This window comes from Humulus lupulus, chromosome 3 (genome assembly GCF_963169125.1).
Source record: "Humulus lupulus chromosome 3, drHumLupu1.1, whole genome shotgun sequence".
Taxonomy (NCBI): domain Eukaryota; kingdom Viridiplantae; phylum Streptophyta; class Magnoliopsida; order Rosales; family Cannabaceae; genus Humulus; species Humulus lupulus.
In genome coordinates, this window is record NC_084795.1 from 154,132,746 (window position 1) to 154,204,834 (window position 72,089).

At 36.1% G+C, this 72,089-nt stretch overlaps 1 pseudogene; it reads left to right on the forward strand.

The window, feature by feature from the left end:
- Positions 1 to 24,528: 24,528 nt before the first annotated feature.
- Positions 24,529 to 26,634, forward strand: LOC133825155 (uncharacterized; annotated as a pseudogene).
- The last annotated feature ends 45,455 nt before the right edge of the window (positions 26,635 to 72,089 follow it).

A 72,089-nucleotide genomic window follows, 5' to 3' on the forward strand; every position in this document is an offset into this window, starting at 1 on the left:
ATTGTTCAAGTAAAAGTAAAATGGCTGCCCTTGCAGCAATAAAAAATAAATTGTCTTTACAATACAACCTGTGGGTCGGGTAGTTGAGATAAAAGAAAAAAAAAATTAAGGAGCTGGAGGGTCTTGAGGAGGGCCTTGGTCAACGGCCGGACCAGCTTCAGCGTCCACACCATCTATCCCCGCTACCAGGGAAATCTCTAGGGAAGCAGGCAGTCCTGCCTTCTCTTCTTCTTCCAGACGAATGGCACACTGCGTCATTACAGTCCTCCTTAAGCATTCAGAAAGATAGCTGAAGTTAGCCTCTCGGTTATGCTTCCAGAATTCGTAGAAGCAGAGATGAGTGGCTTCCTTATACTTCTCCAAATCCTTGGCCCCAGCCTCCTCAAGCTCTTGCACTCGTTTTCCGAGTTCCTCCGCCTCCTGTCTGCCGGTGATCAGATCAAGCTCGAGCTGTACAACTTGTTGATAGTTGTGCTTGGTGCTTTCCATACATTTGTTGGCTTTCTTCAGGGCGTCCCGGGTTTCCAACAGCTCCTTGGTCAGAGTAGCTTTGTCCTCGAGCAGCTTAGCTTTCTGCTTGGACAGCTCCGTGTTCTCCCCGAGCAGCTCGCCATTCTATTTAGCAAGCTCGTTGTTTTTATCTTTGAGTGTTTGCTTAGCCTCGGCGAGCCTGGAATCAAGTTCCTTCCCCGAGACACCAGCGCCCCAGTACGGTGCCAGCCAGCGGTTATGGTCAGTAGTCCCTGAAGACAGATAGAAAAAGATAAAATAAAGGCAGGACTGGAATAAAAAACAAATGTTACAATTAGCAGGAGTTGACTTACGCTAACTCTCTCGTTCAGCCCTCTATTGAGAACTTGATCAACCTCCATAGAAGTGGTATCAATAATAGCTGCTTGGCTGCGTCTATGCTTGGAGAGCTTGTATATTCTCTCCGTAGCAGAACTGACCACGAGGCTGGGTAGGGAGCCTTCGGGCAGAGTGCGCAATGTTGGCTGCTAGGTGCCTTAGGAGGAGGCTGCTGGTCAGCAGAAGTTGAGGCTGGTTGCTCGAAGGGTGTTGGAGGTGGTGAGTTCTCCTTTGAAGGGGCGGTGGCAGCCGGAGGATCGTCAGTTTGGGCCTTCTTTGAGGAAGTCCTGTTGCTCGCTCCTCAAGCCCTCTTGCTGTCCTTCTTTTGGACAAAAGAGGCGGCAGCAGCCTTGTAATGCTCGAACACATCTTCGGAGTCCATATCTGCACAAAAGGAAACAATGCGGGCATTGAGACTAGATGGTCACATAGGGCCAAAAAAGTGATAGTGAAAAGATTACAAGTAAAGTACCCGCGCTACAACTATTGGTTGCTTTATTATTTACCGAACTACCTACTGCCTGGAAGAAATCTGAATGTAAGATGGGAGCATTCTTAAAGTTGCCATCCCCGTCGAACAGATGACAGGGAATTGGAAAATGGTTTAAAAGCGTAATTACTGTACCGTTATCATCCGACGAGTCGTCAGAAAGTTCGGTAGGCTCGGCAACCTTTTACTTTCCTTTTCCCTTGGGGGCCAAGGACCTCTCCGCTCGGTGAGCATCGGTAAGTTCCCTGATTGTAACCCCAGTAGGTCTCCTCGGCGGAGGAGATGCTTGGGGTTGCTGCTTGAGTTCCACTTCAGCGTGAGCATTTCCTGCCGATGGCCCACTCGTCGTTGGTTGAGGGTCCCAACGGCCAACCAACCTAAGGTTAGCCTCTGTAACTAAATTTTTGACACTCTTCTCAGCATCTGACATGCTGGCTAAGAGTGCCGCCCTTGACTCCATCCCTAGAGTTGTGTTTGGTCGCAACCATGGGCCTGAAACACATTGAAAGTTCAAGACATTGTGGTAGAAAAACACTAAGTGAAGAAGCCAGTGACGTGAAAATTTTACCTCCTCGTGTGAAAGCCAAGTTGTCTGCGACTAGGTCAGGCGTAAGGAAGTACTCCTGGTAGTACCTCCCCATGTTGGAGATATGGGTGGTGTCAGTCAGGAAAGTGCGCCTGGTTTCCCGATGACAAAGATGGAAGAACCCCGTGCCTTCTTGATTGGGGTTAGATTTGAGGTTGAACAGGTAGTTGACTTCATGTGGCGACGACACAAGACAATTTTTCTGGCTATGCAGGATATAAAGCGCAGTGAGCATTCTATATTCGTTTGGGGTAATTTGGAAGGGGGCAACTCCGAAGTAGTTGGCCACTCCCTAAAAGAATGCATGAAGAGGCAAAGTGGCACCTGCCTCAACATGAAACCGCGACCAGGCGCTGTAAGCACCCCCAGGCAAATTAGCCCTTTGGTCGAGGTTAGGTTTGACTAGGGTCACCCCTGTCAAGTTGTATTTATTTAAGTAGTTGGCGATCATCCTGATCGTCACCCTACTCTCAGCGACAACATGCCACTCCACATCCGGCTGAATAGTGTGTCGAGGGCGGGAATTCGTTTGCACATTCGGGTCAGGAGTATTTTCGTCTCGACCACTGGTCGAGGGAGCATCAGCAATAGGCTGATCAGAAGTGTTGGGAGTTTTTCTTTTTCAAGCTTTAGTTTTGGTGCGAGCCATATTTTGGGTCGAAACTTGGGAAGGGTTTAGGTTAAGACGAGAAAAAGGAATGTCTGGTATTAAAGTCGAAGGTTGTTATTCGTCTTCAAGCAGTTGAACTAAGAGATCATCGTCGAACTTTCTCCACCCCACAGGTCTTGCATATGAACTGCAAACAGACAAAGGAGGAGATAAGACTCACAGCCTGGGAACTTATGTTGAAAGTCAGAATAACGTTGCTCGCGTCTATCGACCAGCAGCATTCTAACAGAACACTAAGTTTTATGCTAGCAGTTTGAAAAACGGATCAAAAAGGAAAGTAAAAGGTTTTCTAAAAGGAAGCTTGTTCAACTCCTAAGGGGCGGGAAAAACCCAATTTTTCAACTAGCCTAAAGATCGAATTTTTACGTCGATTTTACGCCCTAAACCTATGATCCTGACTATCAAACTAATTCCTAACTTATATAGATGAAAAATACACTGCCCTATCAAGCATCAACGATATATACAAAATCCTCTCAAATCTCTACTCAAGAACACGAAAAGTCTCAGAACTCAAAAGCAGTATGCATGGCATCTCAAAGAGTTTACAAGACGAAGAAAATTACCTGGATGAAGGTTGGAGATACAGAAAAATAGAAGCTCTGGGTCTGTGGGATCCTCGGCAAAGTGTCTGAGACCTTCGAAGCTCTGAGTTCTGGGATGGAGTTCTTGAGAATTCTTGGCAGAAAATGGTGAGTAAAAAATTATAAGGTGAAGGAGGGGGTTACTTATAGAAGCCCAAGTGTGACAAAAAGTAGCAATCATGACTTTCCCTTTTTCGAAGCATGGGGGAGTGTAACAGCCGTCACGGTGGTTTTTTGAAAACTGAAAAGGCTTGATTAGACGTGATTAGGCCACAGTTTTCAAAAATGCACGAGGGCTCTGACAAATTTCATGGGGCATATGAAAGGTTGTTTTCCTAAGTTTACTTATTGCTGGTCGCAATAAATAAACTTGGGGGGCAAATGTTATCCAAAGAATAGGTGTGGATTACGTGGCTGACATTTTTAACACGTGGCTGACACCTGGCAGAAGTTCTGTTCGACCATCGACCAGGGAGGTTCCCCTGACATAACATCTGGGTCTTATATACGACCAGCTTGGTCGTATATTCCGGATGATTTGAGAAGATCTTATGCAATTATAATGATATCTGAGATTATCTCCCACAATTCTTGAGTATTCGATTATTTAGGAAATAATATCTGTAACAAATTCGTGTAATCCTCCTTGAGCCTATAAATAGAGAGAAATAGCTCAAGGAAGGTACTTTTTGGCTGATTTAAGTTTACACTTTACAAGAGAATTAGGGCGATTATCTGACGATTGTATTATTCATCCCTCTCAGGTCTGTGAAACTCAGAGAACCCTAGTTCTTTGATCACTCCTTTGAGAACTAATATCAATAATAACTTAAGTGGACGTAGGTCATTACCAATTCTTGGGGCCGAACCACTATAATTTGTTGTGTCCTTTACTATTTTTTCCATTAGATCTATTTCAACACCTTCATTCACATCAAGCATTTGACTCCGTGTCAGTTGACCAAATCGAGGGTCTACACATAGGCTATCACCTTACCAGCTTGCATCAGCACACACCCCAAACCCTGTCTGGATGCATCACAATAAACTACAAACTTTTCATTCTCTGTCGGTAAGCTTAACACTGGCGCGGTGATCAGTCACCACTTCAATTCCTTAAAATTGTTCTCACATCTGTCCGTCCAGACATACCTTGTCTTCTTCTTTGTCAGTTCTGTCAATGGCGTAGCTATTCTGGAGAACCCCTCAACGAACCGCTGATAATACCCCGCTAAACCCAAAAAGCTTCTCACTTCAGGAACATTGCTCGGTTTAGGCCAATCTCTGACCGCCTCAATCTTACTCGGGTCAACCAGAATCCCCTTCTTACTAACAATATGGCCCAGAAATGTAACTTGTGGTAACCAGAACTCACACTTACTGAAATTAGCATATAACTTATGCTCCCTCAACCGTTGTAGAACCAACCGCAGATGCTGCTCATACTCTATCTTTGACTGAGAATACACAAAGATGTCGTCGATGAACACAATCATAAACTTATCCAAATAATCGTTCAAAACCCTATTCATCATGTCCATAAAAGCTGCTGGGGCATTGGTTAATCCAAAGGACATAACCAGGAATTCATAGTGTCCATACCTCGTTCAGAAAGCGATCTTTGGTATGTCCTCAACTTTAATCCTTAGCTGATGGTAACCTGATCGGAGGTCTATCTTAGAAAACACTATTCTTCCCTGTAGCTGATCAAATAAATCATCGATCCTAGGCAGTGGATACTTGTTCTTAATGGTTAACTTATTCAGCTCCCTGTAATCAATACACATTCTAAGAGATCCATCCTTCTTCTTGACAAACAACATTGGAGCACCCCATGGCGAGAAACTCGGTCTGATGAACCCCAAATCAAGTAACTCTTCCAACTGAATCTTCAACTCCTTTAACTCCGCTGGAGCAATTCTATAAGGTGTCCTAGATACTGGCTCCGCTCCTGGTACCAACTCTATAACAAAGTCAATCTCCCGCTGCGGCGGCAACCCTGGAAAATCTGCCAGAAACAAATCCAGAAACTCACACACCAATCTAGTCTCACCCGGTCCAACCGACACCACCCTAGAGGTCTCCACAACGCTCGCTAGGAATCCCATGCAACCTTCCTGCATCAGGTCTCTAGCCTTCAATGCTAAAATCATTGGTACTTGCGGTCCACTAACTGTCCCCACAAATACAAAGGGTACCTCCCCTTCCGGTTCAAAAGTCACCATCCTGCGCTTGCAGTCAATCGTTGCCCCATATTTCGATAACCAATCCATCCCTATAATCATATCAAAGTCGTCCATCACTAACTCAATCAAATCAACAGACAATTCCCTACCAACTACCTCTACTGGCAATGCTCTAATTCACTTCCTAAAGACTACCAGTTCTCATGTTGGCAAAAAGTCTGAAATCCCCAAGCATACACACCACTAGGTCTACAAAGCTGGTCTATCACTCTAGCAGATACAAATGAATGGGTAGTAATTAATTTTTGGTAATTGATAAATCAGTTTCTGTGGGAACGATACCGATCTTACCGGAATAAACTGCAAAAGCGATTACGTATACTTGCGTAGCCTTAAAATATCGCAACAAGTATTTGGCGCCGTTGCCGGGGACTATTTAATCAATATCAAATATAATTGATTCTTGATTCTAATTTGGTTTGTATATATATATATTTTTTTTTCTTTTATGTTTTTTTTTCTATGTTTGTTTTTTGTCTTGCGAGGAACTTGAGATGTCTCATATGCAAGTCCTCATGAATTTTTTTCAACACGACTTGGAGCCTTTATACAAGGCATGGTGGAGATATAAAGCTTTGATAATGAGGTTCCCATACCATGGTTTGTCCAAAGAGTGTCAATTAGAGAACTTCCTCAATGGGTTGAATGTCGAAACAAGAGAATGGGTAGAAAGAGGAGATGGTACCACCAATTTCTACCAAGTATCTGTGGATGAAGCCTATTGGATGTTGGAAGACATGGCAGAATACAATGAATGGTTGAATTGGAATTGTTCAGTGACCAACAAAGGATGGGAGAGCAATTATAACAATATGGAGCCAACTTTTAACACTTGCACTCAAGGACCAAATGAGGAAAATTTGGATAATTTTCAAGAAGTAATTATAGAAGAGAAACCTCACCAAGCGGCTCAATCATGTTCATTGGAGGTATTGATGATGGAGTATATGGATAAAAATGAAGCCTTAATTCAAAGCCAAGATTCATCATTGAGGAATTTGGAAAATTCAAGAGGGAAAGAACAAAATGAGGAGGTCAATTTGGGGAATGGTGAGGAGATGGAGCTACCAATAGAAGAATTTGAACATAAAATGGAGTCCTCTTCAATCCAAAATAAGGAAGAAAAGGGAGAGAAAATAGTAGTGTCGAATGCTATCTCTACCCAAGATGTGGATAAATTGTTTGAGCAAAGTAGTGAAGAAAGGCTACATCCACCATCACACTCCATGCAACAAGTACTCGATCCACAATATAGTGAGCTAATGATAATGGAAAAGTACACATATGAAGATCCTTATAGGCCACCACCATCTCCACCTCCATTAGAATCATTCCTTTGCATCATCCATCATGCTTATATTTCCAAAGGAAGTCAAGTTGAACATTGGAGCTCATCAATTCAAAATCTAGCCAGGCTTGAAGGCATTCACAATGACAACCTTCAAGTTGTCTTGTATGACGCTTATTATGGGCGTCAACCACTTATTGATGCCTCGACGAATAATTTTATATTTGCAACCTAAGGAGGATATCAATGAATGTCACTACAATGGAGCAACGCATTGGATCACAGGGAAGTTTTCTTTTCCTGTTCTTTTATATATACATTGGGGACAATTTATTACATAAGTTTGGGGGAAGAGCTTTGTTGCGTTTATATTGCGTAGGTTTTCTGTAATAGTCTTGTTTTCTTTATTATGTAGTTTTTTTTTTAGGATGTGTTGTGTCTAGGGTGTTTATAATGTTTGACCAGTCAAGTTGATAATTATTAGCTGATGATAATGAATGAATGAATTGCTCATATAGTTTGATGAAATGAAAGCCATAAAAATTGAACCAAATCTGTGTGCTTGGTTGAATATTTCTTTGAGTTGCTTGGGTCCATGTAAATACGTGAGAGCTTGATCATGATTTTTAGATAAATTTTGTGCATTTGATGAAATTTATGCTTGCTAAATTTTGGTTCAAGGAAAGATGGATGATTATGCTTAGAACTTGCTTTCTTGCTACTTGAGATGAAATCCTAGATAATGCATGTTTAGAATTGGAACGATTGAGCCTTTCAAGCCAGCCCTGATTAATTTAATCCCTAGTTTCCTTCTTTTTGAGCCTTACGTTAAATTCTTTGTTGTGCACCTATTTTGAGCCTACTTGAAAGACGTTACAATGTTTCTTTTCCATGAATAATTACCATGAGCATATAAGTGAATGATGATTGGGGAGTGGTTTTGTAATGGTATGTATTTTGGATTGGGTGTTATCAATAGAAAAAAAAATTGAAGAAAAATAGATTTAGAAATATTCTAAAAAAATATATATTGAAAGTAGATTACACTCTTTTTGAACATTCAGTGAAAAAAAAAACAAAGTTTGGGGGAGTGTAATTTTGAAAGAAAATAAATGTAAGTGTGAATTTTCTCAATCTAAAAAAACAAAAACTTGTTGCGATATTTTAAGGCTACGCAAGTATACGTAATCGCTTTTGCAGTTTATTCCGGTAAGACCGGTATCGTTCCCACGGAGACTGATTTATCAATTACCAAATAATTAATTTTTGGTTTCTATTTGACTAATGAAAATTAGATTTGTGAATTTTTAAAACAAGAAAACAAAATTAAATAAAAATTGCATAAATCAAATAATAACAAGAACTCAAGGATTAAATTCACTGTAAAATAATTAGGAATCCTAATCTTCTCTACTATCCACTCTATTAATCTTTAATGCAATTACTACTGAAACTCTTCTCACTGAAATGATAGGCATGCAAAAGTGTTAACCATTCGAGTTAAGAGATAGAAAACTCGACCTAATGTGAATTCCCTATATTTCTATGGTCAATTCAAACAATAGGAAGCAATGAATACATCCATAAATCACATAAACCAATTTGATACTCTCGTTCTAAATTGAAATCTATGTCTATTCAATTTTAGCATATTCAAATCTCACTTTTCAGATTTTGATTCAAATTCATAAATCGTATGTAAAAGTTGATCAATCAATCACATACACAATGAACACAAACTCAATAGATTTCAGATGAAGAAGAAATAGGTAAATGCATTAAATCATAATAGAGTTTCAAGAGAGTCAATTAGAAAACCTAAACAGAAATTTAGTTCATGAACATGACTAAATCAAACATAAACATAGAATTTAACATAATCAAAATCAAAAGATAAAGAAAAGAACTCTAGGTTTTTGTTTCTTCTCTAGCCTCCTTGCTTAATCTGATCTCCACCTCTAAAAACGTCATTAAAGAAGATTTTATAGACCCTAATTCATTTTTGCATGAAAAGACAAGATTACCCTTAAAAATTCCCCTAAATTGTGTTTCCGTACGGACCCTAGCGCTGGGGCGTTGAAACGTAGCGCCTAGGCGCTGTAACCCGCATCAAAATATGCTCTCTGTTTCTCAGCAGCGCTGGGGCGCTGGTTTGTGGCGCTGGGGCGCTACTTTGCACAGAATAAAACTGACTCGTTTTGAACAACCTGCAGCGTCAGCTCATCGTATTTTGATCATAACTCCTTCAATATAACTCTGAATTGAATGATTCAAATATATGTGGAAACATAAGAGAAATATCTACAACTTCTATTTCTAGACATATTTCCAGAAAGTGAATAAATCCTGTCAAAATGTGGCATAAAGTCTCAGACTTGCGTTATAGAACATAAACGACGTGTGTTGAGCCTCTTTAATGTAGTATCTTCCACACATGATGTATTGAAACTCCACAATCAACACTAAATCCATCTTTTTCATCACTTTTAACATGTTTCTTCTCATCTCATGCCATAGTATGCACTCGACCATTAAAACCTGAAACAAAAAGAAAACAAGCGTAAATCTGAACTAAACAATCCTAAATAACTAAAAACACAACCTAAAACAATCTCTAAAACAAACCTAAAATGACCCTAACAGGTAGCCCCTGAATCAAACAATGCAGTATACAAAGAACCAGCACTACAGATTTGACCTGTCACAACTGAGGGGATAGCCTCTGCCTCAGTCTGAGTCAAAGTAAATACCCTGGCAGGAGCAAGACTGTCACTGTGCTTCAGCTCCTCTTTCTTGACTTGAGGGAAATCCCTCTTAAAATGACTAGCACTCCCATAGACAAAGCAGGCCCTGATCCTGCACTCATCCTGATGTTGACGTCTGCACTGCAGACACACTGGGAAACTCCTCCACTTGTCACTTACACCCTGACGACCAGTAGAAGCACCCCGTGCCCTCCTATCTGAACTGGGAGGAACAAAGGAATCTGGGGCCTTCCTCTTCTGCACAATAGAGCTACCACCCCGACTGGATCCAATAAAAGGAGGCACTGTCCTCCTAGCATCGTGCCTAACAGCGCTTTCCTTCCAGATCTGATCCTCGGCCTTCTCAGCTGTAAGGGCCTTGTCCACTACCTGAGCATAAGCAGTAGTCTCTGGATCCAAAGTAATATCCACATCGCAGGCGATCATAAAATTCAACCCCCGCACAAACCTATTTTATCTTGCCGCATCAGTCGGCACTAAATCTGGTGCAAACTTCGCCAATCTATTAAACCTCAAAGCATACTCTGTCACTGTCAATCGGTTCTAAGTCAGGTTGATGAACTCGTCAACCTTCGCAACTCGAACTGTCACACTCTAATACTTCTCATTAAATAAGTTTCTGAACTCTTCCATCTCTGAACTACCATGTCCCACCAAATGCGGGCATCCTCTCTAAACATGTAGTTAGCACAAGCTACCCACTCATTTCCCTGAACCCTCATAAAATCAAGAATTGAGGAAATCATATTCATCCATTGCTCTGCCCGCAGTGGGTCTGGTCCACCCTCGAAGGTGGGAGGATGCTATTTCCTGAACCTTTCATACAAAGGTTCCCACTTATTCTCCATAGCAGATTGAACCGGCACTGGCGCCTTAACCTGCTGAACTGGCAGCCTAGTGACCTGAGGTGAGTCTTGCTGCCTCAACTGTCGAAGCTCTTCCTCTATTCGCTGTAGTCTCGCTTCCATCTCGGCAAACATCTCTTCCCAATTCTGTGGGGCAGGTGGAGGGTCCTAACCCTGGTTGTCATCCTCGGCCCTACTGGCGCGGAGTCTAGATGATTGACGAGGCATCTCAACAAATATGCCTGCAACCAACGACGCCGCTCATCAGGCATGATAACAACATCCAAAACCACCTCCCAAACACATCAGCCATCAACATACAGTAATTCACATAACATACAGATAGCATATAACAAACAATGGGCCATGCCCTGGCATCATGCATATGTTAACTCATTCATCATGCTCTATATAAAGTAGGCAGGCAAACAGGGCATTCAAGCACATATTCAAGCATATTAATCAATGATACAGACCAACCCTGAGTTGAGCTTGTCACTGACAGTGAGAGTACATGTTCGATCAATCTCCAGAACCATAAACCTTGGCTCGCTCTGATACCAAGTTGTAATGCCCTACTTCCTTAGAGTCGTTACTAAGTGGGTTTAAAAATGTGCATTTAACTCGCTAATCGAAGTTTAAAAACAAAAGTGTAATTAAATCATAAACAAAGTTATAAACTTTGAAAATAATTCCATTTACTGAAAATCATAAAGTATTTGACACTTGGGATCCCAAAATACCGTTTAGAAATATTTACAACATATAATTACAAACCAAGTTGACTAGACGACAAAATCTAAGTTTTAATACAATCATCTCTCAAAACCACTGGCTATAGCAGCTAGGCAGGCCAAACATGTATGCGCCGCTTCACACTCTCCGTACTCATGGTTGGACGACTTTCCTCTTGCCCTTACCTGCACCACAGAGCACCCGTGAGCCGAAGCCCAGCAAGGAAACCCTCTCAAGTAGAAAACATATTCATAATAAACACTTAGCATATAAATAGGCCATCAATAGGAAAAACACATACGGCCATGCCGTCCCAAGCGCTTTACCAGGCCCTGGGTTCGTGGTCCACATCGTGAGGATATCCTAGGTATCCTTTAGGGTCTCTCCCTGGCAACTCGCACTCCACGTGCTCAACGTTGCTCCCGACCCCTTGCCACACTCGGCCTTGTACTCAACATGCCTAACGCCATTCCCAGCCCCTTGCCGTTCCGAACCCCTGCTGACCTCGGCCTATGCCGTTCCCGGCTCTTGCCGAACATTTACACAATTACATTCATAGCATAATAAACATATACTGAACATTAGCAAATTCAATCAAAGGGCTACGCCCTGCAATTCAAACATATTGGGCTCAGCCCTTCATACAAGCTCTATGGTGTAACGACCCACTAATCTAGACTACTTGGACCATTAACGAATCTATACATAAAACTTACATTTTTGCGGAAATACCATAATTATATTGAAAACTTATGGAAACAAAGGTTACTTTCATAAAATAAGTAGGATATGGGTACCCATTGTCTTTAAAACAAAAATAACTTAAAAACTAAAAAGGGTTACATAGAAAATGCGGAAAATACTTCTAAAACCATAAAAACATAAACAAGACTACATCCTCGAATCGAATAACGCTCGGCCCCTTGACTCCATTCACCATCGATACACATCCTCTAAGCGTCACGAATCTTTCCGCCTCTAAAGCTTATTTCCTGCACATAAACAGAAAGGAATGAGCCTAATGCCCAGCAAGGAAAATCTAACACATAGTCATAAACATAAACATAATGTCATAATAACGTAAAGACATATCATAACACATAATACACTTATTATAATGGCCATTATTACTTGGGGTCCCATAGACTAAACAAGCATATGCCCATGGGATTAATGGGGTCCTACTAGCTAAGTAGGTCATATGCCCATAACCCATTTGGGGTCTTGTTAGTCATATGGGTCATATGCCCAAGCCTACAAACATACACATATACATATCATAACACTTTTAATAACATAAAACATATAGATAACATAAGCACATAACATATTAATTCTAGCCTATTTTCCTTACCAAAGTTACCGGGATTATGGACTGAGTTGGGACTTTTGGAACACTCCTAAAACCATAAGAAAGAGTGAGTCTAAAGAAAGGAGATGAAATGAAAGAGATGGAAAGACTAAACCATAAAAACATACTTACCAACTTATATGCTTAAGAGCTTGGATTCCCTAACCAAAATAAGAATAAGGTTAGGGGACTGAGTAGAAGGTTTTGAGAAAGGAAATAACATAAAATACAGAAAGGAACTAGAGTTTTGGGTTTACCTCAAAGATTGCAAGATCAATCTAACCTTCACCGAAATACTATAGAACTCACTTCCCAAAGTGTTTGATAAGCTTATGATGTTTAAGCTTATAGTTTTTCCCCAAACCAAGTGTTTACACTCTCACACTCACTTAACACTAGCAGCTTCTGAACTTAGAGAAAATGGTGAATAATGGCTGGGTACTAGGTCCTATTTATAGAGTTTGGGAATGAAAATATCTTGATTTTACTTAAATAAAAATAATGGCTTTTTAGGTGAAAATCATTTGAATAATCGTTCAGCAGAGGCTGAAGACTCGTTCACAAGATGCTGGACTGTTGAAGGAGTTTGAATGGCTGAAAGGAAATGAATTCAAAAGAGTTTGAATCCATGCTGAAGGAGGCGATATATCGCCCCTTGTAGGTGATATATCGCCTGGGCCAGTATGCCCGAGGCGACCGTGCATCGTTTCGTGTTTTTCGTATCTACGTGCTGCGACATATCGCCCCCTATAGCTGCGATATATCGGCATACGCTGAATATTTAAACACGAAATTACACATTTTTAGCTAGGTTTGAATGGAGTAAACAGCCTTGACTAAGCCCTCAACGTACTCAAAGCTGCTGACTGACCCTATAACATTCAAACTTTACTCCTTATTATATTTAATCCTCAAAAATCTTAATCCTTAATTACCATTCAAAACATGTGCTTAAAATCCTATTGGTTGATGTCTAAACCTTATAATATAATAATATAATCCTTAATATCAGTCACTTTAATCAAACCTTAGGTTATACTTAATATTCTTAAACTATAGGTTAAACTTAGAAAATCTATAAGTACTACTATGAGTGTCCAAATAATTCCCGGTCCGAACCAAAAATCCACAGTAACAAAGATAATGCTATAAATACTATCATACTATTATCTATCTTAGCTAAGTAAAGTTCTTGGACTCTACAATTCTCCCCTACTAAAAATAATTTCGTCCTCGAAATTTACTTATCACATAACTCCGGATACCGGCCTTGCATGTCCTCCTCCAACTCCCACGTTGCCTCGCATTCAAAACTATTGCTCCATAGGACTTTGACTATAGGAAAGCTCTTGGACCGTAACTGCTTCATCCCTCTATCTAGGATGCTAACCGGTCGTTCCTCGTAACTTAAGTCTTTCTGGAGCGCTATCGTATCGTTCTTGAGGACGTGAGATGGGTCTGACACATATTTGCGTAACATCGAGATGTGGAAGACGTTGTGACTATCGGCTAGTGCTGGCGGTAGGGCTAGTCTATACGCAACTGTTCCCACTTTGTCCAATATCTAAAAGGACCTATGAATCGGGGACTAAGCTTGCCTTTCTTTCCGAACCGCTTGACACTTTTCATAGGAGATATCTTCATGAAGACTTGATCTCCAACTTGGAATTCCACATCGCGTCGCTTGGTATCCGCATAGCTTTTCTGTCGGCTTTGAGCTGCAAGCATACGCTGTCTAATAAGCGCTACTGCTTCTTGAGCTTGTCTAACAGCTTCGGGCCCTAGAAGCTTCCTTTCTCCTACCTCGTCCCAGTGCAACGGTGATCGGCACCTTCTTCCATATAGCAACTCATAAGGTGCCATCTCGATCGTCGACTGGTAGCTGTTGTTGTACGAGAACTCGATCAGTGGTAAGTACTTGTTCCACGATCCTCCGAAATCAAGTATACAAGCGCGTAGCATATCCTCTAAGATCTGAATCGTACGCTCAGACTGCCCATCTGTCTGAGGATGGAAAGCTATACTAAGGCTTAACTTAGTACCCATAGCTTGCTGTAAGCTTCTCCAAAATCTTGACGTAAATACTGATCCTCTATCTGACACTATCGTCTTGGGGATTCCATGCAATCGTACAATCTCTTGGATGTAGATGTTGCATATTGGTCTGCCGTGCATGACGTTCTAACAGGCAGAAAATGAGCCGACTTGGTTAGTCTATCTATTACTATCCAAGCGGAATCATGCTGCTTGTTCGTCTTTGGTAGCCCCGTCACAAAATCCATGGCTATATCATTCCACTTCCATTCTGGTATGCTAAGCGGTTGCAATAAACCTGCAGGCCGCTGATGCTTTGCTTTCACTTGCTGGCATACCAGACACTTAGATACATACTCAGCTATGTCCTTCTTCATCCCTGGCCACCAATAGACTGCCTTGATGTCATAAGTCATCTTGGTAGACCCTGGATGAACTGAGTACGGGGCATTATGCGCTTCTTCTAGGATTGTCTTCTTAATACTCTGATTGTCTGGCACGCATACCCGATCCTTATATCTCAATAAACCTTGGCTAGATATTGAGAAATCTGTATTCTTGCCTTCTCTGACTGCTTCCATATGTGGTGCTAGCGATTCCTCATGTCTCTGACCAATCCGTATGTCCTCTAGCAGATTTGATTGGATAGACAAGTTAGCTAGCTTGCCTACAACCACTTCTATTCTGGCACTGATAAGCTCCTGCTGTAGCGGCTTTTCTATTCCGGAAAAGACTGCTAAGTTCCCATAGCTTTTCCTACTACGCGCGTCGGCAACTACGTTCGCCTTCCCTGGCTGGTATAGGATTTCGTAGTTGTAATCCTTGACTAATTATATCCACCTGCGATGCCTTATGTTGAGCTCCTTCTGTGTAAAGAAGTATTTTAAACTCTTGTGGTCCGTATAAATCTCGCACCGTTCTCCGTAAAGATAATGGTGCCAGATTTGCATCGACCACCGCTGCCAACTCCATATCGTGAGTTGGGTAGCGTTGTTCATACTCCTTCAACTGTCGTGAGGCGTAGGCTATCACTTTGTCATTTTTGCATCAACACGCTTCCCAATCCTAGCTTTGATGCATCGCATTAGACAACGAACTTATCGTTGGGTGTCTGTACACTAAGTACTAGTGTTGAGCAAGGCTTATCTTTAAGCAACTGGAAGCTTTCTTCACACTTATCGTTCCAGTTAAACTTTTGTTGCTTCCGGGTCAGGTTGGTGTGTGGAGTGGCTATCTTAGAAAAAGCCCTCTACAACTTTCTATAGTAACCTGCTAGCCCTAAGAAGCTTCTTACTTCTGACGCGTTCTTTGGTCTAGGCCAATCCTTCACGGCCTCTACCTTCGATGGATCTACTGCAACTCCGTCTTTCGATATGATGTGCCCGAGGAACGCCACTTGTGAGAGTCAAAACTCGCATTTCTTGAACTTCGCGTAGAGTTGGTGCTCCTTCAATCGCGTCAAAATCATCCTCAAATGTTCCTCGTGCTCTACTTCATCCTTGGAGTATACTAAGATATCGTCGATGAATACAACGACGAATTTATCTAAGTAATCCTTGAAGACCTTATTCATTAAGTCCATAACGCGGCTGGTGTGTTAGCAAGACCAAAAGACATAACCAACTCGTAATGTCCATAACGAGTCCTAAAGGCTATCTTAGGAATATCTTCTCCTTTTACCTTGAGCTGATGATACCCGGACCTTAAATCGATCTTAGAGAATACAGTCGCGCCTCGGAGTTGATCGAATAAATTGTCAATCCGAGGTAGCGGGTACTTGTTCTTAATCATTACTTTGTTCAGCTCACGGTAGTCTATGCACATCCGCATACTTCCGTCCTTCTTCTTCACGAATAGTACCGGAGCTCCCCATGGTTAATGGCTTGGCCTAAGTCTAGGAGTTCTTGTAGCTGCGTCTTTAACTTCTTGAGTTTTGTAGGTGCCATCCGGTATGGTGCCTTAGAGATAGGCTCGGTGCCCGGTACTAATTCTATCGTGAAGTCTATCTCTTGAGTTGGCGGCAATCCTGGCAAGTCATCGGAAAATACCTCTGGAAATTCTTGTATAACTCGAACATCTCCATCCTTAAGTGGCGTCTTCTTTTCCATGTTCGTGCTGCTGGCTAAGAATACTTGACATCCTTTCTCTATCCTTTGTTGAGCTTTGAGAGATGACACTAAATTGGTGCGTAATCCTGAAGCTTGTCCCATGAAGCATCGTCTCTGGCCGTCAGGAGTCTCGAACATCACCTTCTTGCGTTTGCTGTCGATCGTTGCGCCATGCCGTGCTAGCCAATCCATGCTTAGTATTACGTCGAAGTCCTTGATCACTAGCTCTATCAGGTCTCCTTCTAGTTCTATGTCCTCAATCTTGATCGGTACGCCTTGTACTATTCGTGATAATAGAACTACTTTGCCCGAAGGCAACTCGGTTACAAACCTAGTTCTAAATCTTTCACTAGGTTTGTCTAGTTTTTCTATCATTCCTAACGAGATATACGAGTATACTGTTACCAATCAAGCGATACTAGAACATATACTATCGAGGATAGGATCTGACCTGTAAATCCCTGTTACTAGCATGGGTTCCTCCTTGGGTCAATGCAAAGACTTTGGTCTGGAACCATCATTTAATCCTTCTTCTCCTCACTAACATTCATCAGAATCCTTTCTACTTCAATTGCCGTTTCTAGAACATTGGCATAGGTAGTGGTTCCCAGGTTTGCTAACTTAACCCCTAATTCCATCTTTGGTCTAAGTCCTCCGATGAACTTGGTCAACCTCGTAAAGTTGGTTGGGACCAACTCTGGTGCAAACTTGACTAATCTGTTGAACTGACGAGCATATTCTTCTACCATTAGCGATGACTGCCGAGGCGTAATACTTCTTGTGGAACGGCTCCACAAATCTTGTCCATATCATGGTGGTGACATCGTTAGTCTGCTGAACTAAGTCCCACCATATTCTGGCATCCTTCTTGAGTAATGACGAGACGCAGGATATGCGGTCTGCATTACTGAGATTCATGTGCGTAAGAATTGGCTTCACATTCCTTAGCCACTCTTCTGCCTCAAAGGGGTCTATAGTCCCTTTGAAGTTTGGAGCGTGCTGTTTGCGGAACCTTTAATACACTGACTCCATATTCGGTACTGGATGTGGCGCGTAGTTCGTCACTGGCCATCCCCCATATGGACCAACTTGTTGGGGTGCTAGGGCCATTTGTTGTAGCTGCGACTGTGGTTGCGGCGGAGGCTGAGGCTGAGTCTGCGCCTGTTGACGTTGTTGCTGCAAGAGTTCCTCGACTTGTTGTCGCCGTCTAGCGATTTCCACGGTGTTGTCAGCTGACGGTGTCGGCGCGTTGTGGCTAGTAGTAGTACGCACTCCTCTTCTGCGAACTGGAGGGCATCATTGGTCGTTGGAACAACGTTGGAGGCGTTTCCGTTGGTGCGTGCAGATCTTCGGAGCGACATCTTCACCAAAAGTTCTAACAGTCGAGAACTTGTTAGAACTTACCCTAATAGGCTCTAAGGCAAAAACTTATTCTAAAACAAACATATCTCGGACCTATTTATTATGACTTCTTATGAAAAATTATATAGGTCTTTATTTATTATTAGAGTGGGTTTCTATACTTAGAAAAACAAGTCATCTTTATTTTCTAAGTGTGTTTCTAATCATCCTATATGACTTAATTCTCAGGCTCGAAACTTATCTTTGTTCCAAAGTTAACCATATTGAGGGAGGGCTGGGATCAGTAAAATCGTTCCCACTACTAAGGCCCCCTAACTCTCAATAAAGAAACTTGGTTCATTGATTTGTATCCACCCTCACTGAACTTAGTCATTATTTATTTTATTTATTACTTATTATGATTGCGAAAATAGAATCAAACTCATACATGATGAAATAACATGAAATTAATTTGGAAAAATAATTTTCACTTATTACAATCATAAAACAAAGAAATAAACAAAACAAACAATGAAAAACTAGCTATTCTAAAAATCGGGATCTTCTACATCCGATCCTTCATCTAGCATATCATTATCTATCTCCTTATAATCATCATTGTCTTGAGCCTCAAAATTTCCTCGGGGAAGATTCAAGAAGATCCTATGTTGTTGCTCATTAGTGAATTGAAACTCTAAATCATAGGTGAACTTAAGTATGAGAGAATAATATCTTAGGGCTGCTTGTAAGTCATCATCATTATTTATATTCTCCCATATTTCTTCTAAAGTTAAAATTGCTGAAGGAAAATCTTTTAAAAGCCTAATTACTAGGACATATTGTTCTGCAGCTCTCATCATGATTTTCTTAGACTCTTGAAGGTGACCTATCTCTTTGTGGAACAAGATCAATCTTCGAGTGATCTTTTCTAGCACTCCTACGGTGTTTCTTGGCTCCCTTATTCTTTTTAAAGCCTTAATGGCTCGGATATCGTCATTGCTTAAAGCTCCATTCATTCTTAACTAAAACATAAACACTAAAGTCGTTAGCTATACACATAGACAAAGTAACTTGTAACTTGTAACTTAAACACTTACTTGGCGGTCCGATTCGGAGCTTTGAGCATGTGTATCGAAGAGAACTTCATGCGAAGGAACCGTTTGCTCTGATACCAACTGTAACGACCCACTAATCTAGACTACTTGGACCATTAACGAATCTATACATAAAACTTACATTTTTGCGGAAATACCATAATTATATTGAAAACTTATGGAAACAAAGGTTACTTTCATAAAATAAGTAGGATATGGGTACCCATTGTCTTTAAAACAAAAATAACTTAAAAACTAAAAAGGGTTACATAGAAAATGCGGAAAATACTTCTAAAACCATAAAAACATAAACAAGACTACATCCTCGAATCGAATAACGCTCGGCCCCTTGACTCCATTCACCATCGATACACATCCTCTAAGCGTCACGAATCTTTCCGCCTCTAAAGCTTATTTCCTGCACATAAACAGAAAGGAATGAACCTAATGCCCAGCAAGGAAAATCTAACACATAGTCATAAACATAAACATAATGTCATAATAACGTAAAGACATATCATAACACATAATACACTTATTATAATGGCCATTATTACTTGGGGTCCCATAGACTAAACAAGCATATGCCCATGGGATTAATGGGGTCCTACTAGCTAAGTAGGTCATATGCCCATAACCCATTTGGGGTCTTGTTAGTCATATGGGTCATATGCCCAAGCCTACAAACATACACATATACATATCATAACACTTTTAATAACATAAAACATATAGATAACATAAGCACATAACATATTAATTCTAGCCTATATTCCTTACCAAAGTTACCGGGATTATGGACTGAGTTGGGACTTTTGGAACACTCCTAAAACCATAAGAAAGAGTGAGTCTAAAGAAAGGAGATGAAATGAAAGAGATGGAAAGACTAAACCATAAAAACATACTTACCAACTTATATGCTTAAGAGCTTGGATTCCCTAACCAAAATAAGAATAAGGTTAGGGGACTGAGTAGAAGGTTTTGAGAAAGGAAATAACATAAAATACAGAAAGGAACTAGAGTTTTGGGTTTACCTCAAAGATTGCAAGATCAATCTAACCTTCACCGAAATACTATAGAACTCACTTCCCAAAGTGTTTGATAAGCTTATGATGTTTAAGCTTATAGTTTTTCCCCAAACCAAGTGTTTACACTCTCACACTCACTTAACACTAGCAGCTTCTGAACTTAGAGCAAATGGTGAATAATGGCTGGGTACTAGGTCCTATTTATAGAGTTTGGGAATGAAAATATCTTGATTTTACTTAAATAAAAATAATGGCTTTTTAGGTGAAAATCATTTGAATAATCGTTCAGCAGAGGCTGAAGACTCGTTCACAAGATGCTGGACTGTTGAAGGAGTTTGAATGGCTGAAAGGAAATGAATTCAAAAGAGTTTGAATCCATGCTGAAGGAGGCGATATATCGCCCCTTGTAGGTGATATATCGCCTGGGCCAGTATGCCCGAGGCGACCGTGCATCGTTTCGTGTTTTTCGTATCTACGTGCTGCGACATATCGCCCCCTATAGCTGCGATATATCGGCATACGCTGAATATTTAAACACGAAATTACACATTTTTAGCTAGGTTTGAATGGAGTAAACAGCCTTGACTAAGCCCTCAACGTACTCAAAGCTGCTGACTGACCCTATAACATTCAAACTTTACTCCTTATTATATTTAATCCTCAAAAATCTTAATCCTTAATTACCATTCAAAACATGTGCTTAAAATCCTATTGGTTGATGTCTAAACCTTATAATATAATAATATAATCCTTAATATCAGTCACTTTAATCAAACCTTAGGTTATACTTAATATTCTTAAACTATAGGTTAAACTTAGAAAATCTATAAGTACTACTATGAGTGTCCAAATAATTCCCGGTCCGAACCAAAAATCCACAGTAACAAAGATAATGCTATAAATACTATCATACTATTATCTATCTTAGCTAAGTAAAGTTCTTGGACTCTACATATGGGAACAGTGGTTTTCTTACCTGCGTCCCGAGCTTTTAGTACCGATATCCCGAGCACAGTCCCCTAACTTGAGCCTCGCCGAGACCCTAGTCACAACACATTAACAACATTCATCCATCAAGTTCTAATCCATTAAATAACTTTGAGCCATATCTCTAATCTCCGAGACCTTGAATTCTATCAATCCGGGTGATAAAATCCACCCCGAGCCTTAACCTTTGAGTTCCCAAGCCTAAACACACTTAAAAACACAAAATTACACTAAGAGTCGCGTCCCTATGATGCCATGCCACGACCCGTCCCCAAACCCGAGAGCACACCCAAAACAGGGCATGCGCGCTGTGGCTCTAGTTAAGGCATGTCGCGGCCCACCCTTCTTCCAGGCCACCCAAATGCTTTGGAGGGCCGCGGCTCAGCAAGAACAATGTCGCGGCCCGACCCTTCAAACCCAGAAAAATCCTCCATTTTCCCTTATAAAACCCAACCTATCATCCTTAAAAATCAACCTAACAATCCAAACATTAATCACAGAAGTCTTACGACAATCTCAGCAGCAAAACCTAACAAGAACTTAAACCAAAAACCTCATAAAACCCAAAATCAATCCTTCACCCTACTACATGCATTTTCTAAAAACCAGTAGAACTTCAAACTAAAACCTTGTAATTTAAAGCTTACCCTTGCTGAACTTAGTCTCTAAATATGGTCCTTAAGCCTTAAGCTTCTAGCTCCAAAGATTCCCAGCTTCACTACTTAATCCTTAGCTTGATTTCACCAAGAAATCTCCCGAGCTCAAATGGAGAGAAAGAGAGGAAAACAACTTCAAGAGAGAGAAAGAAAGAGTCGGTTTCTAAATGTTCTAAACAATTCTTAGTTTTGTTTTATTTAACTTAAATCTATAGATTTACCTCAAGGCTCGGGGTACAAAAAATGTCCCCGAGGGCAAAATGGTAAATTTCCCCAATATTCCCTCCTAAACATTCTAACCTCAAATATATCTCCAAATATTTATTTCCATAACCTGATAACCCCATAATACATCTAATAGCCAAAATACCCCTCGACTCACCCCGAGTCGGATTCTCAACCCCGTTGTGACTTTCTGGCTAACTGCTCTCTAGAACTGTCTCAGATCGTGCTACATAGATATATATCACACACATATCATATTTATCACATTTATGCCCTCAGCGGGCTAAAATCACAAACATACCCCTAATATCCAAACGAGGCCCACGTGCATATTTAATTCAACTAAACATTCATCTCTATCACATATTCACAAATTAACATATTAAATCATTTATTGCCCCCCAGGCATGGTAACCAAGGCCCTAAGCCCTATTAGAAAATTTGGGTCGTTACATCAATGCATCCGCAGCTACATTGGCTTTCCCCGGATGGTAGAGAATATCACAATCATAGTCCTTTACCAACTCCAGCCAATGCCTCTGCCTCATGGTCAGATCCTTCTATGTGAAAAAGTACTTCAAACTCTTATGATCGGTGAATATCTCGCATTTCTCCCCTTATAGATAATGTCGCAAAACCTTCAGTGCGAATACCACCGCTGCTAACTCCAAATCATGGATAGGATACTGTTGCTCAAACTCCTTTAGCTGTCGTGACAGATAAGAAATTATTTTCTCATTCTGCATCAACACACAGCCTAAACCCAACCTCGACGCATCGCAGTAGACAACAAACTTCCCTTCCCCCGAAGGAAGACTCAACACAGGCGCGGTAATATGTCATCGCTTCAATTCTTGGAAACTGCTCTCACACTTGTTTGACCAAATAAACTTCAAATTCTTTCATGTCAATTCTGTCATCGGCGCTGCTTTCTTCGAGAAACCTTCCACAAACCGTATGTAGTAACCCGCTAAACAAAGAAAACTCCAAACCTCCGAGGCGTTGCTTGGCCTTGGCCAATCCCTAACTGCCTCCAACTTAGATGGATCCACCTCAATCCCATCTGCACCAACAATATGTCAAGGAATGTCACTTCTGGTAGCCAAAATTCACATTTCTTAAACTTGGCGTACAACTGATGCTCCCTCAATCTCTGCAAAACCTGTCGTAGATGTTTCTCATGTTCTTCCTCTAAACTGGAGTACACTAAGATGTCGTCGATGAAGACAATGACTAACTGATCCAGAAAGTCCTTGAACACCTTGTTCATTAGATCCATAAAGGCTACTGGGGAATTGGTCAAACAAAACGACATGACCAGAAACTCATAGTGTCCATACCTCATTCGGAAGGTCGTCTTCAGTATGTCCTCGTCCTTGATCCTCAGCTGGTGATAATCAGATCGAAGATCAATCTTCGAGAACACTGTCTTACCCTGTAGTTGATCAAACAAGTCATCAATCCTTGGTAGGGGATACTTATTCTTGATAGTTAACTTGTTCAATTCCCTGTAGTCTATACACATTCTCAGATTCCCATCCTTCTTCTTCACAAACAAAACTAGAGCACCCCATGGCGAGTAGCTAGGCTTGATGCACCCCAAAATTAGAAGCTCTTGTAACTGTATCTTCAATTCCTTCAGTTCTACCGGTGCCATTCTACATGGTGCCCTCGAAACTGGCTCTGTTCCTGGCGCCAACTCAATAATAAACTGAATCTCCCTATGCGGTGGAAATCCGGGTAAGTCCTCAAGAAACACATCCAAGAACTCACAAACCAATCTGGTCTCCTCTGGTCTTGTTGGCAAAACCCTAGAGGTATCTACCACACTAGCTAGGAAACCTATACATTCTCCCTGTAATAGGTCCCTAACTCTCAGCGCTGAAATCCTGGGTACGCGAGGTCCATGCACCGCTCCCACAAAGACAAAGGGATCCTCACCCTCCGGCTCAAAGGTCACCATCTTCTTCTTGCAGTCAATAGTAGCTCCATATCTAACCAGCCAATCCATGCCTAAAATCATGTCAAAGTCCTCCATACTCAACTTAATCAAGTCTACTGACAATTCCCTACCATCAACCATCATTGGCAATGCTCTAATCCACCTCCTAGAACCTACCAATTCTCCTGTAGGAAAAATAATCCTAAATCCCGAAGTATAATACTCACTAGGTCTACACAGTCTATCAATTACCTTACTAGAAACAAACGAATGTGTAGCACCAGAGTCAATCAATACAGTAATAGGAGAGCCAGTGCTAGAAAGCTGACCTCACTACAACATTTTTGACCAAATATTACGGCAAAATCTTACCTAACTTTAAAAGTGCTATTAATACATGCCAAAAAAAAATACACAGACAGTATCGGTGCCAAATGAAAAGTAATAGGCGGCAAATGAAATTTTACTTCACAAATAAAAAAGCAAAATAAAAAATGAAGAAGGGTTTTCTCTATTCTCTCTATTCTCTCGTTCTCTTAGTCTGAATCCCTAATCTATCTCAATATCTTCCCTCTCTCCCTTAGGCTGAGACCCTTCATCTTTGAGCTTCCAACCCATCCCCCTTCATCTTGTTCTGACCTAATAGTTGAGCCCAAACGTCATTCATCGCTGATTTTAATGGTAAGGTGACGGCGACGAGGTGTATGCCGTCGGGTCGAGGTAGATATGGCGTCTCAGAATTGGATTTCGGGACGAGAAGGTTTGTTTATGGAGGCGGAGATTCGAATTGGAGGGGTTGTAGGATTACGACAAGTTCTTCAGATAGGGATGCCAATGGCGGAGGAAGAAGTCGGAGTTCGAGCTCGAGTTCGAGTACCGAGTCTAGCTCGTTTCTTTCTCAAAGCCAAACTTATGCTCTGTTGAAGCACCAAATGGAAGTGGCGGCAAAATCTGAGGTCAGGGTTTGGGGTATTCTCTACTCTTTCTATTAGGATTTTATCGGATGCCAATCAGAGAGTTATGTATTTATATGTTTTGAAAGTTATAGGACTATGAAGAGGCTGGGAGGATTCGCGACTTGTTGAAGTTATTTGAAGAAGAGGAGCCAGTTTTGTGACTAAGAAGGTTGATTAAGGAGGCAGTTGCAGATGAAAGGTTCAAGGTAAATCACTTGCTCCCTTCGAAAAAGCTTATTCTTATAGGATTCAAATTATTAGTTTCTACTTAATTATTTCGTTGGGTTTGAAACAGAATAGTACTTTTTCGATCCAAATTAGTAGTTTTATACAGAGCTATTGTTTTTCTTATTGTAATTTATGTTTTTCTTATTGTTGGTTGTGTCGGTATCTTTTCCCTTTTTCCTTAAGAATGGAGATTTTGAGCTAATAACGACATCTAAATGTTTAAAACCGATTCTGGGATTAGGGGGAATCAAGAAGTTTAAAAGATGTACAATCTTAAGCCTTTTTCCCTAAAATAACTTTTTTGTTTGTAGTACATGTGCTTTTGGTTCAGAAGTTGAGAAAAGATGAAAAATTTAGAGTGAAATGGGAAAAAGCTAGGATTCATTGTAACTTTCATTTATGCCCATATGAAAGGTTTGGACCTGGTATTTTATGTTTCTGTGTGCACTGATACTACTAAACCATTAGTTGGTTTCACATTAATGACAGTGTTTTCCCTGCCAGTAAAACAAGCTTTGCTGCTTTTGTTTTTTGATCTATGCAGTGTTGAAGTAAATTTTTGGAGAGGCGTGAGGAGAATTAGAAGGATAGAGATTGTTGCTAAGTTGTTTTGCTATTGGTGAGGATTCAAAATAGTTGTGAGATGATGCTGAAGTTAAATTCCTCTTTATTGTTTGTTTGGTTTCTCTTCTTAATTATTTTGTTTTCCTCTCTTGACTGTTGACGGCGCTCCACTATTCATTCCTTCTTTATTCTTATTATTTTTGGCATGTTGCTTTATTGAGTTCAGAAATCAGTTAACTATATAGAAGATTCTGACATTTCAAACTTAATCTCAGGATGCAGCTAACTATCGCGATGAGCTAAGAGAAATTGCACCCCACTCTCTTTTGAAATGCTCAAGTGATGCAACAACCTTGGTACTGTTGTGAACTTATGCTTCATCAAATCATTAGATTTTTATTAGTATTTCAATCATTTTTTAATATAATATTAATGTTGCTGCTTATATTTGGTTTATCTAGCTTCTAACTCCTATTTTAACTTCAAGATTATCCATTTCAATTCTCCTTAGTCTGGGGAGGATTTTTAATAATAAGTATATTTATGATTTTGTATGTTGGATGTTGGAGCAAGTTAAAGTGATGATTGATTGTTTTCTAATGAATTACTCCTATAATTAGACAGACTTGATAAGCTTCTAACATAAGTGATCAGATTATTTCATCAATGTTAAATATTAAATTTGAAACCTATGATTTTTCAGGGAATCAGGGTTCAAGTGAGGTGTGTGTATATTGAGGGCCGGAGTCAGCCTTCAAAGGGTCGCTATTTCTTTGCATACAGAATACGAATTACCAATAACTCAGAACGCCCTGTCCAACTTCTTAGAAGACATTGGATTATAACCGATGCCCATGGAAAAACTGAGAATGTCTGGTCAGTTATTTCTACCTTTCGATGCCATCTGCTATTAATGTGCATTTTTCAGCTTCTATTTCCAAGTTAATCAAATTCTCTACACCCTTTGAATTGTTGTCATTTTCTAATTGTAGGGGGATTGGTGTTATTGGTGAACTGCCATCCATTGTCCAAGCTGTTGCCATTTGTGGGTGTTGTTTATGATTTTTCTTCTCTGATGTGTTGTAAATCATTAAAGCAGAAAGGCAGAAAGAGACCATGGCTTCTCCTTCTCCTTCTCACCTCACAGCTATCCCACAACGCCTCTCAAAACCCTCCCTTTCCCAATGTAAGTAAATCTCTCTCTTTCTCTCTGTATATATAATATATATACGTATATATATATATATGACACTACTAGTACCCTTAAGATGAACTAGTATGAGAAATAACTTAAACCCTTAATTTCATTGCTAAATTTGGTAGTAAACTCGAAGCCAGCTGAGGATTCTGGTCACTCATCATCAAAACCTCTGAAGGTAAGGGCTTCATGCATTTTGGTATCTAGCTAATTATCTCTGATTGTATTGTTTATTATCTTTTACTTGCAAATCACATATGTTTTCTTAAGAACATGGTCTTAGTAGCTAGCATTGGGACATGTTATTGTGCTATTTTGGGAAATTTTCATGCTATTTAAACTTCATGATAAAATTTGATTGGCATTCATACTGATATTGATTGGCATTGTGGCTGTTAAGTTGTCAGTTGCAATTTGGTACAAAAGAATAATGCAATTTGGTACTCGTTGGCTTGCTATAGTAGTATAAACCATGCACGAATATAATATTAATAGTGCTTTAATATTGTTGTTGTTTAATTTGGTGATGTCATATTGTTTTTTTCACCCAAGCTGAGCTTCGTAGCTTGAAATCTCACATGAGTCATGGCCTTGATATTCTCGTGTGATTTTCTACTTTTAACAGAATTATAAAAGATTGATGCTCTCTCTATATATATTTTTTATGTTCACTAGCAAAAGGAAAGTGATATCTTTGAATTTGGATTACAATTCACTTGTATAGAATTGGAAGAGAATTATGTAACTCTTTTTTCTGGACTTTTCTTTGAACTTTTTTTGTTTCACGTACAAACCTTGTTGTTTCTTTTTCATAGTTTAGTTAACAAGAGAGAAAATAAAAGGTTGTGCTTTTTATGATTGTTGTTGTTTAATTTGATGAATGTGTATATATGTCTATTTGCTAACTTAGGTAGCTGGAATTTATAGTGGTTATCTCTTGTTTATTTCTGTGAATTGGTATATTTTTTGAGTTATTTTATTTTGTTTCTTAGTCATTGAGTTGTTATAATATATGGCTTCAGTGTATTCTAGTTTCTTGTTTGGCCTTTTATTTTCTTGAGTTATTTGATTCCTTCTAGCTTTTCCTTTATTCTGAAGTTGTTTAGAGAGCAATATAAGGGAATTATTTTCTAAGTAGTTGCAAAGAGCAACAATAGGAATAGAAAACAAATTAAGAAAACAGGGCATAAAAAACAACTAGATGATTCTTTTTACTGCAATATGTGGAAACTTTTCGTTTGAGCAATAGTTTTTATTCTCCTACCCCATACGTTATTCTCATAATAGAGGGGATTTAGAGCAGTGATTGGTAATCCACCGCTTCAAAATAAAACCAAAACTTCCCCATTTGTTAGTTACAATGCCCCAACACTCGTACTTTCTCTCTTATTCATCACCACTATCCTATCTTTGTATTACTTCTCATTATCTTTTTAAATGGAGGTGTTACTTACGAAGGAAGGGGTCAGATTTGTTGTGATTACATCTATCATGACATATATGTCCACATTCAACTTATCATCCCTCACAATTTTATCCACTTTTATAGGATGTCACTTGTGCATGCCCAGCCTACTAATCAATAGTCTTATTACCATTTTTAATTAGTATTTTAGAATTTTAATCTGTGCATAAGTTTTTTTTTTTAAAATATCTTAGTACATCTTAACATATCTTATCATAGCATTGACGGGTGTAAACTAGTTACACTAGTTACCCAGACTCCTAGAAGTATTCAACATACTTTCTTAGTCATAGAGATTTGATTTTGGAATTAACTTACTTACGTGTCATGGAATTTAACTAGACTCTTATGTCACAGGTGTTAAGTCGTACTTCATACATATTGCGGTGGCCAACCGACCTTAGTCACATAGTCATCGGTGGCGAACCGATTTCTCACTTAGTTCCTCGATGGCTAGCCAAAGTTCATAGTTGTCACGGTAGCTAGCCAGACTCGGAATAAACTTACTTATGTGTCTCGAAGTTAACCAGACTCTTCTATAATGGGTGTTAAGCCAGATTTCTTACATATTGCGGTGGCCAACTGACCTTAGTCACATAGTCATCGGTGGCGAACCAGTTTATAACTTAGTTCTCCAGTGGCTAGCCGGAGTTCATAGTCGTCGCGGTAGCTAGCCGGACTGCTTAACTTAGTCATGAGTATGCGAACCCTCTAGGACCACGGTCTTGAGTAAACCTTCTAAGACTAGTTCAAATTATTAGGTTATAACTTAGTTATCTAAACTAGTCATTAATGTGTTGTAGCCAAACATACTTTAAGTTTTTTTACCCGGAGTCCTTAGCGCTTGCTTGTGGAAACCTTCTATCCATAAGCGAGCCTTCACGCTTAGATAACAATGTAATGAAACTACATAGTGGCTCGGATTAAACTATGGCATATTCTTATGGTAAAATTCTACAATAGCTACATTCAATAAAGTTCTCTTAAAGGCTCTATACTGGCATTTCTCTTAGACACGTTATAGTGCATAAGACCAGATCCGCTTTAAATCAAATTACGGTTTCATGAGAAAAATCGTCCTTACCGCAACATGCTGCCCGTGCTGTGCATTTTAATATTTTATCTCTACAAGACTCTCTCAATCGTATTATGCGTATTTTGGTTACTTATAAAAGAAGTTTTAAATGACTCTTAATCTTAGAAAACCATGCACTTTCTACGGAGTTTTCCATTGTTTACCAAAAAATGTCGTTTCAACCTTTTACAAATTATTATTCATTAACGATAATACTTTTCGATTTACGATTTTACAAAACCAAACTCTCATTTTTACAATCTTTAAATCCATAACCTAGGATCTATATTACGTCATTTTTTAAAAGAAAGAGAAATTAGACCCCGAGTTTAGAAAATGGTAGAAATGAATTCTCAATAACCTTAAACAAATTTTGGATTTGTTAGATGTCCAAAACTTTAGCTATTTTTTAAAACAACTTCATTTCCAATTCTGAACCTAACTTTTTCACTATTCATTTGAACGTGATAAAAATCTCGCTTTTAAGCTCATATTCAATGTTAGGTTTTCTAAAAACAACCCTTTAAAATCATGTTAACATATTACGATTTCCAAGGACAGAAACTAGGTGAAATCTCACATCAAAAATTCAATTTAGGTTAGAAGAACTAACCTCTCATTTTTTTTTAAGGTTTGAAATTACTATTTTTCCACATTTTTGGGTATCTTAGAAAAATTACTACTCTTAAACCGTGACTAATTTTTCTAGGGCCTTAATGCCTATCTTAGAAAACTTCTCACCTAGTTTCAAAAATTTTGGGAAGGAAAAACCATTTAAAGAAATTTTGGCAGTGCCTGCTGCCTAGGAGTTTTTCTCAGATTTTTAGGGTTCTTAGAAAACTTATTTCTCTCACATCGTAGCCTAGTTTTTTCTAAAATTTTACCAGGATCTTTTATCATATCTAATTTAGTTTCTTTCAAAATTACATAATTTTTAGGATAGGTTAATTCACTCAAAAATGTAAGAAAATCTGGGCAGTGTTTGCTGCCAAGAAATTTTATTTTCAGATTATTAGGGAAAACTTTGAAATACCATTACATTTTAACCATTTTGAATTTTCCTATAAAAAATTTCTGTGGTCCTTATACATATTTAAAATAATATTTTACCAAATTTCATGGCTTTTGGCTCAGTAAAACATGTTGAATATTCAAAACAATCTGGGCAGCGCATGCTGCCCAGAAAATTTTCCAGATTGCATCAAGATGCCAAAAAGTTCATAACTTAGGTTTGAAAACAACTTTTTTCAATTTTACAAAGCCTAAACTCAAGTACTCATCTAGAATTATGCAACCATACAAATTATTTCCTCAAACAGAGGCAGTAGGTTACGATCTGACACATTGGAAGTCAGACCACGAAAACTTGGCAGCCTTCATTTCTGCACATTTTAGCAAAAATAAACACAGCTAGCAAAACCCTAGTCATATGCATGCATGCAAATCAACAAATAAACCAATCTAACCATCAATCATAAAATAAACTTCAAAAGCCAACAAAACAACCTATACAACCAGATCTATCATCAATAACCAAAAACAGCTTAAAACCAACCAAAAATCTCCCTTTGATGGTTCTAGCTTGGACATAAGGTTCCCTTAGCCTTTCAAACCTCCTCCTTGTGTTCTATACACTCAAGCCGAGCGCCAAGGTTTCCTTTTCTTACAGATTTTTAAAAAAGAAATGTTAGGGTAGAAGATGGAGATGAGTGGATAATTGCCAAAACTCTAAAATCTTTATCTTTGTTCTCACTAAAACATCGACAAGCTTTAAATCTTTGAGATTCTCCTTGAACCACCACTCTTGAAACCTAGAACACAAGATCAAAGCCATGAACGGCTATTAGGTCACATGCATGCAACATAAACCTTAGGGTTTGGGTTTGGAGAGAAAGAGAGGAGTAAAGTGGAGTAGGGTTCGAAACTTACCCTTCTTAGTGTGCTCTTGAGCTCCTCCCTCCTTAAATGGGGAAAGAGTGTCCTTGGATCATGGAGAAAAAATGGAAAAATATCAAGAGTAGATGGGGCTAGGGTTGAGTTTTAGGGAAGAGGAAATAGAAGAGGTGTTTTTGTTTTCTTGTGAGAAAAAGAAATTTTATAAATAATGATTAGTTGTGTAAGAGTGGATTGATTACGGTTAAGCAAATGAGTGGGAGGCTCTTACACTTACTAGGGTAGGTGCCCTAGGCTCTTGAGAGCCCTAGGCACAGCCTTGATCGCCCCCTTCTCTCTCTCCTCCATTGGAAAATACCTTAATGCCCTTGCTCCTTTTACTCACTTCTAATGCACTCAAGGGCCCTTTTGGTAATTTCACTCTCCAAATTTAACCAAATCTTTACCCTATAGTATTTAAATATCTCAAAGTTAAAATAAAATAAATGTGACAAAAAATAAATTTTGTCACATAACACATAATTTTGGTAATTTTATCAACTTGACCAAAATGTCCTTAGAGTGTCGAGCAAGAAATTCTCATTCTTAAGCCCGGTTGACTGAGATTCAAACCTCAATCAAAAAAAATTTCTTAAACTTATTGGCTCAACTATAAAGTCTGAGCACAAGACAAAATTATTATTTTTATGCTGTAGTATTACCTATATAATTAATCATAGATTTTTACCTGATTTGGATTTTTGACCCGGTACACTACCAAAGGTCTCGCACTTACCACAACATGACTAGCATTCAAACATCACAACTTCTTGTCACATAAATTTTTCCTCTGACATAATACATAATATAGGCAATTAAAATACTGGAACTAGGGTTTACCTTGTGCCTTAAACACGGGGCGTTACACCCATAAGATCATGATCCAAAGACATAACAACATTACTATATTAATCTTCTATTTTAAATAATATAAACATTTAAAAGATCTTTAAATATCAATATTTCACACATGAAACTTAATAAAATTTCAAGTCATAACTCTTAACAATCTTAATGAAACCTTAAGTTACCAAAATATATGTACAACACAAATGCAACCGTAGCATGCTTGCTAATATTACATCATGACCATACACTCAATTTCATAAGCATATTTATCAATATTGAAAGGAAACAACAAGAACCCTAAACTTGTACTAGGCCAAAACATACACCAGATCCGATTCTCAGATTTTTGGGGTTCTTAGAAAACTTATTTCTCTCACATCGTTGCCTAGTTTTTTCTAAAATTTTACCAGGATCTTTTATCATATCTAATTTAGTTTCTTTCAAAATTTCATAATTTTTAGGATAAGGTAACTCATTCAAAAATGTAAGACAATCTGGGCAGTGTTTGCTGCCACGAAATTTCATTTTCAGATTATTAGGTAAAACTTTGAAATACCATTACATTTTAACCATTTTGAATTTTCCTCTAAAAATTTTTTGTGGTCCTTATACATATCAAAAATAATATTTTAACAAATTTCATGGCTTTTGGATCAGTAAAACGTGTTCAATATTCAAAACAATCTTGGTAGTGCATGTTGCCCAGAAAATTTTCCAGATTGCATCAAGATGCCAAAAGGTTCATAACTTAGGTTTGAAAACCACTTTTTTCAATTTTCCAAAGCCTAAACTCAAGTACTCATCTAGAATTATGCAACCATACAAATTATTTCCATAAAAAAAGGCAGTAGGTTACGATTCGACCCATTGGAAGTCAGACCACGAAAACCTGGCAGCCTTCATTTCTACACATTTTAGCAAAAATAAACACAGCTAGCAAAACCCTAGCCACATGCATGCATGCAAATAAACAAATCAACCAATCTAACTATCAAGCATAAAATAAACTTCAAAAACCAACAAAATAACCTATACAACCAGATCTATCATCAATAACCAAAAACAGCTTAAAACAAACCAAAAATCTCCCTTTGATGGTTCTAGCTTGGACATAAGGTTCCCTAAGCCTTTCAAACTTCCTCCTTGTGTTCTATACACTCAAACCGAGCGCCAAGGTTTCCTTATCTTGCAGATTTTAAAAAAAGAAATGTTAGGGTAGAAGATGGAGATGAGTGGAAAATTGCCAAAACTCTAAAATCTTTATCTTTGTTCTCACAAAAACATCAACAAGCTTCAAATCTTTGTGATTCTCCTTGAATGACCACTCTTGAACCCTAGAACACAAGATCAAAGCCATGAATGGCTATTAGATCACATGAATTCAACATAACCTTTAGGGTTCGGGTTTGGAGAGAAAGAGAGGAGAAACGTGGAGTAGGGTTCGAAACTTACCCTTCTTAGTGTGCTCTTGAGCTCCTCCCTCCTTCAATTGGGAAAGAGTGTCCTTGGATCATGGAGAGAAAATGGAAACAAATCAAGAGTAGATGGGGCTAGGGTTGAGTTTTAGGGGAGAGGAAATAGAAGAGGTGTTTTTGTTTTCTTGAGAGAAAAAGAAATTTTATAAATAATGATTAGTTGTGTAAGAGTGGAATGATTGAAGTTAAGCAAATGAGTGGGAGGCTCTTACACTTACTAGGGTAGGTGCCCTAGGCTCTTGAGAGCCCTAGACATAGCCTTGATCGCCCCCTTCTCTCTCTCCTCCATTGGAAAAGATCTTAATGCCCTTGCTCCTTTTACACACTTTTAATGCACTCAAGGGCCCTTTGGTAATTTCACTCTCCAAATTTAACCAAATCTTTACCCTATAGTTTTTAAAAATCTCAAAGATAAAATAAAATAAATGTGACAAAAAATAAATTTTGTCACATAACACATAATTTTGGTAATTTTATCAACTTCACCAAAATGTCCTTAGAGGGTCGAGCAAGAAATTCTCATTCTTAAGCCAGGTTGATTGAGATTCAAACCTCAATACCATTTTTTTTCTTAAACTTATTGGCTTGACTATAAAGTCCCAGCACAAGACAAAATTATTATTTTTATGCCATAGTATTACCTATATAATTAATCATAGATTTTTACCTAACTAAGATTTTTGACCCGGTACACGACCAAAGGTCTCGGTTTCTTAAAAATTGCACTTACCACAACATGACTAGCATTCAAACATCACAACTTCTTATCACATAAAATGTTCCTTTGACATAATACATAATATAGGGAATTAAAATACTGAAACTAGGGTTTACCTGGTTCCCTGAACGCGGAGCGTTACACCCATAACATCATCATCCAAAGACATAACAACATTACAATATTAATCTTTTATTTTAAATAATATAAACATTTAAAAGATCTTTAAACATCAATATTTCACGCATGAAACTTAATAAAATTTCAAGTCATAATTCTTAACAATCTTAATGAAACCTTAAGTAACCAAAATATATGCACAACACAAATGCAACCCTAGCATGCTTGCTAATAATACATCATGACCATACACTCAATTTCATAAGCATATTTATCAATATTCAAAGGAAACAATAAGAACCCTAAACTTGTACTAGGCCAAAACATACACCAGATCCCATTTTTATTTCCATTTACCAAGTAAAACCCAACATGACTTTATCCACACCATCTTATCAAAAATTACAATAATAAGAACCTCTACACATGCTTGGTCGAAGCGCACCATCAAAATAACCCATCAAAACTACCAAAATCAACATATCACCATATATCATAATTATGTCTTCTCAAAACTACAAACAACACCTAAAATCATAAACAAAAATTTATCACAAAAACAAAACAACAACAAGGCTAGAGATTTCTATTACGTCCTTTGATAGAGATCAAGAACCCATAGAACAACAAGGCTAGAGATTTCTATTAACTCATTTGATAGTGATCAAGAACTCAAAAATAATTATGGCTACCCTCTTTGATGCACCTACGGTTTCGAAAATCACAACAAAGAGAAGAAGAAAATTCTTAGCATAAAGAAGAAAAGAAGATAACTTAGAGGATTCAAACCACTAATCCAAGAACACATACCCAAGGTTTCCAAAATCCTCCTCTTCTCCCCCTTCTCCTTATTTTCCTCTTTCTTTCTATCTTTCTGTCTTTCTTTTCGTGCTATCTCTTTCTCTCTCTCTCTCTAGTGCAGTCGGCCAGCTACCTTTTGGAGCTCTCAAGTTTCAATCATTCGCTATATATTTACCCAAGAGACTAACCACTATGCAAATGGGAAAAAGGGTAAGTTCTACTTTTTAATTTCCTTATTTTTTGCCTAGAAGTCAAATTAGGATCAAATTAAAAATAAAAAAAGATAAGTCAATAACACCAAAAAGGAAACTAAGCCCTCATTCTCTCATCCCCTTGGCCGACACTCTCCTCTCTTCCTCTATTTCTCATACTCGGTCAACTCACACACACTCAAGGCCAAGATCCCACTTTCCCATTTTGATACAAATCATTACCACATAATTTTTTCTTATTTCTCCTTTTTAATAAAATAAATAAAATGGGAAAGTACATGGTAGTATATTGCATGCTCACCATGCATACCATGTACATGCACACACACAAGTACTCAAGTGCATCTCTACTAACCATGCACCTTAGTGCACCCAACCAAAATCAAGAAAACTCTTGAAATGGAATAATTAAATAAAACAATTAACAAAAATTAAATTCACATAATTTCTACCAAACAATAAAAATAAAATTCTAACACTTAGCAATTAATTTAAAAATAAACAAACAGTTAAAATAATAAGAAAAAAACATTGGTGCGCTACATTTACAAAGTCAAATATAAACTAAACTTCTACAATAATACAAGACTTCTGAAGATCTTATTCATAAAAGTTTTGATACTAAGTCCGGAGTCCACAAGCTGTCCAAGTACCAAGCCACATCTGGAAAAGGTTGGAACAAGAATATAATGAGCTAACGCTGAGTAAGTAAATCCTATGCAATGCATGTATGTATATCTACATATATTGTGAGTTGAGGATGCACGACAAGATAACATAGCAATGAGCATAAACATACATAGGACAATCATATGAATAGACATTTCGTCACTATTAATTGAAACATGTAAAGTCATGTTCCAACAATCAATTATATATTTGACAAAGTAGTGCATGCCATTACTAGCTGCTAAAAGAAATAATACAGGCTTAAGTTCATTCGATATCATAGTACTAAGTAAAACATAATCCATTGAATAGGATTGGGCTATAACCTTTCAATAAGGCTTGTCAGTAGGTTTAGTAATTACGGTGATACCACACCCTCAAAACTGTAACGCTCAAAACATTGTTTTGCTCCATCACCATGGTTGGTAACAATTGTTGGAACACCCATGTGTATAGACAATCAACAACAATCCTTTACCTTTTTTCCCCGCTAGACATTTTGTAGTTATGAATTGACTATGTATGATCTCCTTTAACGAATCTTATTGAATATGCCTTCCACTGTAGCAGTCTTAACTCTTAGCCTTAAACAACTCATAACTTGATATTTTTCGAGTGCCAGGACAATTACGTTCTTCTCACGTACCAAGCTTTGATATATCTATTAGACCTATCCTGGTTTTAACTTGCATTCTCAGCAATCTACCTGAGTAAAAACAAAATTCTATCTTGGTCCCTTAATACTTTTATCATGCCTTTATCTTATACTTACGATAAACAAATCTATTGTTCTAAAAAGTAATTATGCTTAACATATCTTAACATATCTTAGTATAGCTTAACATACCTTAACATATATTATCATAGCTTAAAATATCTTAGTACATCTTAACATATCTTATCATAGCGTCGACGGGTCCATACTAGTTACACTAGTTACCCAGACTCCTAGAAGAATTCAACATACTTTCTTAGTCATAGAGATTTCATTTTGGAATTAACTTACTTACGTGTCATGGAATTTAACTAGACTCTTATGTCACAGGTGTTAAGCCGTACTTCTTACATATTGCGGTGGCCAACCGACCTTAGTCACATAGTCATCGGTGGCGAACCGATTTCTCACTTAGTTCCCCGATGGCTAGCCAAAGTTCATAGTTGTCACGGTAGCTAGCCAGACTTGGAATTAACTTAGTTATGTGTCCCGAAGTTAACCAGACTCTTATGTGATGGGTGTCAAGCAAGACTTCTTACATATTGCGATGGCCAACTGACCTTAGTCACATAGTCATCGGTGGCGAACCAGTTTCTAACTTAGTTCCCCAGTGGCTAGCCGGAGTTCATAGTCGTCCGGTAGCTAGCCGGACTGTAACGCCCTGGATAGCCAAGACCGCTACACTGTGTGTTTATAAAGGTGTGAGACTTGCTGATCAAGTCGTTTAATCAAAACGTGTCATTAGTTAAAGTGTTCTAGGGCTAAAAGACATTTAGGCCACAAAAGATGCATTTTATAAAATATAAACAATTTACAGAAGGGATCCCCAAACAAGACAATGTTTAAAAGTTGGTTTACAAAATTCAACAGTTAATAGTAAACGTTAGCCATACTAAGGAAAACCACAAGGTTCTGGTCCTCTCGTCCCTGTAATCTCCTCAACCGTGGTGGTTGAGCGGCCTGACATGTACATTTACCCTGCAGAGCTCTCCAATCAAGGTTGATCGATCTTGCCCTTGCCTTTACCTGCACCACGCAGCACCTGTGAGCCAAGGCCCAGCAAGAAAACAACATACACAACATAAACAATATTATCAGACAGATATTCCAATAAGCATGTTCAGATATTCAATCCACAGCATATAAGCACACTTCAAGGTACAGGTAACCTCATCCATACTCAGATTATTCAACTATCTCATTAATCACATTCATAGCCAAGTATAACAATCAATTAACACAAATACTAGGGTCGACACCTTAGGTCACACCCTCTGTTTAACCCACTGACTCCGGGCTACTTAAACCGAGCTCAGGGCATAATAAGCTATCCTTGGATACCAGTGTCCGAGCCGTGCCAATTGCACAATTTAACCGTGGCATGCTTAGGCCGTTGGTTTCAATTTACATGGCATAATACCATTCTTTCAATCATATATATCAGGGAGCCCTTAGTCCCATTCAAATATTCAACCGGGTGTAATTTTCTTACCTTTAGCTTCTAGATGAATTAGCTACAGGCGATACTCCTTGAGCGCGATCCGATCCCCGAGCCCTAGCTTAGCACCTAGTCACAACCATGATGAAGGATACCATTAACAATCTTAAATGAGTTTCTAAACCAAGTTCTAGTCCTCAGAACATTGAACTTCACCAAATATGGTAAAAGATTCAATCCCGAGCACCCTAGGTTAAATTCCCAAGCCTAAAATCTCAAAATCCCAAAATCCCTTAAGCGCCCCGGCATAGGCCATCCATGCCGCGGCATGGCCCCCAAATAGAGCCATCTAAGGCACAAAAATAGGTAAGGGCCGCGGCATTGCTTGAACCATGCCGCGGCCCGCCCTCCTTCCTCAGCATGCATCAACCTCGAAGGGCCGCGGCTCACCTAGAACCATGCCGCGGCCCGCCCCTTCGAACTCAGAAAAATCCACCATTTCCAATCTCTAAACCTCACCTTAAGCCATCCCAAAGCCCCCAACTCAAAACCAATTAATAATAGCAACATTAGAATGATTTAAACAACACAACTCCACCAAAAATCCAGCCTAACACTCACCAAAATCCCAATTCCAATTTCTGAGATTTCAAACCCACATAACTCAAAACCAGCTATGAAAACTCTCAAATTCAACCATCAAACTTTAAATTAAACCTTACCTCAGCTGTAGAATCGTTTCTCCAAGGACCCCCTGGCCTATCTTCAAAGTTTCAAGCCTCAATTTCCACCTTAAATGCCAAAACTACAGATATTTAAAACTCATCCATTTTTCTTAAAATTCCTAACCACAGAGCGAAAATCAATGCTTACCTTGGCTCTAATTCAGTCCTTGATTAGTTCTTGAGCTTAACCTCTAATTCAGCCCTGTAATTCCTCAAAGATTGAGTTTGATTCCAGTAATTCCTCCTCAAATTTCAGTGTTGTTCTTCCTTAAGAGAGAAGGAGCTGAGAAAGAGTCGGTCTAATTTCTGTGTAGTGTTTTCTAAGTCCTCCAAGTATATCCTTAGGTTATTAGACTAGTCCCAAAGCTCGGGGTGCCGGAAACGTCCCCGAGGGCAAAACGGTAAAATCCCCCAAGAATCCCGCCTAGACGTTCTAACCTCAAATATATCTCCAATTATTTATTTTCATCACCCGATAGTCTGAATCACTACCGGATACCTAAAATACTCCTTTACTTGTCCAAAGTCAATTATAATGCCCCGTTGTGACTTTTCCCGCTATCTAGCCCTAGGATCGCCTCGAGTCGCCGGCTGCAGAGTTATCCACATAATAATGTGGTTCTCACATATACAACATGTCTATTTCATATTATCACATAATATCATCAATTATCATAAACACACTATTAATCATATAATTACACATTTAAATCAATAACATTCATTCTAATCCCAATTATGCCCTCCCGGCACACTAATCAAGCCCTTAAGCCTTATAGCAAATTTGGGTCGTTGCATGGACTGCTTAACTTAGTCATGAGTATGCGAACCCTCTAGGACCACGGTCTTGAGTAAACCTTCTAAGACTAGTTCAAATTATTAGGTTATAACTTAGTTATCTAAACTAGTCATTAATGTGTTGTAGCCAAACATACTTTAAGTTTTCTTACCCGGAGTCCTTAGCGCTTGCTTGTGGAAACCTTCTATCCAGAAGCGAGCCTTCACGCTTAGATAACAATGTAGTGAAACTAATTACTTTTTAGAACAATATATTTGTTTATCGTAACTGTTTTTCGGATGAACGGTTGACGTATCATGCACTTAGGCTCACCACTATATCGTAACTTTTTTAACTTCCCTATACGTCACAAGTCATGTCAAAGCCTGCTAATCAACGTTCATAGAAGCATATATAATGCTAACCTTGTACGTTAACCCCGAGGCTAAAAAAGGAATCTGTAATTATGTCACGAGGTCAATTAGGAAATCATAAACTATAAGTACTTTCTATAGTACTACTATTGGTCAAGGCCATAACAAACCCTGCAAGATTATTCTTGGCACAACTTCCTAATTCGGGTTTATCTAATCACACCCTTGGACAGATCATCTCTATTGAACATAATTCGAGCATTTATTTCAAATCGTTCATGACTTGCACAAATTTTAGAAATACAGCAGCAATTCAACTCAAGGAGATAATAGCCAATGATATTATCAACTTGCAAGGTAGCTGACAATATACCAAAGTTAACCCTAGATGTCAACTTGGGAGCTACCAAAATAATTTGGGGCTAACACGTACCCCAAACATGCATACCATTAAAATGGAGAACCCAATGTCAACATTATCCATTCCAAACATACATCCTAATATAGTGCATAGAGTACATGCATCATACCAATAATCTCTATATTTCATTCATGCATTTATTCATATTATCGAATCCTAACTTCAATTAGAGAGAGCATGCATCATACTAATAGTCAATGAAGCAGTAGCCATATCAATTATCAACTACTGTCACGGGTGAGGCAACACTAGCATCATTAGTGCCATTACTGTTGTTGTACCCTAAAAATACGATGTACAGTAAGAGATCAATAAACAAAGGTTACTAGACTCTGAAGATGTGTTACTTACTCTAGACTAAATAGCTCGAGGTTACGTCACCAAATTTGGCTATTTGGAGGTTTTGTTGGTAACTTGTTTACTATATGTGCAGAGAAAGCAAGGGGTGATGGGCCCAAAGATTTCAAAAAAATTAATTTAAACAATCTTTCAATAACTGGATCCATTAATATGCAAAACATTAATAAAAAGGGATGAAAAAGATGAGGATTTACCAGTTGTAGAACAATCCAGAATCATCAATATCTTTTAGTAACTTCAACGAACATCCAATCCAAAGCAGCCTTGTGAATACTCAGACCAAGTTCTTCCAAGATATATCTCTACACCTCAAGACTTATGTGGGCACGTAGAGGAATGGTGGGACATTTTCTGATTCACAAGATGTTCTCAACTCATAAGTTCTTTGAATATTTGGTCTAAGACAAGTTTCAGGGATAGGAAAAATATGATGGTATATTTTTCTCTCTCTCTAAAAAGCTTAGAATTTTCTATCTAGAATCTTTTCCCACTTAAGTGTAACGTGAAAACTATTTCTATTTGATATATTTATAAAAGAATTAATTAAATTAATAATTTAACATTCAAAATTTAAATTACAAACAAGTAGATAAGCATTACATAATTAGGGAAATAAATTTTTGAGGAAAATTAAAACCAGTCATAACTGATTCTAAGAGCCCTCACTCTACTCTATCAAAGACTTTGGGCATATCAAGCATAAGAGTTTCCCAACTCGTTTGACCAGATTTCATATGGTTAATCACATGCAATACTTCACGAGCAATCAATACATTATAAAAAAATATTCTATCAGACAAAAAATTACTTTGAGTAATAGAGATTCTATTATATAATATTGGCTTAAGTCAATTAATTAAATTGTAGAAATAATTTTGTACAAAGTAGAACAAAGGATAATAGGCCTACAATCCTTGAGAGAACTCGCATGAGTCTTTTTTTAAATTAGAACTAAAAGAGTAAAATTAATAGAAGAAATACTAACATCATTATCAAGAAAAACTATGATAGCATTATTTGAATCAGATTCCAAAATATTCAATTTTTTCTGATAAAAATGTGCATTAAAACCATATAGGCCAGGAGCTTTATCACTTGACAATTGAAAAAGTATTGTTTTAACCTCATTAGGTGTAAAGAGCTTATTTAAACTATCAATTTGATAGAGAGATAATTTATTAGTAATTCCTAAAAGTATATAAGAGACACCATCAGAATTAGTAACTTGAGAAGTAAACATATGTCAAACGCCCTAGACTAATACTTTGTAAAACATTTCCATGCTCATAAACTTATAGAAGAAAACCTCTTATTATATGAAAATTTTTAGTAGGGTCTTGCTAAAACATGCAAGTTGGGCCCAATAGTTTAAAAGAAAATAAAAGTTCTCATGCAACATTTTAAAAATATATATATATATAGTTCAAGTCTCACTGATAAGTTCTGAAACAAAAATAAAACATAACATCATTCTTTAAAATTGGCATTCAAGCTAATCGTTTGCTCGCTCATAGGATACGCCCACGCCATACACACTCTGACGTCGAAACTCCCCACATCACCATGCATCCCAAAGAGGAATCCTATTTATTACCTAAAAGGGGAAAGTAAGATGGTGAGCTAAAAGCCGAGTAAGGAAGTACAAACAACAAACAAAGATAAACACAACAAAGCATAATCATATTGTAAGATTTCTGCAACATCATAATCATCATACTTAACGCCATCATCATACATCGGACATAAGTGTTATCGTCCTACATCATACATCATTATCATGCATCATATATCATTAACATATTCAAACATCATCATCATAAATATCATCATCATATCTTTGTGAACATGGCCCCCTCTCTTGTCCATGTCACATCTTGAGGTAAACAGGAGGCTCTGGTCCTTGAATAACCTCTACACGTCCACCCTATGAGTTACGTCTTTATATCCATAGTAACTCAAGTTATGTCTTTACATCCTTAGTAACCCCTTTGTCATGTTGCGTTCAACACTCTAACAATCATTTACTTTTCATACAACATACAAAATACATGCATTCCAATCATATCAACACAAAGGAAATACATGATTCATCAAATTCATCATATCATCTCAAAATAGCATTTCATACTTCATATCACATAGTACATCATCATACATAACATTTAACCTCAAACAAACTCATCTTACCGTTCATAATGTAAATAAATAGGATTTTATCTAACTTCCTTACCTCAGGTCAGAGCAAAGCAAAAATTGAACAAACTTCACAACGAGGCTATAACCATAATGAAATAGCATTCTTTAACATCACATAAGACTTTCTTGTTCCCAACTCATATACTCCATGTGTGCATGGGCCATGCACACATAGTGCAATTTACACATAAATTCCAAACATGCACATTCTTCACATAAAATAACAAAACAATAATGCAACTTCTACCTATTATACATGCATGATTTTCAAGTAAAAATCATGCATGGTTGAATATTAGACAAATTTTTTAACGTAAAAGTGCATTTGCATGCGACATGTATATGTGGGAACGTTGTTAAAAAGTGACATTAAAAATGATAATTTCTACGCGATTATTTCGATCATTTTCAAAATAAAGATTTACAAGTCATAATTTCTCACCATTATTCATGTCCTTTAAATCCCTAAGTTGATTAAACTTCTTAAGACATTATTTTTATTTCATAAAAATAATTTATTCAGCCATTTTTCAAAAATATAATAATTTCATTTATTATTTTTAAACTGCATAGAGAATAACAAAAGCTTGAAATTATCTAAAGTTCTTATAATATCATGTTTCCTTTAGAAAATAATACTTTATTTAGATTAATAAAATTATAAGGTTTGATGTGAGAAAAATATAATTTTAAGTGTGAGAAAAATATATTTTTGCTTGTATTATTCAAGACTTAATTTATGTAGTGTAACTCATATGTGATAACCAAAATACTTATTTTTAATTTATTAAACTAAACTTTCAGGCACCATTTATTTTGTTTTAAAATTACAAGTGAATATACTCTCAACATTTTTCTTAATTAAAATAAAGAAAACCATACTTATTAAAATGTGAGCATGCAAGGTTACATTTAAAATATCGTTTTTAATATATACATATATTATTTTAACAACACACAAACTTCCTTTCATTTAAAAGACATTTCATGATTGTTACCAAAACTTCCAGCAACAAAATAAACCCTAAAAAATCACCATCTTGGAATTAAAAATCATATTTTCTTTATAAAATAATAAAAAAAAATTGTAGGTACTTATTCGAGTAAATATATCATTTCAATGTAAATTATAATACCCTTTTAATTTCATAAAGTTATCATAGCACTTGCAAATTTATTTATGCATGCAAATCATTATTTTCATCATATTTCATACAATTTATACACAAAATCAGCAAGCAATATTCATCATAAAATTCATTTCAAACTCATACTTTTAAAACTCAAATATGAATTTTCATGTATTACAAATACATCAATTTATAAAATATTTAAGACAATTCCTTTCATTTTTCCAAATTAACCTAGCATGTTTCTAATGAGTGTAGGTGACATCAAACAAATTGACCATCATGTATCAATAATCTCCCCTTGGCCGAAACCCTCTTCAACATAAACATAAAATACCAAAATCCTCATTTATTTTCACATGAAACCCAACATGTATCTATTAACATCTTTTAAGGGAAACCATTTAAAATCTTACAAAAAACCTATTATGTTTCTAAGTTTACATTTGACATGAACACATAAAGATGAAACTAACATGCTTGAGCAATCACCCCTAGGCCGAAACTCTCCTAGCCAAAACAAACAAAACCCTTGCATGCTTATACATGGAACTTTTAAGCCAAACCAAACATAGCATCAAATCATAGGGAAAACCATAGGTATCATAACATCAATACAACCACGCTCATGATTTTAAGATCAAAACAAATATTCATAACAAGAGATTGACATAAACACCATACATCAACAATCAATCCAATACACGCATACCATGAGTATATATATCAAAAGATTACAGCAACAATAAGAATTGTTTCAAGGATAGAGGAAATCAAAGAATTCAAAATAACTATGGTTACCCTCTTGTTTGCTAGCCTCCAACACCTTTTCGTCATAAGCAAATCATTAGGCCAAACAAGCCAAAATCCCAAAAGAACAAGAGAAGAGGAAGATCAACGCTTACTGTTGAGGAGACAACCTAATCATAAGAATCTAAACAAAACACAAAAGGCCATACCTATGGATTTCGAATACTTCCTCTCTTCTTCTCCTCCTTCTCGTTCTTTCTTTCTCCTTCTCGTTCTCTCTCTTTCACGCAGCCTCTCTCTCTCTCTCTCTCTCTAGCCGTCGGTCCCAAGGAGCCAAAATGGCTCTTCTCTTCTTTCCTTCCCTCTCTATCTAACCTAAGCCAATTACTAGCCTAATGAAAAAAAAGTAAGTTTCCTCTTCCTGCTTATTTTCTTTTATTTTGAGTTTATTTGATTGAAGAAAATGAGACAGCCTTGCCGTCCACTCTTTCCCCTTTCTTTACTGTTATATTTTTTTTCTTCATTTTAATTAACTAAATTTGTCCTAATAAAATAAATTAAAAGTGTGCAGAAAATTCTATGCAAGTGCACCATGCAACCATGCACCTGCACACACTTAATTACTAGGGTGCATCATTACCTACAATGCACCTTGGTGCACTCAACCAAAACTCAATTATTCACAAATTAAATTAATAAATAAACAAAACAATTAACAATTAAATTCAAACAATTTCTAACAATCAATTTAAACAAATAAATAAAATAATTCCCAACACTTCACAATTAAATAAAACAAAGCACAAAATTAAATAAATAATAAAAAAAATTGGTGCGCTACAACATAGAAGAAAAATAAGTAATTATTTCATTACAAATATCTGTAAATGAGGATATAGTAGAGCCATTATCTAAGGTTGAGGATTGAATTGTATTAATTTTCTTCCTATGAGATGTTTTTTTATGAAATAACATTGTGTTTTTATATCCCCTGCATTAATCCAATTGACACAGGACCTTTGCTTCCAATACGACTGCTCTTTATACAAAAGTGCATCTAATTGAGATTGAATTTGTTTAATATTGGTTAAATTTTGTGATGTAAAAGGAACAATATTTTGTAAATTATTTAACTTAGTTTCAAGTTAAAGAATATGATTATGAAAAGGCTTAAAAGAAAATTGGTTCCAATTTTTAAGGATAGAACACAATAATTTTTCTTGGATCAAAAATAAGATAAAGGATTAGAATTAGAATCACTATCTCTGTACCAGGTATCTTTTATACCATTCAAAAAAGATGGCGTCGTAAGCCAGTGATTATCGAAAAGAAAAAATTTGTTAGATGCTCTTCTATTTACAATATTTACATCAATTAGTACAAGTTCAATAGCACATGATCAGTACCATAAAACCCTAAATGAAACAAAGAAGCAAAAGGATAAACATCTCGCCAATTACTATTTACAGTGCAACAATCTAAACACTAAAAAGTTTAATTATTGGTCTATGTATGTCTAGGTCCTAACTAAGGAAGAGGAAACATTGAAAAGTTATTATGGCATAAAAATATTATTTTTCTCGCAACTAAGACTTTATAGTTGAGCCAATAAGTTTAAGAAAGATTGATTGAGGATTGAATTCCAATCAACCGGGCTTAGGAATGAGAATTTCTTTCTAGGGCCTCGATGGGCATTTTCGTCAATTTGATAAAATTACAAAAATTATGTGATATGTGACAAATTTTATTTTTGGGTCACATTTAATTTAATTAATTAAGCTTGGAGATATTTAAAAACTATAGGGTAAAATTTTAGGGAATTTTAGATAAGTAAAATTACCAAAGGGCCCTTGAGTGTCTAAGGAGAGAGGTAAAAATGAGAAAGGGCATAAAGATCTTTTCTATGGGAGGAGAGAGAGTGTGGTGGGCGGCAAGGCTATGCCTAGGGCTCTCCAGAGCCTAGGACATCTACCCTAGGGGAAGAGTAAGTGCCTTACCCCACTCACAAGCTAAACCCTAATCATTGTTCTCTTACACTTCTAATCATTTTCTCAAAATTTCTTCTCCATCAAGAAAACACTCTCTTCCATTTCCTCTCTCATAAATAGAAACCCTAAGTCTCTCTAGTCTCCATTGCTGCAATTATTTCTCTCCATGAGCTAAGCACACTCATTTCCCCATTGGAGAAGGGAGAAGCTTGAAAGAACACTTGTGTAGAGTAAGTTTCGAAACCTACGTCATCTTTTCTCCGCTTTTCCACATCAAACTCGAAGCCCCGACGGTTTATTATGCATGCATGTGATCTAATATCCATGCATGATATTGATCTTGTGTTCTAGGGTTTAAGAGAAGCTTGTGCGAGTAGGTCTCAAGCATTTACCACTTTGGTGATCAAGTGAAAGCAAGGTAATAGATCTTGGTAGTTTGTATGTTCTCTCCCTCATCTAAGTCTTTCTACCCTAACTCTCTCTTAAAAATCTGCATGTGGGACTTTGGGGCTCGGTTTGAGAGTGTATAGAAAAAGGGGGAGTTTGAGAAGCTAAGGAAAATACATCTCCAATTTAGAACTATCAAAGGTAGAAATTTATGGTTGTTCTTGTGTTTTGTGATTTATGTTTGTAGATCTAGTTGTGTAGGTTATTTTAACAGTTTTTGGATTTTATTTCATGATTAAGTTTGATATTTTGTGATTTGATGATTGGCATGCATGCATGTGGCTAGGGATATGTTAGAAATGCTTAATGTTGTTAGGTTGTGTAAAAATGCATGCTGCAAAAATTTCATGCTCTGAATTCCAATGGCTTAGATTGCACTGTACTTCTTCTGTTTGTGAAAAATATTTGTGTAGTTAGATAGTTCTTTGTGTTTACTTGATGACAGGCTTTAAAAAATCGTAAAAAGGTATTTTTAAACCCAAGATATGCATGTTTTGGCATTTTGATGTAAATCTGGAAAATTTCTGGGCCATGCATTGCCCAGATTTTTTTGACTTTTGAACGGGTTTTCCACATCTAAAAGCTATAAAATTTGGTACGGTGTTAATTTAAACATGTATATGGGTGACTGTATAATTTTAGAGGGAGATGTGTTATGCTATAAGAGATATGATTTTTTAAATTTTCCGTAAAATCTGGAAACAAAACTTCTGGGCAGCAAGCACTACCCAGATCGCTTTAAATTTTTTGATGAGTTTTATTATCCTAAAAATTATAAGAGTTTGAAGGGAATTAGTTATGATGTGTATAAGGAATCCTGTAAAAAATTTGCAAAAAATGTTTCATGGTTTAAGGGAAATAATTTTTCTAAATTTTCCCTAAAAACTGAAAGGGAGTAATTTCGAAGCTTAACGAATAGTAATTTTTGCGAGGTTAGTTCTCCTAACCTATAACAAGTTTTAACGCAATACTTTTGCCTAGTTCCCGTCCTTATGACACATAATACATGAATTATAGTTTAAGGGTTTTAGTTAAAAAAAATCAATTGAGGGCAAAAGTTTAAATACAGGACTTTATTACTTTAAAACATACAATGACATTAAAGTTTTGGAAATGAAAAGAAATAATCCTTTGTGAAGATAACTAAGGATTTGGAGATTTAACCAATCCCAAAACAGCTTAAGTTAATTTAAAATTTGAATTTTACCATTTTATAAGTTAAGGGTCCAATTGCCCTTCTTTACAAATATAACATAAAAAGAGATCCTAGGTTATGGATAAAAATTGTAAAAAAGTGGGAGTTTGGGTTTTGTAGAACCTTCAAGAGAACGAGATATAATTGCCTGATATTATTTGTCAAGGGTCAAACAGTGGTATATTTGTAAATAATAGAAAATTTTAAATGTTCGTAAGAGGACAACAAGATGGTATTTTTCTAAAGGTATGAGTTGAGTAGAACTCAGTTTTCCTAAAATCAAAATAAAAGTTATCTAATAAGAGTGTTCTTTAGTTCAAGAATATTAAGATGCACAGTATGGAGAGCGTGTTTCGGTGAGGCTGATTTTCTCATGATATTGTGAAGACTGAAACAAAGTTCGGCCTTATACACTGTTAGGTGTATAAGAGGCTATAGTATAAAGTCTCCATGTGAATTTTATTGCATGTAGCTATCATAGAACATTAGCTATAAGAGTATGCCATAGTTTAATCCGATTACATTGTATTAATTACAGTAACCGCAAAAGGGAAACAAAATAGTGGTGTTAAAGATCCAGCTGGGGACTAAGGACTCCAAATAAGTTACTCTTTCTTGGGTACAAGATGAATATACTAGTGTGTGCTTGTAGTAGTAGATTACACTAGTTTTGTTTGGGTCATTAAGACCAGGGTATGCTTAATGCTTACTCTTGCAATGATTTTGCATTCAGCGGCTAAATGGTAAGTAGGTTTGGCTTGGAGCCAAAACCCTAGCGTAATATAGTCCGGGTTGAACCCAGGACATGGTAAAAATATAGTTCGGGTTAGAGCCAGGACAATGGTGATATAGTCTGGGTTGGAGCCAAGACGTAAATGCCGGAACTGGGTTGAGGCCTGTATACCTTACTGATAATTTCATTGCTTAGTAATGATGTGTGTTAAATATATCTTGAATATTATGAGAATCTTCTGAGTGCAGGATATTATAGTACGAGTGATATATTGTATTTTCTGGGAATTTCTGAGTACAGGGTATTGTGTTACGTGTGAACTTGATATATGGTAATGTATATTGTATGTTATGAGAATTTATAAGTGTAGGTTATTGTGTCATGTGTGGAATTGTTGTTGGAAACAATCAAATTTAATATTCAGACAGGCTTATCTATATTGAATGTTTTGTGAATTTTATGAGTGCAGGTTATTTAAGTTATGTAACAAATTGGTTGTTAAGTGCAACCAAAGTGTTGATATCTGTTATGTTTATTACTTGCAAAATTGTATGGTAGGGTTGTGACATACCCCATACCCTAGTGATCAGTAGTTATATCTACTCGTTGTTGGGTCTTAGTATGCTTGTGTGTAAGGCTATTCTTACTAAGCACTTTTGCGTACGTAGTTGTTTCATGTTGTAGGAAAGTGCAAAAGCAAAGTTGAGCAGTGAGCGCTGGAGTCTGCTTGTGGATATGTACTTGTGGCCTGACCTGGGTAGGTTTTTGAGTGAACACCATTTTGAAATGAAAAATCTAGGAACTTGTTCTTTCTTTATGATATTTGTTTTGCTATAACTTTGTGGAAGAGTAGTTGTAATTCTGTTTGCTAAACTAAAAGTGTGCGCACACAACCGTTTTAAAAGTTTTTTTTTTATATTGATTTTTGGTACAATGATTTAAAGTAAAAGTTTAGATATTCACATGTTTTTGTAACGACCTGACTTAAAATCCATTAATTTACTAAATACTCCATATTTAATTAAATTAATGTTTACATGAATCTCTTTAAAAAAAATAAAACTTCTATTGAAAGAAACAGGAATTAACACATTTTTACATACATGCAACTTGAGATCTCGATATATCAAATAAATATGTTTTCATGCACGTCGTAAGTAAAAATTAATGTTTAATAAACAGCATAAAACCAAAGGTTAAAGGCTTTTATAACAACAATGCATGAGTAGCACCCATTTAAACCCCTAGATCAATCAATCACGACATGCACAAATCAGACCGAGCCTGCTCCAACTTATCGCCTCATCTCCTACGCTTTTGCCCTTACCTACAACATAGAGTACCCGTGAGCTAACACCCAGAAAGAAGAGCTATGTAGGTCACAACCCCAAAGCCCAAACAGAAAACAAAATCATAAAATATAACCTAGTTCAAACTATGACAACCTAATTCATAAACTATTCATAATATATACCTTAACATAAATAGAGTTCAATAATAATTCATATCGTATCACATCATCTCATCATACAATCGTAAAACGTATTAGTGATGGCATACCAGCCGTAAACCAGTGCTAACCTGGTCAAGTGCGCAACTAGGCAAAAGAAACGTAAGCATGCATTTTATCATAATGTACACATGCATTTTCATCATGTAAGCATGTCACACAAGTATACAGCAAACAAACAACGTAAGCAAGTTTTGACAGTTTATAGTAGTGAGTGGTGTCCCACCCTAAACCTCCACGACCTCGGACACTTACCTGTTCCGATAACTACCCTGTCCAACATCTTACCAAACACTAAATAATGTCATAACATAAACATTGGTTATAACAACTCTTCTCAAGTGTATTTAACCCCCATGGCAATGTAAGCATGCAACAACATACATAAATATGCAATATTCATAAACTCATAACATACATAACAAAATCATAACCATAACATGCATAAACTTAATTAGATCACACATACATAAATTTGTGCCTTCAAATGCAGATCTGTGTTACAGTGACCACTCTTCTTACCTAAATTCCAGCAATTAAGTTAATAAAACAACCCAAGTTTGATTATGTTCAAGTGTCTCTAGCCAAACCTAAACAAAACAGATCAAAATCAATTAATACCAAGCTTAGTTCATGATTCTAACTCCAACGTAATAACATCTAAACTGTGCTTAGGTTCTAGGACTGTAAATCTTTTCACAAGCTTTCCAACCCTAAAAAGAACATCCAAATCCGACATCGGGGTCAAAATACGAAACCAAAAAATCATAATAGAAAAGTGTATTTGAGCAGCGACGGCTTCCCATAGAGTCACGACGCTACTGAAGTCAGAGAGCAATTTTCAGCTTAAAAGAGACGCATTTGAGACGCGATTCCACTGTGAAAAAAACCCAGAAATTTTTGCGATTTCTCAACCCTTTCGACTCAAAACATCCAAAAACACCAGGGAACTCAAATCTTGCCCCACAACATCTATCGTAACATGTTTCTAACCCTTGGAACCCAGATATTAACATCTCTAAACCTATATTAGACATTCATCAACCCATAAACAATAATAACAATCTCATAATTTCAAAAACTTAAATTGACCAAAACTATTAACAGAAGTTGAACACTTACAGATCAAGATCCAGCCACCAAAACTCAAACCCTTGTCGCCTATGAGATTCCTAGCCCTTCAATAGTCTAGATTGGTAATCTCCTTCAAACCTCAAGCTTTCAAAAAAAAAAAACTCAGATCAAGAACGAGAGATTTTTCTTGGTATGTTTCCCCTTCAATCTATCACCCAAAACCAAAGTCTGAAAATCGTAGGAAATCTAAACCTAATTTTCTTATTAATAGATTATTTAATCTCACTTAATTCGTATAAAACTAAATGACCTTTTTGTCCCCAACCTCAAATTTATCCTTAATAATCAATTAAGACCCTTATTGTAATTTCAAACAAAAACTAATAGTTTTAAGTTTTGATAATTATGCTTTCTATCATAAAATACTTAATTCCACCTTGACCCCCAATACATAACTTCTATTACACTTTGGCCCCTAATACTTGAAGAAACACGTGTGAGTGGATTGCTTGACAGAACACATAAATGAACATACATCATAAATCATGCATATCATAATTCATATAATTAAACACATAATGTCATACAATTTACCATAATACCCTTACTAGTAAAAGTGGATATTACAATTGGCACTTACACCCTCAATACTTGAAGGAACCGTATCTTGCCGCTACTATACATACACATATCATAATCATGAAATAAATCACACATTATCATGAAATAATAAAAAAAATCATATATGCATCAAATAAATTACCAAATTTCCCTCACAAGCCAAAATTACCACAATACCAATGAAATGCGAAGGTGGATATTACAGATTTTGTCTAGTATGTTTTGAGGGTCGTGTCACAACTAATATATAGATTTAAAATAAAATATATTAATTTATTTAATCAATTTGTAATTATTTAATCACACATAATTATAACTTAGACCCAAAAATTAATTCTATGACAACTAAGTTCTTTTCTCCTTTTAATTGATCAATTATATCCTAACCCTTGACTGTGTAGTAAAGAGGTGACTTGTAAAAACATGATTTTACTAAACAAAATTATTACGGAAAATTAAAAACTTTTCGTTTATATATACTGAAAAATCCTTAGAAAAAAACTTTTTACGACGAATGTGCTCACACTAAAAATATTTACAACATTATATGTTAAATAAATAAACATGACCATTTCAATTCTTAAATCCAAAATATTAAGTCTTTCATAAAATGATAACATCCATAGTCCGGCCAAATGTACAATACGCACGACAGACTCCAACGCTCACTATTCAACCTTGCCTTTGCACTTACCTACAACATGAAATAACTAGGTAAGCAAAACGCTTTGTAAAATCAACCTTACAAACATACAATTATAACAACAAATGAGAAGGAGGATGACCAAGTCATCAACGGAGATAACAAAAATTCATACCAGAATTAGAGTTCCTGATTAATCCAGGCCCTAAGTGAAGAAGTAAAAAATGCCTAAGCATCCTGGCAGTACGATCCCTATTTATCACTCGTAACACAAACAATGGACGCCACCTACAGAACAACCATCAAAAATACCAAACAGTTCCAAACCTAGAGGCAATTTGGGAAAATAATTCCCTAACTAACTTAATGGAGACCAAAGTCTCTGTACTAAAAATTCAATATCAGTATAAGAACACTTACTTGTTCATTCACTAACAGAATCTAAGAACATGAGAAACCAAAAAAAATTCTATAACATTGTATCTAACTAAATAGAAGTACACAAGGCTCACTATCCTTTCTTTCAGTAAAAGTGTAAACATTGCATGAAATGTTACAAGTGTGACTTCCAGTCTAACGGGGTTTAGAGGTTATCGGGTCACAAACCACAATAGCAGATTGTATGCACCTCCTAAGACACCCCCATCCAGACCAAGCCGACACCACTACTTACTGTTACTCTTCACCATAATCGGCATACATACAATAGGCCCCAAACCAAAACACTAGTCACAAATTTTTGAAACCCGGTTCACAACTCAAGTTCGCTTGGATAAAGTTCTTGTAGACATTCTACAAGACTATCTATACTTGTGCATATGTCTTCATTCTAGCAAACAATTTACAAGTTATTAATGTTGTAGCCATAGAAGTCAAAGTTTGACTTACTTGGATTCCTTAACGAGAATTCATGGTTTCCCTTTTCCACAAGTAGTCACGTTACGCTTAGTCAATGTTGTAGTCAGCGATACAACATAGTCGGATTAATTATGACACTTATAGTTGATTATAATTTTTATTTTGGGCATTAAGATAATATTACACAACACAGGTTAAGCTATAAACCTTACTTAGTTTATAACCAATTTTAAACATATGCATAACAAGTCATGGGAAAAGATCGTTCTTAAGACTTGACCATTAAGGTTCATGCGTTGACATTCTTTACATGATAAATATGCGAAAGTCCTAAGTCTAGCGATGTATGAATTTAATTAAACAAATTTATTTTTCCTTGAAAAAGATTCCATAAACTTGTCTTTTTAGAAAAAAAATACATTTATCTCATGAATTTCAAAATGATCTTTTTAAACATGGCAAGTATTTATTTTTGTAACAATGAAATATTTGCTTGATTTATCAAATTAAACCCAATAACATAAATCCCATATTTTTTTTAAATTATTTTTTATTTTAGAAAAATCAAGTATTTAGACTTTGTTGCTTCTTTTTAAAAATTAGGGTATTACCCTATTTTACAAAAAAACAAATAGAAAAAGTAATTTAATTTATTACATAAGTTAAAAGTTCTTATTTAAATATATATTTATGCTCAAAAAAGTTATAGTTGTCATAAAAATAGTTAATTTACACTTAGGTAAATTTTTCCATATTTAAACATTATAAAAGAAAATTGTGCCAACCAATTTTTTTTTCAAACTTTAACAAATCATAACTCTTAAACCGTTAAATAGTTTTCTTTAAAATTTGGTAAATACAAATTTGAATATATCAATACTGATCACACAAATTTTTTATATTAGAAATAATTTTTTAGCTTAGGTAAACATATCTCTAAAGTCCGGGGGTCAAACTGACCAAAACACAATTTTAGATTTTTTTTGTCAACTTTGGCATTTTATAATTTCCATACTACTGATTATACTCATACAAAATTTTTTAGGTTTGAACCTTGATAAACTATTAAAATTCTCACAAAATTTTAGTTAAAAAAATTTGATTTACTCATCAAAACACTGCTCAAAGTTCATAAATTAAATATGCCAACATTTTCCCGATTTGCACCAATTTCACAAATTGCACATCTCATAATACAAAATATTTTTGAGTGTTTCAAATGTTTAAAATCAATTAATATTCCTATACAGTAGAATAATGGAGTTAAATTTCATAAAATCTGTCGTTTTAGCAATTGTTGACTCTTTGGAAGTCTAGACAATTTTTTTTGCAGCAAGCATATTTTTCCATATCCTGTATGAACTTTGGATTCCAAGCTAGAAATCACCACCATAGGCTAGCATGCATCATCCATCCTCATTACACACATTATTACACACCAAAAAAAAGATTAACATGAAAAACAAATCATGTAATTCAGATCATAAGAGAAAACCAAGACTTGATTACAAACACAATATTTTTACCTCTTTTTAGTTCAAGCTTTGTGTGTGAGCTCTTATGTTTCAGGCCTCCACTACAAGAAAAAATAGTATTCATGAAACCTAAAAACTGCTAACAGGAAGTATCTATAACACCTTTCAAAACGCTAATATAGCCGCTGTTATTAAGAGTCCCGTCTTTCTATAGCACTTTTCAAATGTTATGTTCGACGCTATCTTAAACTATTCAATAACACATCTTTAGTAGCTATAGTATTAAATGATAACATTTTGTTAAAGTGATTGATTATAATTTGTAGTTTAATCTTAAACTTTTTTCATAACACTTTTCAACTGTTATGTAAAGTGTTATAAGTGATCATTTTATAACATTTTTAGTTTATTTTATTATATAAACCATAACGTTTTGTCACACTTATAATATATCATACAAAATAGTCATAATTATTGTAATTTCTCCCAGTAATAACATTTGTTATTTTATAGTATGCATTTTAATTGTTGTAAAAGTTTTTTATTATTGTATTTGGATAAAAAGAAGATATATCTCATAATTGATCACAAGTGAAATATTAAATAGATCACAAAATCTAATATTAAATATATATATATATATCATAAACCATGAGTTTTTTACATTTGAACATGAACTTCTTCAAACCATGACATAGTTCACTTCAAAAGTTTTTAGTTCTAACTTAAGTTTGAAAGCATACATAATAAAGTTCCACTGTCTTTCACATCTTTTACTTCAAAAGTAAAAATCAAAATGTAAACCATGAAACTTGCTCCACCCTCAAATTCATCATCCATTCCATTATACGCTTGTCTTTGTTGTGAGGTTGATTTGCTTAGCTACATAAGAGTTTAAATAATTATTGCGTAGACTTAGAGTTAATAGAAAACTAAAAGAGTGCAAAAAGAAAGAAAGTCAATTACCTCATTATGACTTTATCAGCTGGCCATGCAATTACACTACCTATTGTGTCTTCTATAATAAACATAACTACTGTAGGCCTCCACAGAATTGCATGAGCCTTTCTCACAAAATCTATTCCTAATTTCATAGCATTAGGCCCAAGAGGGACATGGTGGACCTCATCCTTTGGATCACTTGAAATAAAATATCATTCTGCCATAATTTTACCAGATCCAATCCAATCTAATATTTTTCATTTGCTACCAAAGGTGTGATTCTTGACACTCTAATAAGAAAATGCAACAACAATAAGAATGGAGTGACTAATATTTCAAAAAATAAGTTTCAACATTTGTCAATTTCATATAGTTAGTGTCATAATTACCACAAGAGAAGGAAAATGAAGAGAATTTGATTGAACATTGGCATTTGATTGCTCCTCACTATGGTCAGATGTATTCTATTTACAATATAAGCAGGATAAGAACAACAATAATTCAACATCAAAATTAAAAGTGAAAACAAACCTAAAAAATGAAAAATGAAATTCAGTTATCATATGATGAGAATAAACAATACTAATTCAGCCACATGAAATTGCAAAAAATGAAGACAAAATCAATATAATCTCAACCTAGACGAACTCAGTCATAATACTTTCATTTATTGTCTCTTGTTTTAGAGTACCTAGAAATAATTACGAAAGACATTTCAATATAGTTTCAGCCTAAAATACATACTTGATTTTTTATTAAAGAAACAATGATTTGCTCCATGTGTTGCATTTTAGTTTTCAATTCTTTGCATTTATCTTCTATTATAATCATATGGTCATCTCTTTCCCATACGATTTGCAACTTTGACCGAGTAACTCCTCTTCTGAAAGCTCTCATGTATGTATTTTTTTCAAGACCAAGCACCTTTGTAAGGATGTCCTCATTAACACTTATAGTTGAAGACATGGTAGGATCTTTCTTAAATTCTTGAACCAAATCCTTTAAAAATAAATAGAATCAGTAAATGTATTCAAACAAATGAGTAGTTAAAAGTAAAGTAAAATGGTTAAGAAAGAAGAAAGTCATACAAAAGCTTCAGCCACTTCTGAATATACAGGTTCACCATTTTTCTTCTTATGTGCCTTGGTCCAAACATCAACTCTAGAAGGTGGTGTATTGGTTTCACTATCATTCATTTACCCAAAAAAGAAAATAAGTTAAAAAAGGCTACAACAGATTTTATAAAACCATTGCAAATATATACTTTGTTGTACCAATTCATCAATTAATCGTGCATAGCCTTTACGACTACAAGTGTGGGGTAGCTGTTTTGTCCGTATTTTTTTATATTTCTCTCTTGTAGCCTAAGAATACAAAGTTAATAATGACAATAAACTATAAATCTCAATCATAATTAAAGTTAAGATTATATGATACTAAAGTACCTTAAACTCAACATTAGTTTATTCCCTAACAAAACGTTTCCACTCTTTGTCGATTTAATGTTATCCAGTTTTATTTTTAGTCTTTCTTCTTCATTTGATGCCTTTGTTATTTTTGTAACCAGCATTGGTTTTGAAGCTCTCCAAAGATCTGCCATACTTTTGAATATATAGCTCTTTTGTCAATCTTTATCAACCTTGTATCTTATCCAGTTAAAATGATAATAGGTTAGTATGTTAGTATAAATGACTTTCAGCAAATTTCATGGTGATAAACTGAAATAATTAAACATATAATGATTAGAATATATACCTGAATAGATTTCCACAAGATCTCTTTCATTCTTGGAGTAACCTTTCTCCAATCTTTTATCGTGACTGGTACAATTTCTCTAACAAGTGCACCCAAAAATAAAAATATTGATGTTGTACCTATCGACTATCCCTTTGAGTTAAACTTAACTTCCAAACAACCATCACCATCTACTGCAATAGACTTCATTTTACTTGGGCCTCTTGTTTTCTTTTTGGTAATAGGGGCAGCAACTTCTTCAGGTTGTTCTTGGTCTTGCGGCAAGTTTTCAACAATGATTTCTGTTGGGTTTTCAAAAATTTGTAGGCGCTGTGATTTTCTTGTGGTTGTTGGTGAGATGGCATGGTCTTTTGTATGAGCTTCATGTACTGATTTGGTTTGCCTTTTTTCTTTTGAAGGACTAGTTTCTACTCCAACCATTTTTTTAAGAGATCCCTTAGTGTGGCTGCTGGTGAACCCAAGAGGGGAGTAATTAGGATTGTAGTGAGTATTGTAGCAATTTTTTCAGCAAAGTCTATTGGGGGCTCAGCTTCAAATATATTTCTAAGAGATACCCTTGTGACAGGGGAACATATAGGAGCTATGGGTGCTTCTTCATCATTAGAAGAGTCCTCCCTCAATACCATACTATGATGTGTCCTTTCTTTTGGAGGCACAATTTTAGTATTGTTCTGTTCAACAACCTCATTCACTTCCAAATTATGTTGAAGGCTCCTCCTCTTTTCATTGATGAGTTGAACTAATTTTCCTGTGGGTATGTGCTTGGGTCGTTTTTCTTTTGCACATGCAGGTCCAATGTCTTGCACATTTCAAAGTCTTTTTCTTGCTTGATTTCTTGCTTGCTCCAATAAATGGAGGTACCACTATCTGAGCTCCATGCTCCGTGGCACTCTTTTTCTCATATTTGATGCTCTCAACAGCAAGAGCCTTCTCTACCACTTGAGCATAGGTAGAGACTTCATGCACTGGGGCAACTCCGATGCCCTGAGCTATTCCAGGATTCAATCCTTGAACAAACCTTTCCTTCCGAGCCACATCTGTGGGTACCATGTCTAAAGCAAACTTGGTCAACCCATTAAATCTATTAACATACTCGGATACTGATGCCTTTCCCTGAACGAGATTCAGAAACTTATTCATCTTGGCAGTCTTAGCTACATCATAGTAATATTTTTCATTAAACAGCTGTCTAAATTCTTTCCAATGCATCACAGCTGTGTCTCGTGTCTGAGATATCACTTCCCACCACGTCTGAGCATCATCCCGCAATACAAATGTCGCACAGATCACCCTATCATGACCTACCAGCCCCATACTATCATGAATGGAACTGATCATGCCCATCCATTGCTCAACTCTAAATGGTTCTAGGCCTCCCTCAAAAACTGGAGGGTAATACTCTTGGAATCTTCCACAGAGAAATTCCCATATACTCTTAACCCTAGGCTGAGCCAAACCTGGTGCCACTCCTGGCACGACATAGGAAGAGGTGCTCCCCAACAGATTCTGTTGTTGCCTCAAACACCTGATCTCTTCCTCATGCCTCTTCAATCTTGATTGCAAATCTGTGACTATCTGTTGGAAACTCTGAGGGGTAGATGAAGAACTCATCCCCTGGCTAAAACTCCCAGCCTCTGAATAACCACCACCAGGCCTCATTATCTGCCTTGGCTATAAACCTGCTCTGAAGTCAATAACTTGACCCATCAAACACAATGAGCATATCGTGAGTTTTCCCCCACGGGATCAATCTTACCACACCACATACACAAATCACTACAGTGCTATAAATATTCCCATGGCATTCATACATCAATCAAAATGCCTGCTCTTCCAACATTCACACCATGCCTCAACTCCAGCATGCAATATCACAATTATGTAATCATGGAGCAGGTAATCAAAAGATCATATTCATAAATATATTCACGGAGAATACAATCAAATAGTCAAGAGCCAAGCTCTATCAGAATCTCATGCTTCCTAATGCAATGTACAGGTAAAGCATTCACAATCTATTTAAGCAGCTAAGCACATAACTACAAAAATAGTAACCATTCCTTGAGTGAAGTTATCTTCAGTGATGAGTGTACATGCCCAGCTTGTCTTCAGGAACACATAAACCTTGGCATGCTCTGATACCAAAATTGTAACGCCCCAACTCCAGGGACTGCTACAGTGCACATTGCAAACAGTGCTAAACTCGTTAATCGAGTCGTTTGGCCATAAACGTGTAACTAAGTATGAATAGCGGTTTAGGGATTAAAATTTTTGGTTAAGATATAACGTTTCACTAGAACGTTTACTGTATACATTGGGATCCCAAAAATATAATTTCAGAGTCTATTACAAGAGAATATTTACAACAGGCCGTTCTAAGCGGCAAAACAGGGTTTAACCCTAGTTCCTCTTTCAAACCTCGCCCAAGTATTGGTCGAGCAGCTGCATATGTACACGTCATCACCTAAGCTCTCCAACTCAAGGATGGTCCAGCTTCCTTTTGCCTTTACCTGCACCACAAAGCACCCGTGAGCCGAAGCCCAGCAAGAAAACTCATATGCTCATGAACAGACATATCATGATATCAAATCATATCTGGCATGCCTAGCAAACACAGCTTTATTCAAGCATGCAAATGAATTCAAACCAATGCTGGGGTATCTAGGATAAGAAATCCTGCCCTTCTGATTGGAGGACAATCAAGTCAATCCTAATCAGATGAGTGTCTCAACACTTGAGGTTCTCGTAAACCATGCTGAGTGACTAACAAGCACGTCACTGTGGGGCCGGTGCCCATAGCCATGCATATGATGATCAAAATGATCATGCAGAGCTCATAGCTCTGATTAGATGAGTGAATATCACTTGAGTTTCTGGTAAACCATACTGAGTGACTGACAAACAAGTCACTAGGGCCTCTGTGCCCATAGCTGTGTAACGACATCGTTACCTGGGCTTTCCTGCAATGGCTCTTATCAGATGAGTGACTGACAAGCACGTCACTGTGGGGCCGGTGCCCATAGCCATGTGACCTAACAGTCACGGGGCTCGCTGGCCCTGGCTCTAAATGGCTAGCCCTTGGCTAGAGAAGCGCTTTTAATATTGGCATTAATGCTCTTTGAGTCATCCAATGTAGAAAGTCGATTAGATCTAATCTTTGTTGGCTTGCGTGAAACACGCTAAGGCCGTCCTGACTAGTGAGTCAGCCCAATGTGACCAGTGCCCAGTACCACTGCTGAACCTGACTAATGAGTCACAACTTCATAGTTGATACTAACACCTTTGCCAATTCTGACTAGTTAGTCAGAGCCATGAACAAGTAAGCAATGCTATCAATATGTATCATTATGTATCATATGTCAAACATCCAAAGATGGGCATTTAGCATGCTTACTTAACAATTGCGAGCATAATAATGATCATGCACAAACACAAAGACTCAAGCTCTGACCAATCTCATATTCATCATTCATGGCATGCTCTAATCACATGTTTCTCGTGCATCACATGCATCACACTTAATCATCCAGCATGCCTCAATAATAATCATATGCAAATGGGCAAAATTGCCAAGCATTCATTATGCTATCAATGTTTACATTTAAACATCCAACATGCATCAATAATAGCCATGCATGTCACACATGGGGTGCAGTTTTCTTACCTTCGGTCCAAGCACAGGTTACCAACAAATGAGCCACAAGCACGATCCTGATCCCAACCCTCTAGTGATAACCTAGTCACAACCGCAAATGGTGATCCAATGAGTTCAAGTTCTAAAACCAATCCTTGAACTAAAACTTAGCCACCAAGACATCAATCCTCACTAATCCGGGTAGTAGGAATGATCTCGAGGCCTAAAACTATGTTCCTGGGGTCAAAACACCCAAACGGGCTCAAAATCCTGCCTGAGCCACGGCCCTGGAACCTTGAGCAGCGGCCCCTAACAAAACCAGAGGCAAGTGCCGCGGCGTCCAACACCAAGGGTCACGGTGCCCAGCAAGAGCAAAACAGGGTACCTGCTTCATCGAGCAAGGGCCGCGGCGCCCAAGAACAGGGTCGCAGCCCAACTTCGGGGCAGCCATTTTTCTTCATTTTTAACCTTTCAAAACCTCCAAAAAACATGTCTAAACATTCCCAATAATCAAATCAAAGTTCCCAAACTCCTCAATGGTCCAAAACCTAAGGCTCAAACAACCTAAAAACTCAACGATTCACAAAGTCCAATTCAAGCTTAAAAACATTTAAAAACTTAAAACTTAAACTTGAATTACCTCCGCTTGAGTTGTTTCCAACTAAATCCTCTGGCTAATAAGCTTCTAATTCTCCTTAGGATTGCTATGCCTCGATCCTCGCTTGATTCCGAGTCCTATAACTCAAGATACCTTCTAAAACGCGATCGGGAAACGAAAAGGAAACTTGAGAGAGAACGTACAAAACGTTCTTTTTATTTCTTAAAAGGCTACTTCAAGCTTAAGTAGCTTCCAATAAAACCTAATGCTCGGGGTCCCGAAAACACCCCCGGGGACATTATAGTCAAAACTTCCAGAATTTCCCCCTTGTCTTACTAACTCCCAATTTATCACCAAATATTAATTTCCATTACCCAATAACCCGGTAATGCTCTAAATACCCCTTGACTTACTCCAAGTCAAGGTTAAATCCCGTTGTGGCTTTCCCACTAGCTTACCTCCTAGGATCGTCTTGTGCTAGGTAACCCTGGCATAACCAAATAATAACACAGCACCACACCCATTTCACATATATTCCAAAAATGCCCGAAATGGCCAAAATATGAAAATCACCCAATTAATCACAAATTGGTTCACATGCATATTTAATACACCTATGCATGCATATTATCATTAAATAGTATACTAAATAAGTTATGGCCCTCCCGGCCTCCTAATCAAGGTCCTAAACCTTATTAGGAAATTTGGGGCATTACAATAATGGTCAAAATAAACATGAAGATATTATTGTAATACAATTATTGAGCCAAACAAAAGAAAGAAACATTGTCACTCTTGGCAGGAAAAATAAATGATAACACAGAACAATTAAATAGTGCAATATAAAATCCAAAAAATTCACAAAGAAAGAATACAAACTGAAGTTACCATTGATTACAAATTTATATGTCAAGTACAACTCGATCATAATTTACTTAAACAAAACAAAAAGCACATCAATAATCAAACTAATATGCCCTCACAATCATCTCTGACATATTGACGATCTTCCACCACATTATCCACCCTAAATTCAGTATTTTCTTTTGAAATTATAGGCATGAATTCTTGCTGATGATACTTTTCCATGTTATAAAATCCTCTAGGGGGTGCCCTAATCATAACATACCAATTGGAAGAATCATGTTCTCTTGAGTAGAAGACTTGTTTAGCTTGCCAAGCTAAAAAAAAAGGGTCTTTACCAACAGACCATTGACTTTGGTGTATATTAACTAAAGTAAGACTATCTTCCACCTTAACACCATTAGGGACATTTGCCCAATCTCATTTGAAAATTGTAATCTGAATTGTGTGGTAATCTAACAAAATTATCTCCTTTAGAACACCAAAGTATGAAACTAAATTAGCATCTTGAGATACATCTTTGGCCCTAGATATACACATGGTTGTTGCTTCAATTGAAACACCACTACTCTGTGTTGCCTTCTCAATGTCATGTATATGGAATCTTTGACAATTGATAATATTTCCAGTGTAAGAAGCAGCATGTTTTCTGGGTCCATATGCATGACATTTCAACAAATTTGTTTCATCATTACTTGATGAATCCATAGGAACCTATAGTAATACGAGTTTGAGATTGTTAATTTTTACAATTAAATTTAAACACTTAATATAAATTATTTAGTTTGCAACTAATTTACCTTTTCTTTCATCCATGATTAAAAAGTTTGTATATGTTTCTTCCAAAGTAATCCACTATTTCTGTCATATATTTTGTTTATTTTTCTCAATTCTTCAAGGTGAGTCCTAATTTGTTGAACCAATGAGTTAGAATCAATACATTTTGAAGATAAAAATTAATTATTTCTAATATCATACACTTACTCTAGAAAAGGCTCCACAACAGATGTATTTAACAGGATGTATCGATGTGCAATTTCTAACAACTCATCTGTCAGTATAATTTCTTTCTTCCCAAAAATTGGACGACCTTCAAGTATCACATCATTTGACCACTCTTCATTTCGAACTTCTTTTCTGTTTTTTTCAATTGAATGGTTGGAAAATTCATTACAAAAGCTCACACACTCATCTACGAGATAGCACTCTGCAATACAACCTTTAGATCTTGCTTGATTTCTGACATAATCTTTGAGTATCTTCATTCGTTTATTTAGCACACATTACCATAACATCATTTTATAATTCCATTATGCTCTCTCTATCAAGAACTCGTTGGCATATTCGGTTGAAGACTAGACATAATCTTATTATAGAATCTCGTGGGCCCTCAGGCATCAATCCTTTTATAGCAACTGGTAGTAATTGTTGCATCAAAATGTGACAATCGTGTGACTTAAGGCTCATGAGATTGCATTGTTTCATTGAGAAGTAATATAAAATATTTGAGCTATATCCATCATGTACCTTCAATGAGAACAACCTTTTACAAAATAATTCTTTCCCACGCTTTGATAGTGTATGTACAGCTGCAGGAAGGTAGATTCTAGTCCCTCTCTCTTGTGGGTGCAATGCACTCCTAATACCCATATCCTGTAAATCCAAGCGAGCTTTAAGTCCATTTTTACTTTTTCCAGCAACATCTAATAGTGTATTACAAATGCTTTCACAAACATTTTTCTCTATATGCATCACATCCAAATTATGACGAACGTATAATTCCTAAGAAAATATTGCAGAGATAACTGATGAAATTACTCCAAATGGAATAATATATGCTATCATCTATTATTGAAATTGTAAGAATGTACTTACCTTCCAATAAGGTAACTGAAAAAATATGGATCACTTCTTCCACATCTCTTTTGAATTAGTTTGTTTCCTTTTCTTCATAGTGGACTTTCCCCAAACATTGATGAAATCTTTAAGGTGTTCAACAATTATAGTCCCACTCATGATTGTTGGTAGATTTCCATGCTCTTCTTTTCCATCAAACCAACTTGCTTTACTCTGAAATGGAAGGTTTTCTCGAAGAATTTTTTTATGACATCAATATGAAAACTTCCCGCTATGTTTTAGCCACTCTGAATGAGTTCCATAACCACATACGTGACAACTGCATCTTCCCTTATTTTTATAGCCAGCAACGTTCCCATATGCTAGAAAATCTGTGATTTTCCACATCAAAATAGCTCTCAACTTGAAAATTATATTATCAAATACATTATGAGCATCAACTCCCTCATTCCATAATAATTTCAAATCCTCTATGAGAGGTTCTAAGTATATATCAATGTCATTCCCATATTGCTTGGGTCCTGGAATTAACATTGATAACAAATTTCATGCATAACCAGGGAGTAAGTTATACATAACCAACAACATAGGCCAAACACTATACTTAGAACTCAAATTACTAAATGGGTTAAATCCATATGTGGACAAGCCAAGTCTAATATTTCTCTCCTCATTAGAAAAAGCAGGCCCATTCTCATTTACTAGCCCCCTGTTAGGAATGAGTTTCCTAATATGCAACGGAACGAGTTTACAACAAAATTTTTGTAACATATTTAAACTACCTTTAAATATGTGGATCCATTAATATACATACATTAGTCATAAGCAAGAAAAGAATAGACAACATACCTCTTGATGCCTATCAAGTGTCCTTGGTATCTTTTTGTTATTTGAACGAACTTCCTATCCAAGCTACTCCCAGGTACTTATACCAAGATCTTCCACAACGTTCTCTACACCTCAAGAAGTGTCTGGCACTTAGAGAATAAAGGATGGTTAATTTCTAATTCAACTTGATGTACTCAACACATGAGATCAAGAGAATAAGACCTGAAATTGGTTTTGTATCTTTTTCAGGGAGAGATAGAAAAGTATCGTTCTTTTTCACAGAGCGAATTCTTGAGTATCTTGAGTATTCTGATTATTTTCTGATAAGTCTTACTTAAAAAAAAAAAATTCAAATTTAAAAAATAAATCTGTAACCAACTTACAATTTATCTTTTAATTAATTAATTATCTTATTAATCAAAAACTAATTTTTGAATTTTCTATTAATTAATTAATTAAATAAATAAAATTAAAAAATCTATCCTTAAAAATTATGCAGTACACGCCACACACAGTCCATGGACTATGTGTAGTCGTGTGCCACCCTATATTTTAGGGATATTTGATTTTTCTATTTTTATTTAATTATTTATTCAAACAAATTTGTCAGATAAAAATCTAACAACATGGTAATTAATTCAAATTTTAATTCAATATATGTTTAACTAATTATCATATATAATTAATTATTGACTAAATATCAATCTTTTAAATTCAAATCCAATTTGAACTTATCAGATTATTATCTCCCACTCAAATAAAGATATTTAATTAGTTCTTCCAATTAATTAAAACATGTATAAAATTCAAAATTAAATATTTAATTTATCATAATTTCAAAATTATAATTAATTAATTAGTTAATATAATTTCAAAAATTACAAAATAATTAAATATTAATTAATTTATAATTAATTAATTAATCACTATTATCACATAATTGCATATTTGGTTTTTTCTTAAACATGTCTTTCAACCATTTTTCCCTTTATATCAACTCTTGCCTTGAATAGTGTTGATAGAGCCGCTGTGGGGACCTATGGACCTATAATTCCAAGCTCCAACAAATTTGAGATTATTAATTTAACTTAATAATTAAATAATCTTAATTTATTAATCTCATGATTACTTCACTATAAATATGAGACTGCACTCTTGTAATTATAGACATTTTATTTACTGAGTACTTTATAAAATAAAGCGTCCATTGATTTAATCATTACATAAAAATTAACCCTCTAATAATGGTTCATAATTAATCGGGAATAAAATTATCATTTTACCCTTTTAATTATATCTTGTTTCCTTAAGTACCATTGACTTTAATAGTAAAGGTTAATTCATAACTAAATTATGAATTTAAGCTCAATAACCTTTTCAGTCCCAAAAGCAACTCTTAAGAAAATCATTATTCAATCTCTTACGAGAAGATATAGATTTCATATTTGTATACTATGTCCCCAGCCTTTTACATTAATGAGTTCCCAAAACAAAAGTTTCTAGCTTGATCATTCTGACAGACCCTAATGAGTGAATCAAAGAACTCATATAACATAAACAGGAGTTCATAGTAAATTCAGGATTAAGATGTATTTGTATATGATCATCAGTTGATATATTTAATTAATACTTCAAAACGATATTTAACTAAGTATTAATAAACATATATGGTCCAGTTCTATATATTCTCTAATATATAAAGTACCTCCCCTAAAGTGTCCTACTACACTAGTGATCCAAATCTAGATCACATGTACCTATAATACTAGTGGACCGTACTTGCAGTAATTAATCTAAAGATTCCATAACTTTATTTTACTGCGAACTATTTAAGTTCATTTATCTCAAACACAATCTTCCCGTACCAATTCGTGTTTGAGATCACATATATGAACTAAGGAATTTTTTAGATAATTACTTAATATTATCACAGAATAATATAGTCCATAAAATATATGCATAACAAATTCAATTTATTTATTTATTTCTTGAAACAATGTCTACTACATACACTTTCAGGGCACAATTCCCAACAATCTCCCACTTTCCCTAAAGCAAATGAGGCATCTCTCTCATTCCCATGTTTCTTACATGCTCCTTTAAAGATTTTATGGATAAAGTCTTTGTGAAAGGATCTGGAAGATTATGCTTTGAAGTTATCTTCATAACTGCAACATCTCCTCGATGAACTATCTCTCTAAGCAAGTATATTTCCTCTCGATGTGCTTTCCCCTCTTGTGAATCCATGGTTCCTTTGAGTTACCTACTGCCCCACTGTTATCACAGTATAGGACTAGTGGCTTATCCACATCTGGCACTAATTCCAGACCGGAATAATTTTTTTTGAGCCACACAGCCTCCTTAGCTGCTTCAAAAGATGCTATATACTCGACGTCCATGGTGGAGTCTGCAATGCTGGTTTGTTTAATACTTCGTGAGAATACTGCTCCTCCTCCAAGAGTAAACACTGATCCAGAAGTCGATTTTTGACTATCTTTGTCTGATTGAAAATCAGAATTAGTGTAACCAGTGAGGTTCAGGTCTCCACTTGAATATACAAGCATATAATCTCTAGTATTTCTAAGATACTTGAGAATATTCTTCACTACAATCCAATGACTCAATCCATGATTGGATTGATAACGACAGACTATCCCTACTGCGTAACAAATGTCAGATCTTGTACACAACATGGCGTACATTATACTGCCTACCTCTGAGGCATATGAATATTGTCTCATGTCTTCCTCTTCCTGAGGTATTTTGGGACACTGCTCCTTGGAAAGGAATACTATAGAACGGGTTGGTATATCACCCTTTTTGGAGTTTTGCATATTAAAGTGTTCTAGCACCTTATCAATATAAGTTGCTTGAGACAGTGCCAAAGTTTTGTTCTGTCTATCTCTAAGAATGTTAATGCCCAGAACATACTTGGCTTCTCCCAAATCTTTCATTTGGAATTGTTCAAATAACCAGTTCTTTATCATTGATAATGATGTTATGTCATTGCCAATCAGTAATATATCATCAACGTAAAGAACGAGGAATACTACTACACCATCTTTGATTTGTTTATAGACACAAAGTTCGTCAACATTTTGTTCAAAACCAAACATTTTGATTGTATCATCAAATCTAAGATTCCAAGATCTAGAAGCTTGTTTGAGTCCATAGATGGACCTAAGAAGCTTGCAAACTTTTTACTCTTGACCTTGTACTTCGAACCCTTCTGGTTGAGACATGTAAATGGTTTCGTCGAGGTAGCCATTCAAAAAGGTTGTTTGGACATCCATTTGCCAAATCTCATAATCCATGCATGCAGCAATGGACAAGAGTATACGAATGGATTTTAGCATGGCTATAGGAGAAATTTTTCTTCATAATCAACCCCTTCTTTCTATGTGTAGCCTTTGGCTACAAGCCTTGCTTTGAAAGTCTCTACTTTCCCATTCGTTCATCTTTTCTTCTTGAATATCACTTGCGACCAATGGGTTTGATATTCTCAGGTGGATCTTCATGAACCCAGACAGAATTGGATACATCGATTCCATTTCTTGGTTCATGGCTTCTTGCAATTTGTCCTTGTCAGAATCATTCATTGCATCTTTAAATGTCAATGGATCATCTTTGTTTGTGTCAGACACAAGCATTTGAACTTCATGTTCATAGCGGGTGGTTTGCTTACTAACCCTCCCACTATGACGAGGCTCTCTACTATTCTGACTAGAACTAGCAGTTGCCTCTTGCTGTTTTTCGTTGGTTGTTGCTGGTGACTTTGCAACTTCATTCGAGACCATCTCCTCCAGTACAGCCTTATTGCGAGATTTGTGGTTATTGAAAATTTGCATTTGTCAATAAAAATGTTTTATTTTCTTTTGGACTATAGAAAATTCCACCTCTAGTCTCTTTGGAATATCCCACAAACATGCACACTTCAGAGCGTGATTCCAACTTCCCGGTCTTTCCTTTAAGCACGTGTGTAGGACACCCCCAAATTCGAAAATGGTGTAAGCTAGGTTTACAACCATTCCATAATTCCATGGGTGTCTTCTGGATAGACATAGATGGAACAACATTCGATATGTATAGAGCACAACATGCATGTTTTCTTCCTTATCTCACCGCAGCACATAAATTTCTCAGATCCTACTTCACTAAGACACACAAGTTCTCAACCTTTCGTTATCAGCGCAGCACACAACAATGATCTCAGAACCTACTTCAATATGGATGAATATTTAAGATATTCAAAGTCATCTAACATTTTCATAATATTAAAATAAAGGTAAAAGGCATACCTCTTGCAAAAGGCAAACAAAAGTAAGAGTCTTCCGTGAGAGATTGCTTGCACACCAAGTATCTTGCCTCTTCTTTTGGAGGGAGCCAACCAGAAAAGTTTTAACTATATTACAAAGCGAATAAAAAAACAGAGATAGAGACAGATATTAGCAATATGACAGCACCAAACACAAATCTCATTATTTATGATCAAAACCCATACAACCAATATTTTCACATAAATAAAAACCTGATAAAATCATATTATAGAATATGCATAGATCAAATTTGTAAAATCCAAATTTTATACACAAAGGCCAAGAAAAGGACTAAAGAAAAGGTAATCTAAATCCATATTCTAAAATCACAAACATTAAGTATTAAGCACCATATTCTCACACTTACAACATCTCTAATTTTTCTCTTTGTATTCTCTCAAATAGAAACAATACCATAATTATATATGTATTCACTATATTAAAAAAATTTCCTTGATATAAGTTGAGTAAAGACAAAGAACACACATGGAGAAATAATTTTGATCATTTTAAGCAAACAATCCACGCATGTAAAAGAAATGTTGAAAAAGGCAAGGAGCACCAACGCTATAATACAATAAATAGACATGTATTAAAAAAAAAGTCAAATTTATATTAGTTATAACATAATGTGTGTCTTGTAGATACCTAAAACTATATAAGAATATTTTCTATTGTAATATAAAATTTTAGTTTAGCTTCTTGACCATTCTAGTGATAGAGAAAAGTAGGTACAACTTTATTAAAAATTGAAAAACACCTAAAACCAAACAAAATTATTTTCTATTAACCACGCTTTCATGTATTTTGCAATTCTTTTATATAAAAATAAAAAAGTTAAAACCCACTAAAGAAAACCAAAATTCAGTGAATCAAAACTCGAGCCACTACAAATCTTCATATATATTCTATAGTATTGCTCTTAATATTGAACCAAGAGAGACAATAGGTGGTGATTAATTTAAACAATTAATTAAAAAAACATGATAAGAGAATAGGAGAGACGATACAGTGGGAAAAGGGGAGAGAGAATCTCTAAATTTTTGTATGAAAATAGAGAAAATGAGAGGAGGGAGAGAGAGGAAGAGAAAAAGATGCTCACTTTACTCTTTCTTTTTAACTTAACCCCTAAGAAGAAACAAGAATGAAACGATAGTAAATTTGATTTAACATATTTGTAACATCCCACGTTTCTACACTTTAAAATTTAAAGGGAAATAATATTTAATTTAAAAATGGTTTAATTATGAAATTGTGAGATTTAAATCATTAATGATCTAATTAAGTATTGGGATAATAAATAGTTTTTTATCTCAAATTATGTTTTATTCTTTAGAATAAATAATAAGTAATATTAAAATTTATAAATGGAGAATAATTGGAATTTATAGAGATTTATCTCTTAAGTTGTAATATTATTTATTGGAAATAAATAATAAGAAATCTTTAAAATGGTAAATTGAATTTATCAAAATTTGAAGATTTCTGTTTAAATTATGAGATTTAAAATAAAAAAAAATTGAGTTCTTAAATTATTATATTATTTATGAAATTAAAAAACAAGAGGTCTTTAATTTCAATAAAAACAAATTTAAGAGAATTTAGAAAGTTTTGTTGAATTTATTGAAATTTTAAGACAATTTTGGTTTAATTATATTATAAAGTTAAATTCATAATATTTAGGAATTTTAATGAAAGAAATAATTCTAGTGAATATAATTGGGCCAAAATGATGGTTAATTTCATTGGGAGATTTAAAATAGAAATCAAATAATATT